The sequence below is a fragment of the Sceloporus occidentalis genome, unplaced genomic scaffold (assembly GCF_023333645.1).
Source record: "Sceloporus occidentalis isolate IW3139 unplaced genomic scaffold, rSceOcc1.0.p SCAF_97, whole genome shotgun sequence".
In the NCBI taxonomy this organism is placed as follows: domain Eukaryota; kingdom Metazoa; phylum Chordata; class Lepidosauria; order Squamata; family Phrynosomatidae; genus Sceloporus; species Sceloporus occidentalis.
In genome coordinates this window covers 2,519,851-2,591,939 of record NW_028317077.1, presented here as the reverse complement: position 1 = coordinate 2,591,939, position 72,089 = coordinate 2,519,851, and the positions used below count along the sequence as shown (strand labels likewise).

Here is a 72,089-nt window from a genome sequence, read left to right as displayed (position 1 = left end):
GTCTGAGGGTGCTGTGCTTGGTCTTGCTAAGGGCTGTACCAAGGGTAAATACATCACTGCCCATCAATCGTCATGACTGTGTTTGAAGTACATTGTAGTCTACAAAAATAGACCCATTTTGTTAGGTAAATTAAAAGTGAATGTATTTATTAAAATCAGTGCGTCTGTAAATGTTTGTCAATTGTTGTGTTTTTACAACGATTATTCCTCCCCATTAAGTTACTATAAGCTGCTCATTGTTTCTAATTGCTTCAAGCAGACTTTGCGAGAAGAGGAGAAATTCAGGACAAGGCTGCTACCAGTCCCAACTCCCCTGCCTTGAAATCCAAGTGGGTTAAGACTAGACTTGGGCACCAGCCACATCTTCGTGTTCGTCTTCCCGTAAGTCTTTGTGAAAAAACCGTTCCTGTGGTTTTTTTGGGCAAATATTCCTGTACGTTCTTCATTTTGTGATGGTTTTCTAGCAGTGGTTAATACGGGGTTAACATGGTAACAATATGCATCAGCATTTTTCTCCAGGATTTTAAAGGTCCGTACAAGAGACTCTTTTGGTCGCTGGCAGTGGCCTCCTCTGGCGTCAACCAATGAAGGGCAGCTGCCTTTCTTTTGTTAATGTCACAGGAGCTACTTGTCGGCAACCAGTAGAGTCGCTCTTATGAACCATTAACTCCTGACGCCGAAACTTGGCCTGGGGAGACCATTAGTCTCCCGGCTTCAGGAGTTAAAGTTCTGTAAGAGCGACCAATAATCCTACGGATTCCCGTTCCTGTTAACTCATGCAATGCTCCGTAGACAAGGCAGGCTAGAGGCAGTGACTTGTATGGGGGGAAGGGACCAGGGAGATTAGCTAGTAGATATTTACGAAGATTACGAGTTCTTCGAGTTGTGCTTCTTCGTCTTTGTGTACGTTTATCCTCCGCCATATTAGTTTATTTAGTATTTTGTTTGAACAACGAAAACGCAACATTCCTGCTAATTTTCATGTTCTCCCAAATCCGAATGCATAAGTCTGGCTGTGACTATAAGCAACTCTGCAGCAGAAAACTCACATAAGTCAGGCAAAATATCCAACTTACATCCTTGAACCTATAGGTCACCTGCTCCATGTCGACTATAACGACTGTATAAAGGGATGATTTTGGGGAAATTAAACAGATCCCATAGAGCTGGGGCTAAACCCGCATGGAGTCCCATTATTGGAGATAGACTTGGGGACTGGGCACACAAATGGCAGAATTGAAGGTAGATAAATATAAAGTTATGCCCTTCGGGGTAGGGAATCCACAAGCAACCTACACTCTAAATGGTAGTGAATTAGGGATAACAATGAGAAAAGATTTGGGAATTGTTGTAGACAACAAACTAGGCAACAATGTGCAATGTCAGCAGTTGCTAAGGCTAGTAAGGTATTCTTTGTATAAATTCACGGGATAAAAATATAATTTTGCCTCTGTATAAATTAAGGCTAAGGCCACACCTTGAATATGCTGTGCAATTTTAGGCACCTTTTCTAAAGAAGGATATCATAGCACTAGAAAGGGTAACAAATTTAATCTGTTTAGTTTAGAAAAACGGCGCCTCAGAGGGGATATGATAGTCATTCTATAAATATATTCGGGGCCAATACAAACCATTGTGTGGAAATCTGTTCATAAATAGGACTATGCATAGGACACGTGGTCACGTGTTCAGACTGGAAGAAAGGAGATTTCGTCTATGGCAGAGGAAAATGTTTTTTACAGTAAGGGCAATGAGGATGTGGAATTCTCATTAGCTCTATTAGCAAAATCTGTGACACAAAAGAGAAGAGTCTGGATCTCTGGATCCTTTTTGTATTTATCTAGAAGCCCCACTAAAGTTAGTGCAGGTTTCATCTCAAGGTTCTGGTGCTTTTCCACTTATTGATCCAGAGAGAAATCAGAGGCTGTTTTGGAGTCAGGACGGAATTTTTACCCTTTTTGAGGCACAATCGGAAATCCCTTCATTGTGGGCTTTTTGGTTTTTCTGCATGACTATGTTAATTATGTTACAGATGGGCAATATGCGCGCATGCAGAACCTGGGGGCTGCGGAAACAAGAAAGCAAACATTTGAAGAACTAAAGCAGTTAGTTTATTCAATGATCTAAAGGACCTTTTGAGAGGTTCCGACATGGGCGTGCATACATCTCGCACGTGGCAGATTAGGGGACGTCATCAAGGTGGGAGGGAGCTGACTCCATTGAAGTGGAAGTGGAGTCCTCTTTTTCGATAAATGTGGTGGAGGCCCACTCTTCAGAAGAGGACTTTTGGGGCACAATAAAGCGTCCGTTATCCCAATATCCTCAGGTCCAGACCGTATCGAATTCATGTCCGGTGGAATGGAGTCTGGTGGTGGTCTCCAGTTGGCAGTCATGGACCATGACCTGCTCCCTCCTCAACACCAGGCGGTTCCTGGCAAACCATAAAGCGTCCTTTACACAGCACATGAGGCTCCAGGCATCCTCAATGGCGCTCTCAGTGTGTGTTCCTAGAAAATGTCTGTAAAGTACAGAGTGGTTGGACAGGTAATTTCTCTCAGTCGAGTCCTTGAGTTCCAACTCCAGGGCTCTGAACAAAGCCTGTGCAAATGGGTTCTGCTAGAACAAGTGAAGGGCATTTTCCTCCTCCACAATGCACTATGGGCAGTGTCTATATCTGCACAGCCCCCTGGCATGCAGAAATGTCCTTAGGGGGAGGCCTTCCTGAATGGCCATCCATGTCTTTAATATCTTTATGCCACTTGGTCAGCCTGCTTGATGCCACATTTGCCCAAACAGTCGTGGCTGTGGCAGCAGGAAGCCCTGGGTTGTTCTCGATAGTGTCTTTGGGTCTGATGAGTTTGTGGATCACACGAGGTGACCACAGGTCTGGCTTAACTCCCTCCAGTTGGTGCTCCCTTACAAATTTACCCACGTCCGAGTAGAACCAGGGCATAGTCCAATTTTAAGGGATGGAGCTGCCCCACTTTTCCCACTTGAGCTGCCTTTCACAGGGTCAGTAGGAAGAAGTGAGACATGGAGCTTCCAGCAGAGCCTTTCACTACTTCTCAGAGAGTCTTGCGCAAGCAATTGCACACATAGAAAGTCCTCAGCACGGTGGGGATGTCAGGCACTCCTTTGCGTCCCCTGCGAAGTTCCATGTACATCACTGCGCACTTTACTCTGTCCATTTTGGAGCCACAGATGAAGTGGAAAACTGCTTTGTTGATGGCTCGGTGTATGGTGACCAGCAAGGGCCAGGCCTGAGCCACATACTGCAGAATGGGAAGAATCTTGTTGTGCAGCACCAGCACTTTTCCTTCGATGAAATGGTCTTTGAGGCTCCAAAATCAATTTCTCCTTTAGTTAAGCGAGTCTCTCCTTTCAGCTCTTCAGTGCTGCGCCGTCTCTGCCGAGTACAGAGTGGTAGCACAGACACTTTCTCCCAATACTGTCCTTGAGTTCCAACTCCAGGGCCCTGAACAAAGCCCGTGCAAACGGGTACTGCCAGAACAAGTGAAGGGCATTTTCTTCCTCCACAATACACTGTGGGCAGTGTCTATATCTGCACAGCCCCCTGGCATGCAGAAATGTCCTTAGGGGGAGGCCTCCCTGAATGGCTATACATGTCTTTAATGTCTTTATGCCACTTGGTCAGCCTGCTTGATGCCACATTTGCCCAAACAGTCGTGGCTGTAGCAGCAGGGAGCCCTTGGATGTTGTCGAAAATGTCTTAGGAACTATAATCAAGGTACGTGGGAGCCGACTCCATTGAGGCTGAAGAGTCCTCTTTATCAAAAAATGTGTCAGAGACCAACTCTTCAGAAGAGGACATTTGGGACATCGTAGATGATGAAGAGACCGGTGTCCAACTATACTCACTCTCAGTCTCAGTCCCAGTCTTGGTCTCGGTCTCAGTTCCGGAATATAATGAATCCATGTCCGGTGAAATGGAGAGTGGTGGTGTGATGTCTCCAGTTGTTCTGGCTTCACCTTTCTCACATTCATCAGGTCCTAGGCTGAAATAAAGAACATTTGGGATTTAATGGGATTATCACGGATTAAGCTATTGGTCCATGAGCAGAAACAAGCAACACACCAGGTAACATTGTAACAGCCAATAGTCGCCAGGGACATTCTGATCTTACCCAGCAGTATCACTAAGACATGTTGTTCTATCACGTAACCACCAATTTATACAGGGATGTGATAAATACCCCGTTATGGTGTAAAATACGTTGTTTTTGGTAAATATTACCACAGCCAGGGCCTTATGAATTTATAACAATATTATTAAGTGGGAAACTTACTTTTTTTTAGCCTTAGACTTCCGGTATGTAGTATATAATAGAATGGCTATAATCACGTCCAGCAGGACTTTACAGATACAGAAAACCATCAAATATATCTCGGCATTTTCTGTCTGAGATTTCTCCGCATCAGAGCTCGTTCCACTTCCTCCTCCAACGATATGTAAGGGGCTTACAGCTAAAAGTAGGATGCACAGGAGCTCAGAGATAGAGCCGTCGCGTCCCATTTTCACAAGTGATCTGCTTCACGCTGATTGTCTCAGTTGTGAATTGTGAATGTGGCTATTGTGACATCATCGGCTTGATGTCACAGTAAGCAGCGTTTGGAACAGACAATCCTTTAGAATTCTTTGATGTCATAGGTTTCCATGGTAACCGCATTCCATGAGTATATAGGTATTTACATGAATCTCTTGATGGCCCTTAATATATATCATATATAAAGAGCAAAGCTTCACTAACTTATATTTATTAGAAGCATAAAAACCCAGAACCTGTTGGCAGATCGGCCCCATTCGGCCCATCTAGTCCGCCTGTTCCTGTTCTTGTCTTAGATTCAGGAGCTCTATGACTATCCTGCGCATGTTTAATGTACTCAGACTGATGACATTTTCTAATAAAAGACACAAAGATGTATGAATAATATTTAAGAAAATCTATTGATTTCCCTCTAAGAGTTGTGATAATTTAGGAAACATCTCACAAATTAACAATTATATATGAACCTGAAGGAACAGATCATTCAAATAGTAATTCTCTGCTGTTTTGGAACCCAAACTGTTGGCAAAAATGTGCAAATCTTTGCAATGACAGGTGCAGCTTAACCCTATGAGTGCTGGGGGTCGGGGCACATTTCGGGAGGCTGGGTCACTTTCTGTAGTTTGCTTTAGTAATGTGTATATTATAAAAGAAACATCATCTCATAAGTGGATAAACACACCCACAATTTATTAAATAGGTGACACCTATGTGGATAGGCACATAGGTATATCTTTATATATATATATATCTTGGCAGCAGGGTATAATATTAATATATATCGGCAGCAGGGTCTAATATTACAGACTGAAAAATAACTGCCAGCTCAGCTGTTATTTTGAAATCATATTTCAATGAAAGTCTTTCCTTCAAAGAGAAAAGTACATATTATGTATGTCTAACGCATATATATATATATATATATATATATATATATATAGTGTATATGTAGCGTTTTATAATTGCCCCCCTACTTTGGTCCCTGTCCCCCCATTTGCCCCCCCACATATGAAAGCTGGAGACGCCACTGATTGACGGTAGTGCAGCCTAACCCCTATAACTATATAATAAGCCAGACATTGACGTGTTAGGGCTCTGCCCCTAAAGCAGTCTGCCTGTACCCTTGTTGCCCCTGAAGCAGCCTGCCTGTGCCACCTCTGCCCCTGAAGCAGCCTGCTTGTGCCACCTCTGCCCCTGAAGCAGCCTGCTTGTGCCACCTCTGCACCTGAAGCAGCCTGCCTGTGCCACCTCTGGTTTCACTAAGACATGTTGTTCTATCACCATAACCACCGATTTATGGTGTTGTTTAAGTTGTTTTTGGTAAATGTCCCTTTGCTACCCCAGCCAGGGCCTTATGAACTTATAACAATATTATTAAGTGGGAAACTTACTTTTTTTTAGCCTTAGTCTTCCGGTATGTGAGATAGAATAGAATGGTTGTAATCACATCCAGCAGGACGGTACAGATGCAGACAACCATCAAATACATCTCAGCATTTTCTTTCTGAGATTTCTCCCCATCAGAGCTCGTTCCACTTTCTCCTCCAACGATATGCAAGGGGCTCACAGCTAAAATCAGGATGCACAGGAGCTCAGAGATAGAGCCGTCGCGTCCCATTTTCACAAGTGATCTGCTTCACGCTGATTGTCTCACTTTTTGTGAATGTGGCTATTGTGACATCATCGTCTTGATGTCACAGTAACTCAGCTGCATTCCATGAGTGTATACGTTTTTACATGAAACTCTTCATGGCCCTTAATATATGCCATATATAAAGAGCAAACACTTCACTAACTTATATTTATTAGAAGTATAAAAACACAGAACCTGACGGCAGATCGGCCTCATTCGGGCCATCTAGACTGTCTGTTCCTGCAGTTGTAAAGACTGAAAACTTAATTAGTCTTTGGTCTTGTCTTAGATTCAGGAGCTCCATGACTATCCTGCACATTTTTTATGTATTAAGACATTTTCTAATAAAATACACAAAGATGTATGAATAATATTTAAGAAAATGGGAACATAAAGTAACTTTCTTTACTGATCATGTATTGATTTCCATCTAAGACTTTGTAAAATAATTTAGGAAACAACTCACAAATTAACAATTATATATGAAACTGAAGGATCAGATCATTCAAATAGTAATTCTCAACTGTTTTGGAACGCAAACTGTTGCCAAAAATGTACAAATCTGTGCAACTTAACCCTATGAGTGCTGGGGATCGGGGCACATTTTGGGAGGCTGGGTCACTTTCTGTAGTTTGCTTTAGTAATGTGTATATATATATATATATATGTATATCTATGGAAAACATTGGAGCACTCGCAGGGCTTCATATTAAAGTGCCAAAATATTTATTAGTTTAGATCAGAACAACGTTTCAGTCTCAGACACGCAGCCTTCATCAGGACATATCACACAAAAAACACAAAATGCCAATTTATAAAATAAACGTCATCCCATAAGTGGATAAACACACCCACAATTTAGTAAATAGGTGACACCTATGTGGATAGGCACACCCATTTGATGGAATGGTTAACCCTGTAAGTCCCTTATGGACCTACTGGTACGTCCTGAGCTTCTTGCAGCAGCAGGGACACGTCTGCTCCTGTAACGGTTGCCGATTAAAATATAATCAATAATAAAAAAGATAAATAAGGTGTGCTAAGTGATGCAATTGTGTCATTACTAGCATTAATAACATGTTCAAGAGGTCCCTATGAGGACCTCTAACCATACAAAAATACCAAAAAAAGTTTTTTTTAAAAACCCCTCATAGTCTGTTCCCTATAACTACTGGGAATGTATGGAAATTCTCTATAAATGAGGTATTTCTGAAATCAGGACACCTGAACTAACAGATTTGGAGGGGATTTTCTGTCACTTTACCTAAATTTGTGAGGATTCAGATGGGAAAATATATATATATATATATATATATATATATATATATATATATACAAAAATTATTTTACTAAATTTCTAATTTTTCAGCTAATTCTCTAACTATGGTATCAAAAGAAATCCCTCTCTCTCCTTGAAAAACAAAAATATATAGTTTACATGGGTACACTGTTTGCAGGAAAGGGGAATAATCTCTGAAATTGGCAGAATTGCTCCGGGACTTGAGGTACCAAAACCCCTGTGACTAAAGGGGTTTAATCACATAGAAGGAGCTCATAAAGGTTAACTTTCTTGCAAAAGGTAATCACCATTCACATCTATTTTCATCACCCACAGTTATGTGAATAGGCACTTATGTAAAAGATTGATTGACATAGAAGGAGCCTATTAAGGTTTTTCCAGGGTGGAAAGTTTTAATATGGAGCAATGTATTGCGACCCGTTGGCTTTTTAAATAGTGAATAGTGTAAGTGACCCCAGCTTAAAGACAGAGTGAGGTCAAGGAAGCTCACAGCACTCTGACTGAATTCACAAGTCAAGCGCACCGGTGAATGAAGCGCATTGAAATATGAAATAGCATCAATAATACTTTATTCATCACCATGCCAGATCATGACAATGTCGTCAATATATCTGGAAGACAGACAGAGAATGCTTTCAAATGGTTGAATGATGTGTCTTTTTTCATAGTCATACATAAAACAGTAGGCATATGCTACAAGTCCCGCTCGATTGTACAAAGAATTTATTCTCAAATCGAAAATGAGTTTTAGGCACATCTCCAGCGTTTCCAGTATCAATTCTACAGGGAGGTCCACAGTAGTTAGAGGATTTCTATAATATATTCCGCAGCGCTTTTACGCCAGCCTCATGCGCTATGATTGTATATAAACTTGAGACGTCGCATGTAATTAGCCAAATATTATCTTGGGGTAAATCCACAAATTTAATCTTCTTGATCAGGTGACCGCTGTCCCTTAAATATGTACTTAGGGATTGTACTGAAGAGTGAAGATGATGATCAACCCCTTTGCCAATTGGTTCTAATCTACCTGCACAAGCAGATACAATAGGTCTCGCTGGAGGGTTTTTTTAGGCTTTTATGCACTTTTGGTAGTAAGTATGAAACAGGAATACGAGGGAAACTTTGTGTCAAATAGTTCCTTACCTCTTCATCAATGTATCCACTGTGAAAGGCACGTTGTATCGTAATATCCACAATGCCTTTACATTTGTCAGTGGGATGGAAACATTTATACACATTAGGGTCATCTATTTGAAGGACGGCTTCAGCACGGTACTGGGAATAATCCATAATCACGATGCCCCCACCCTCATCCGGGGCGTATAATGATATCAGGATCAGTGGTTATAGAGTGCAGCGCGGTTTTCTCCTGTTTGGTTAAATTAGATGACATATTTAGTTGGCTGGACAAACTCTCCACTTCTGAGCCAAGTAGACGGCAAAATGTAGAGATGGAATTATTTGTAACATTCGGATCAAATGGACCTTTAAGACGAAATGGGGTACCAGGTTCATCCACATTACTTTAGAAATATTCTTTTAATCGCATAAGCCGGCTCATTTTATATCTATCCACTCCTCACATAAATGGATCATGCTGTACTGCTGGGACGAAATTCAGTCTTGTTTCTAGTAAACTTTGTACTGATTGGGATAATGGACGTTTTGACAAATTAAAGATTGGTATTATTTCCTCGGCGGATGACCCCTTTTGCATTAACACTGGTATTATTATGTAAGGAGGCATCCGTCTCAGATCCATAGCCAGCCGAGCTGGCATCAATGCTATGTTGATAGGGCTTCTTTATTTTATTACGAGGGTGAGTCTGTTGTTAGGATCGTGAAGTATATCCACTCAGCCATCTATATACTCGATGATTCTCATAATCCTCGTCCACTTTCTGCAACTTCTCTCGTTGGAATTGAATCAAGTCCAGTTCATATTTGTCAGCTTGTTCCTGGAGTAAAGGTAGATATAATACTTTCATGCATATGAGTGTATCGTTCAATTTGTTGCTCCACAAGTTTTTTTTGTTTTTTTTTATACTTTATTTCCGTTTTTTTTAAAAAACCCAAACATTAATAGACATATGTACAAAAAAACACATACAGCAATACATTAATTAAAGGCAAACAAACCTTAGGATATAGAACTATGTATTATAAATAATCCTATTACACAGTTCATATATACGGAACAACACAAAATTACAGACAATTTGGGAGTCGCCATACTGGGAAATGTACTAATGTCCAAGGGCCATAATCTAATCAGTCATCCTGAAGAGGCGAAGACGGGACATATTTATTCTGTAAAAAATATAGTTTACTCAGTTATGTTGTAATAGGCTGCTAAACCATTGTTTTAATGCCCGGTCTGCTATTATTTCATGTTTGCCTTCCAGGAGATTTTTTCCGTTTGTAACTGATAATTTATTTGAGCTTTTAGTTTCTCCCAAGGAGGAACTTCTTGATTTTTCCAGGTACGCGCTATTAGCATTTTTGCATCCATTTGTATATGAAGGGCTAAATAGTTTTGTATAGGATTTTTATTTATCCATGTCATATGGAAAAGAAAGCTCTCAGGAGAAAACTAAATACCAGTAATCTCTCACATATCTAGTTCTGAGATAACCATATGCCAAAATGTATCTAATTTCTTAGCGTATGAGCGTAAGTGCCTTTCTCTTTACTGCATCTCCAACATAAGTCACAGACTTTGGGGTACATCTTTCTCAATCTTCCAGGTACCAGGTGCCATCTATTCATTATTTTATATTGTAGTTCATTAAGGTTTAAACAATGTTCTTTTTTAGGTTAGTTAAGGTTCTACACCAGTCTTCTTCATTGATTTCCAGAGCTATCTCTTTTTGCCATTTCAACATTGACTTCAATTCAATGTTCCGGCTGTCCTCTTCGTCACAAATCCTCTATCAACCATTTTGAAATATGTATAATCATTGCTGCTTCATGATATTTATTTATGTCCGATAAATCTACCCCCCCCTTGACTTATACTTTTCTGTAGGATCTTGACCGAGATTCTCGGGGGTCTTAGATCCCCATATAAATCTTGTGAATGACTTTTGAATCTCCATTAGCCAGCTCTTGGAAAAATAAAGGGGAACTGGTCTAAACAAATAAATCCATTTTGGAAGAATAGAAGATTTATCCTTTCCCACCAGAAAACCTCTAGCTATCACCAGGAGTTCAAAGAATCTATTGTATGGGCTAATAGAGATTTAAAATAGACTTGCGCATTCGTCTTCGGGCGAACATGAAAACGAGCACGAAGAGCTCGTTCGTTCCGAAGACACGCCGAAGAGAATACAGTGCCGGCAAAACGTAGGAAAAGACAAAGACTCACAACCACGAAGAATCGAAGATTCTGAAGGCGCCTTTATAAGACCAGAGCTTGCCTGAGAGATCCATTCATTTTTCGCTGTGACTGCTTTGGCAACACTGCTGTGCTGCATCCGAGCGTTACAGAGAGAGATTGTTCTGTTCTGTGTGAGACTGGTAAGCCTTAGCCTGCCATTTCTCAGAGTGTACTCGTCCTCACTTCAGTTCTACTTAATTAATATATTTAATAATTATAATTTGATTAATTTAATAAGTTTTTTATTTAATTTGTCATCAACTGTAGTGTATAGTGCTGTTGAGTTGACAGTGCCCCCAGTGTCTCAGTGGCACTGCGGTGCCCTTGCCCTGGGCTGGCACTAGTGCCTACTGCCTGTCCTGCTTAAATAAATTAAATAATAGAATTTATAAATAATAATTTAATAGAATATATAATAATTTAATAGTACATTATAATATTATATATATATATTTTTTTCAGTCATATATATATATTATATACTATAGTATACTAGTGTAGAGTGTACTGTAGACATTCAAGACATCTACTAGTGTCTAATCTAAAATCAGTAATATTAATAAATAATAATTGAATACATTATAAAATTATAAATATATTTGTCAGTTATATATACTATAGTTAGTAATAGTATACTAGTGTAGAGTGTACTGTAGACATTTAAGACATCTACTAGTGTCTAATCTAAAATCATTAATTAATATCAATAATTCTATAATTCTTATGTTAATAGTTAATTAAATTAGCTATAAATAAAAGTAATAATATTAATTAATTACTACTAGCGTATAGTTCAGCTAATCTTATTAGTACTGGTGCTGCAGCTCTATAGTTTGTGATTTGTTTTAGCAACAGCAAGAGACCAAGTCAATTTTTCTTAATTAATAATCTTTCATTTTATTTCGTTTGTTTTGCTCACCTCAGTCCATCAGTGAAGTGAACTTGTTGGGCTAGTGAGTTCAGCCGCATAAGTGCTGTGTTCTTTTTTGATCAGCAAGCAGTGACGTTAACTGTTTTGCAAAGATTTTCTCATTTATTTTACATTTTATTTAAATTTTATTAAAAGTACCCTTAGTGTTTTGCTCACCTCAGTCCATCAGTGAACTTGTTGGGCTAGTGAGTGCAGCCGCATAAGTGCTGTGTGTTTCAGCAAGCAGTGAAGCTAACTGTTTTGCTGTGACATTTTATTTTATTTCTAATTTCTTTTCAAGAAAAATTGACTGTGTGACGACAACAACTGTACTAAGCAAAGCTTCAAGCTAATAGCTATAGTACTAAAATAATTCTAATCTTTAATCTTTAATCTTCTTAATCTATAATATAATATATAATATAATATAATATAGATTCTAATTAATAATCTATAATATATATAAGTAATTCTTTCTATTCATAAACTATAGTCTATCTATAATCCTTAATATAAGTAATTCTAATCTATTAATAATATAATATTATATATAACTTAACCTCACTTTAGCTTAGTGGGCCTGAGAGCGTCTGCCTAGAGTTAGACTAGAATACTAATATAGCTTTAGGTTTAGCATAGTAGTAGGATAGGCTCTTAGGCTCGTGTAAATTCAAAGTCTTTTTTTATCCCCCCCTTTTTTTTTTTTTTTTTATGTTTTTTTAAACACTACACTACACACACAACACAAAATTTGAAATGGATCCTCCTTTTGGGACTAAGGAGGGACAAGCTCCATCTACCACCACCACCACCACCAGCACCACCCCCACCTCTACCACCACTAGTGCTGCACCTACTGTTCCCACCTGTACCGCCACGCCATGTCCTCCTAGTACCTCTAGCAAGCCACCAAATCCTTACAAAATTTTTGTAAAGACAGTTAGAGAGAAGGCTACACATAGTGGAACTCCACCTAGCGAGGTAACAGAGGAGCCTGAGACTGAGAGGCCAAGTGCAGAGTCTGTTCTTCCTGCTCGCACTACTACTAGTCACGAGTCTCACGACGATATCAGTCTTAGCTCCAGCCTAGCAGGAATTCCATTCGATCTGGCTAATGAAGAACTAGACTATGAGCCAGAGGAAGTAGAGGAGATGAGTGGTCAGGAATCAGATTCCTCAGGGAGCAGTGTCCAAATGACTAGTGCACAATTTTCCCCTGAGCCTCCACCTTCTCTGCTACGATCATCACCATCACCACCACCAGCAGCAGCAAAACCTAGCAAATCTAAAGCTAAAGCAATTAGCAGTCCCACTATGGCCAGTACTGTTACCACCAGTCCCACCACCACTAGTTCTGCCTCTGTTCATCTACCCCGAGCAGTAGGAGCAGCACCCAAGGCACACTCCAAGGCTATGAGCGCCCCAATTTGGGAGCACTTTGAAAATGTTGAAGAAGGGCGCTATGGAAAATGCAAACATTGTGGGAAACTAATAAGCAGAGGGAAAGTGTCTGGCCATTTTACCAGTGCTAGCATGAAGCATCACCTCAGCACTCAACACAATGCTGTGCTATTGGGGAAAGATGCAGAAGTAAAACTTAGTGCAGGCAGCATAGCTGGTGGCCGTGGAAAAACCCCAACAGCTGCTTCTTCTGAGCCAATAGCAGCAGCAGCAGCAGCAGCAACTAGTGCTAGCAGCCAGAGACCAAGGCAGGTTGGAGCACTGCATGTCCAGCCCACCCTGGAACAATTTGTGGCATTCCAATCCAAAAGGTCAATGCCCAAACAGCAGGCCAATAAAGTAACACGACTGATTGGTCAGTTCATTGCTGGTGGAGGGGCATCCTTCTCTATGATCGAAGGGGAGCCTTTCAAACAATTGATGGCGGCTGTGGCTCCACAATATACAGTTCCGTCACGTTCCATTTTCAGCAGGAACATTGTCCCCTCATTGTATCGGTCCTGTGTTGCAGCAGTGAAAGAGGAGCTTTCCAAGGCTGCTGGTCAGTGTGTTCATTTCACTACAGATTTGTGGAGTGCACCTAGCGGCCAGCATGCCTTTCTTTCTTTGACAGCACACTGGTGGCAGCCCGGTGTGTCTAAGGAAGCTGCTGTAGCAGGCTACCGATCTTTCCTTCTCCATGCAGAAGTGATGGATCAAAAGCACACTTCCCAAAATATTCTGCATGCAATGAGGAAAATGTTTAGCCTTTGGGTGGGAGCAGAGGCGGGCACCAATGTTGAAGTTGGTTTTGTGGTAACTGACGGATTTGCCAATATGGTGAAAGCGCTGCGAGATGGTCATATTGTTGGTGTGCGCTGTGCAGCCCACATCATCCATCTTGTAGTGAAGGTAGCAATGTCAGAAGGAACTAATGTGGTAGCAGTAGTTCTGTCCCGCTGCAGAAAGATCGCTGGGCACTTTCACCATAGTGTTAAGGCTAGCCAACTTTTGAGGGAAGAGCAAGAGAGGTCAGGTCTTCCCGTACACTGCCTATGTCAGGATGTCAGTACACGGTGGAACTCCACGTTAGACATGCTGGAGAGGATTTTGGAGCAGCAGAGGGCAATCCATAATCTTGCCTCAGAGCACAATATTGGGATTACATCTCCATTGAATAGGGAGGATTGGACAGTGATCGCCCAGCTAGTGGCAGTCCTTAAACCACTCAGGGATGCCACAGAAAATTTAAGCTCAAACACTGCCAGTCTGGCCCAGGTAATCCCAGTGTTCTCCCATCTAGGCAGCAAGATGGATGTGTTCCTTGAAAACCGTGAGTCTGTTCAAGGTGGCACTCTCCATCCTGACGTAGCAGCCATAGTCAGGAAGCTGAAGGATCTGCTAAAAGTACACCTTCGCAAACGCATGGAAGAGAGTCCCGAAATGATGCTAGCGTGCCTTTGCGATCCAAGAATTAAGGGAAAGCTAGCTTTGAAATTTAATGTTCCCAGTAGCTACCGGGAGCAATTGGTCAACAAGGTGCGTGACTGGCAGCGTAAAATGGGAATGCTGTCCGAGGAGGGAGAGGTGCAGGAGGAGGAACAGATGATGTGGTCTGCTACTCCTAGCAGCAGCATCAGCAGCAGTGCCACAAACATCACAACACAGCTGAGTGGAGCAGCTGCGTTTTGGGAAGAGGCACTTGGGAGTATAGTTGGACCATCTGACAGAGCTAGCAGCAGAAAGGAGAGTAGTGCTGCTGAAATGGTCAAACTTTACCTCTGTGAAGTTCCTTCTGCGCCTAATGTTGATCCTCTTAGCTACTGGGATGAGAAGAAGAGTGTGTGGCCTCCACTCTCATGGGTTGCGCAGCAGCTTCTATCATGTCCGCCAACCACTGTTCAAAGTGAGTGCGTGTTTTATATGACTGGAAACATACTGAGTCCACAGCGCTCACGCATGGCACCTCATCTGATGGAGCAGATTCTTAAATTCAGTCTGCCCAAGTTGGGTTACCAGCAAACAGGTGAGCGGATCGTCAATTGCCCACTCATTCACCTTTTTCCGTTTCCAACGCTGCTGCTGGTGGTGGTGCCAGCATCTTTTGCCAGTTCGCTTCCTGGCTGAAATCATGCCTCAAATGTCCCTAATGGAAAGGGTAGTTTCTCCCCCTGGTTGCACTTGCTGCGGTGTGGCAATGCCTGCTACCTCCGCCGGTGTAGCCAATTTACGCTAGGGCCTAGTGTCTGAGTTCTGTAAGTATGCTCCCAAACGCCAAGGACTGACAGACTTTCATGCTTTGCCCTGGGTTGAAACAGGTGAGCGGACCGTCAATTGCCCACTCATTCACCTTTTTCCGTTTCCAACGCTGCTGCTGGTGGTGGTGACAGCATCTTTTGCCAGTTCGCTTCCTGGCTGAAATCATGCCTCAAATGTCTCTAATGGAAAGGGTAGTTTCTCCCCCTGGTTGCACTTGCTGTGTGGCAATGCCTGCTACCTCCGCTGGTGTAGCCAATTTACGCTAGAGCCTAGTGTCTGAGTTCTGTAAATCCTCTCCCAAACGCCAAGGACTGACAGTGTTCGGATGCTTTGCCCTGGGGTGAAACAGGTGAGCGGGTCGTCAATTGCCCACTCATTCGCCTTTCCCAATTCTGCTGCTGGTGGTGGTGCCAGTGTCTCTTCTCTGCCAGTTCGCTTCCTGGCTAGTGTCATGCCTCAAATGTCCAAAATGTTCAAGGTAGTTTCTCCCCCTGGTTGCACGTGTTTGCAGTGTGGCAATGCCTGCTACTTCCGCCAGTGTAGCCAATTTACGCAAGGGCCTAATGTCTGAGTTCTGTAAGTCCACTCCCAAACGCCAAGGGCTGACAGTGTTTAGATGCTTTGCTCTGGGGTGAAACAGGTGAGCGGGTCGTCAATTGCCCACTCACTCGCCTTTCCCAATGCTGCTGCTGCTGGTGGTGCCAGCGTCTCTTCAATGCCAGTTCGCTTCCTGGTCATGCCCAAAATGTCCCTAATGGTAAGGGAAGTTTCTCCCCCCTGGCTGCCTCTGTTTGCGGTGTGGCAACGCCTGCTACCTCCGCCGGAGTGGCCAGCTTGCTTACACTAGGGCCTTGTGTCTGAGCTCTGGAAGTCTGCTGCCAAACGTCTAGGACTGACAGTTGTTTGGATTCTTTGCCCTGGGGTGAAACAGGTGAGCGGGTCGCCAATTGCCCACTCATTCGCCTTTTCCAATGCTGCTGCTGCTGCTGGTGGTGGTGCCAGCGTCTCTTCTCTGCCAGTTTGCTTCCTGGCTAGAGTCATGCCTCAAATGTCCCTAACGGTAAGGGCAGTTTCTCCCCCCTGGCTGCCTCTGTCTGCGGTGTGGCAACGCTTGCTACCTCCGCCGGAGTGGCCAGCTTACGCTAGGGCCTTGTGTCTGAGCTCTGGAAGTCTGCTGCCAAACGTCTAAGACTGACAGTGTTTGGGTGCTTTGCCCTGGGGTGAAACAGGTGAGCGGGTCGCCAATTGCCCACTCATTCGCCTTTCCCATTTTTCAATGCTGCTGGTGGTGCCAGCATCTCTTCTCTGCCAGTTCGCTTCCTGGCTAGAGTCATGCCCAAAATGTCCCTAATGGTAAGGGCAGTTTCTCCCCCCTGGCTGCGTCTGTTTGCGGTGTGGCAACGCCTGCTACCTCCGCCGGAGTAGCCAGCTTACGCTAGGGCCTAGTGTCTGAGCTCTGGAAGTCTCCTGCCAAACGTCTAGGACTGACAGTGTTTGGGTGCTTTGCCCTGGGGTTAAACAGGTGAGTGGGTCGCCTATTGCCCACTCATTCGCCTTTTCCATTTCCTTTTCCATTTCCATTTCATTATTTTCCTTCTGATACACAACCAACCATACATAACACACACAATAACATAAATAACACAGTGACATAACACATAACACATATAACACAGTGACATAACACATAACACACACACGTACAATGCACAAATCCCAAGGACCTTTCCTCTTGTTATTTGTCCTGGCCTTCACTTCTACACTCACTAGCATTAACGCTATAACTCACACTTCATACTATAACATTTTTCCATCCACATACCTGCCAACAGACCCAACTTTTTCAGGGACAGTCCTGCTTTTTTCCAGTCCTGTCCCATCTAATTTAGCTAAACTAGGTATGCAAATACACGTAGGTAGTTATAGCTCGGTAGGTAGCACTAGTATAAACATTAAATAACTATAATAAAGTACTAAATAATAAATCTAACTTTAAAATACATTTAAATAAACCCCTAATTTTTTTTTTTTAAAAACCCATTAAAATTAAAATGAAATTATTATTTAGACATAATACATCTTTAACCAAACCAGTGCACTGCTATTTTTTAGTTCATTTTTCCCAATCCGCATACCTGCCAACACACCCAAGATTTTGGTGGACAGTCCTGCTTTTTTCCAGTCCTGTCCAGTAAAACTTGGGTGGTTGCAAAGTATGCCATTGTAAATAGGTAGCAAATGTTAGGCATGTATTACAAGTGGTCCAAAATCAATTTAAAAATTTAACCCCTTCGTGACAATTGCCGGTCCGGGCACGTCACAGAAAATCGTGACGATTATGACAATTGACGTGCCAGGACCGGCACGTCTTTAAACGGGTGAAAAAATCGATCCGTGATCGATTTTTTCACTCAAACGGTGTTGCTCTAATGCCTCGACATCGAGGCATTGAGCAACACCAAAAAAAACATTCCCGCCCCCCCCCGATCGCTCCTAGGAGCAAAAAAAAAACATGTTTGAAAGACTGCATGTCTTTCAAACATGGCGGCGCCCGCCGACGAAAAACGGGTTTAGGAAGCGATCGCGAGTCGCTTCCTTTGCTTAGCTGGTGTTGCTAAGATGCCTCAGTATCGAGGCATCTTTGCAACACCTGTTTAGCAAAGGAAGCGACTCGCGATCGCTTCCTAAATGCTCAACTTACCTTCCCGGTGCCGGTGTCTTCGAAACACACGCGGTGTTTCAAGATGGCGGCGCCCATCAAGCCGGGGGGCGGAGCCTGCTGACATCATCGGGGGGGTGTTGCTGGATGTCATGGACATCCAGTGAATAACACCCCTAGTGGTCAGATCACTCATAAGAGTGATCATGATTTGATAAATCAAAGGCAATGTTTTCTAAACATTGCCTTTGATCAGTATTGGATCTGCCCCCCTCCTTCACTTGCTTCTAGTGAGGGAGAGAGACAGATCGGTGTGTTCTGGTATTTCAGGTATTCCCTAATAAAAATATATATATATTGATCCAAAGGCTCTTATAAGAGCCACCCATATAATATTAACCCCTTCATTGCCATTGATCACTGCATAAACAGTGATCTTGCATAGTGGCAATTGTTTTTGGGGTTTTTTTTTTTTTTTACATGTTTTTTTACTTTTTTTAGGTTTTTTTACTTTTTTTTATTTTTTTTTTTATTTTTTATTATAGCCATTAACCCTTTCCTTCCCCACTATTTTTGCTGCAATTCTTACCATGCAGCGGTATACGGCTGAGGAGGCGTATGCCTTTTTGGCCACAGATTCTGAGGCCACTGATACAGCGTCAGATTTTGACGTTGGTCAGTTCACAGATACATCTAGTGATGTATCTGTGGCTGTTAGAACGCCTGCCACACGTAGTCGTGGCAGTGCACCAGAGGCATGGGTAGCGCCTAATAGGTACAAGCCAGCTATCCCTCCTTTTTCTGGAATTCCTGGCATCAATATTGATGTTACAGGATTCACTCCACTGCAATTTGTGCAGGTTTTTTTGGGAGACGATGTCTTGGGAGACATTGTCACACAAACAAACATTTATGCCCAGCAGCACCGTGCTAGCCCTAATTCTTTTTGGGCAAAACAGCCATGGACTCCCATTGACGTGCCAGAATTTCTTAAATTCTGGGCACTCACAATGTTAATGGGCATTATAAAAAAGCCCTCCATCCGCTCCTACTGGAGCACCAGCCCCATCTTTAGTACCCCCATTTTTGCCCAAACTATAACTAGGCAAAGGTATGAAATGATTCTTCGTTTCATGCATTTTAGCGACAACAGCCTGTGCCCCCCTAAGGAGGACCCCCAGTTTGATAGGCTGTACAAAATCCGCCCCCTGATTACCCATCTCGCTGCCAGGTTTCCAGAGGTTTATACACCTGGAAAGAATATCTGCGTGGATGAATCCCTAATGAAATATAAAGGAAGGTTGGGATTCAAGCAGTATATTCCTTCCAAGCGCTCCAGGTATGGAGTGAAGGTGTATAAGCTCTGCGAGAGCGAGACAGGATATACTCATGCCTTCCGGGTATACGAGGGTAAGGATAGCTACCTTGACCCTCCAGGTTGCCCAGATCATCTGGGCACCAGTGCCAAGATTGTTTGGGACCTAATATTCCCCCTTATGAACAAAGGCTATCACTTGTATGTAGATAACTTCTATACAAGCGTCCCTTTGTTCAAGCTGCTGTATTGTTTCGATACGGTAGCTTGCGGTACTATAAAAAAGAACCGCTTGGGTTTCCCACAACACCTGGTACGAACCCGGCTAGGAAAGGGGGAGACCTCAGCTCTACGCCAAGAGGAGCTTTTGGCATTGAAGTTCAAGGACAGAAAAGAGGTGTGCATGCTGAGCACCATCCACGATGAAAGAACCGTGGAGGTTTCTGTCCGTGGCAGAGCTGGGGTCACTAGAAAGCCAGTGTGCATCAGGGCCTATAACAAGCACATGGGTGGAGTTGATCTGTCAGATCAACTCCTACAGCCCTACCTCATTATGAGGAAGACAAAGGCCTGGTACAAGAAGGTTGCAATTTATCTAATGCAAATTGCAACCTATAACGCTTTTTTGCTGCACAAAAAAGCAGACACTGGGCTGAAGCTGTCTTTTTTGCAGTTTCAGCTCGAAGTAATTTCAGGTATCTTGTACCGTGATGCACCTGGTCCCCAAGTAGTGATGGGAACCAACAGAATTGGGGCTACCCATTTTATTTTTAAAATCCCCCCTACAGCAAAGAAGCAGAATCCCCAAAAGAGATGCAGGGTATGCTACAGCAGGGGGCAAAGAAAGGACACCACATTTTACTGTCCAGATTGCCCTGGAAAACCTGCACTCTGTGTCGGTGACTGCTTCAAGCTGTATCACACAGTTTCCCATTTTTAATTTTTTTTTTGTTCCTGCTCCATTTTTGTATTTTTTTTTTATTTTTTGTTACATTTACTGTTTTTTAGCTTTTATTTGCTCCACCATTTTTAAGCGTTTTTATTTGCACTGTCAAGTGACCTCTGTGTCCATTCCGTGGCATGAGGGACCACTTAAGGTGCTAGATCAAATCCCTTCTTGGAGATAGGCCAGGCTTTCTTGTAACCTGCCCCTACTGATAGTTGGGTACAAGCATTTTTCTTTACCCAGATGTAAAATTCCTACTGAATTTGAATTGCTCATGTTCCAAATGTGGCCCTTTTGCCCCCAAACAATCTGACAAACCCATGCATGTGGGGTATCAATGTACTCAGGAGATGTTGCTGGACACATATCTGGGTGTTGTGTGACAGCAACATATACCAGGAGCTGTAATTTCACACCTGAAGTACAAAGTATGTGAAAAAAACACCAAAAACAATTACTATCCCAAACTTTGACAAGGGTTGGTGGTAGGATTAGTGCATGGAAAGGGTTAAACTATCAGCATCTAAAATACCCTGGGGTGTCTAGTTTTCAAAAATATATGGTTTGGTGGGGTAAATTTAATTTGCTGGCTTCAAAGATGCCCCAAATACCACATAGAGACAGAATTACCAGATTCAGAGAAAAATGGCTTTGAAATAGCAAAACGCTACTTGTACTTATTGCCCCTGACTGGAGGAGGGCCTACCTGGCAGCCCCCCTTTTTCCCCTCCTCCCATAACCACAATAAAGACATACACCAAATGTAATTTTAACAAATTGACTTTATTTATTTAACAATGTCAATAAAAGTCAGATATGGATTAATATGTCCACGGTGCAATCCAACTTGCATCTCCGCACCGTGACACTAACACAATTAATGTGTCAAGGGTTAAGTACCATTAACCCTTTGTAAACTTTACACCAATGTGTTGGGCGCTTAACGAACGCCCCTTTTAACAATTAACTAAACACCATCAAACTGAAACAGTAACCAGTGAAACCGTCAATGAATAAACACCATCTGGCATAGGCGTGTAAACCATATACCCGCTGTGACTGACGGCGTCCCTTGCCCGTCAGCCCGTGGCACCAATAGGAATCGCAAGGGCCCTTAGCCCAAGGAGTGTCTTGCACTTAAGCCCGAAGGCTTGTGCACCACGAGCCAACCACCCCTAAAGGTGAGTAGCTCTAGCACCATGCCAGCATAAAACCTACACCATAGAAACAAACACAAAAAAAAGGGGAGGGTGGGAGGGAATATTTTCAGGCAAACGGCAGTAAGGAATAATGCCCTACCCTGTAGGGAGCCAAATTTATAGCCCATATCATGGGGGGGGGGCACCAGGGGGCTGCTGACCAACCCCGAGTGACCCCCTAATCTGCAGATTTACATATAGCTGGGCAATTAGTAACTTTATACAGTTCAAAAGGTGAAAGTGGAGGAGGAGAGGAAGGGCAGCCCAGGCCCCCCCAGTCATGGGCCCCTGCGTCCATTTCTCTCCCTCCAGGGCTGTGCTTGACTGGAGGAGGGCCTACCTGGCAGCCCCCCTTTTTCCCCTCCTCCCATAACCACAATAAAGACATACACCAAATGTAATTTTAACAAATTGACTTTATTTATTTAACAATGTCAATAAAAGTCAGATATGGATTAATATGTCCACGGTGCAATCCAACTTGCATCTCCGCACCGTGACACTAACACAATTAATGTGTCAAGGGTTAAGTACCATTAACCCTTTGTAAACTTTACACCAATGTGTTGGGCGCTTAACGAACGCCCCTTTTAACAATTAACTAAACACCATCAAACTGAAACAGTAACCAGTGAAACCGTCAATGAATAAACACCATCTGGCATAGGCGTGTAAACCATATACCCGCTGTGACTGACGGCGTCCCTTGCCCGTCAGCCCGTGGCACCAATAGGAATCGCAAGGGCCCTTAGCCCAAGGAGTGTCTTGCACTTAAGCCCGAAGGCTTGTGCACCACGAGCCAACCACCCCTAAAGGTGAGTAGCTCTAGCACCATGCCAGCATAAAACCTCCACAGCCAGGGAATGCGACCACTTGCATTCTACTGGCCCCCCACCACCGCCAGAGCCCTCTCGAGGCCTGTCTGAATATCAAGCAACCAAATGTCCAAACCCACATCGGACAAATGGACCCCATCCCGACGAAACAAACCCGAGAGATCCCCTTCCAAATCGTCATGCCGAATAACGACGGAACCCCGGAAAGCCAAAAAACGAGAAATGGTCTTATTCACCTGTTTCCTAGCACGCTCCACACCAGCATGAGAGTTAGCCCCCCGCCACCGCAACCGGGTAACAATATGAGACCAGACAAAAAAACGTGGAAGGATAAGCTGACCAAAACTGTTGAAAATCAGCCTTCATATTGGAGATCAAAACCCGCAAAGGAACCTGAACCAGATCGTTCCCCCCCACATGAAACAACAGAACCTGGGGCACCCCGTGGATCCGGACATGGCGAGACAGTTCCCTGCCAACTCTGTCCCACCGCATACCTCGGAAGCCCAGCCACCGGATTACCACCCTATCCGGATCAAATCCAAGCTGCCTGCCAGAGGGACGAATCGCTGCCCGTCTCGCCGCCCAATACACGTACGAGTGCCCCAGGATCCACACGACCACCTTACCGGAACCTAAAAAAGAACAAAACCGGACATAAGAACGAGAAAACTAAAGCAGATGAGGCCTGACATAAGAACGAAATCTATTGGACTCCCACCTCCCAATCCTCATCACCACATCCTGCTCCAACCCCCACCTAACCGCCTCCGTGGCGGCCCCAATCCTAAAGGAATGAGTACCAAACTCGCGAACGGGAAGACCCAAAGCACCCAAGCAGCGCCGAAACACTGCCACAAACTGGTACCGTGACAATGAAGCGCCGTCCCCATGAATCAACAAAGAACCGTCCACACAAGGCCTAACAGCCAAAAACGCCACAGCCGCAGCGCAGGGGCAAACAGGACTATCCAACAAGCTGTGTAGCACAACAAAGCGCCCCCTACCAGCCTGATCAGTCTTAGACCGACGAAGCCGGATGCAAACCCGATCAGCCTCAAGAACGAAATCCGAGAACAACAAACCACCCCGAACCGTCCTATTAGGGCTGACCAGTTCGCCCACACGAAAAGCCCCAAAGAACGCCAAAACAAAAGCCAGGCGAAATAAACACAACTCAAAATGCGACACACAAACCTCAGACAAACGGCCCACCAAATCCACCAATAACCCAAAAGAAACCGGCCTGCGAGAATCACGGGAATGAGACCCCCTCCGAAACCCACGCAACGCCTGCTTAACCAGAAAACTTTTAGTCAAATCCCGCTCACCCTGCGCCTTACAGCCCCCCCGTAAGAACCCCAAACCCCAGCCGGAGAAGCAGAACTAACCTGGCGCTTACACGCCTCTAACAAGTCACCAAAACCCGTCAACAACTGACCTAACAAAAGAGAGGGATCAGCCCGGGGCCCAGCAACACCCGAACCCCCCGAAGACACCCCGGAACCCCCCCCAACCGACAACCCAGGAAGCGGAGAAAAAGTGGAAAAAGGGGGAAGGGAACAACCATGCTCACCAGGAAGCTGACCACCAGCCGAGGTGGATGTAACAGGCCTGGCCGAAGAACTGGGCGACGCAGAAAAACCTTGCCGTAGTAAAGCAGGTGTGCCCAGAAAATCCTCTTCAGCATCAGCGCGTGAAGAAGCAGCTGAGCGTTCCCCTTCCAAAATGGCCGCCGCCGATCCCCGTGCGGCGGGCGCCATATTAGGTGAGGCGCGCGAAACACCGGACCGAGTGCCCGCCCCTTCAGACCGCACGGCGGCCACCCCAGCAGCAACAAGCTCCCGAGCGCGAGCCTCGGAGCGCACAGCTCCCTCACCACTCACAGGCGACTCAGGAACACGCCGACGACCAGGACGGCTCCGCGGCAGCTCCCTGGAAACCGCCACACCGGACGGACCCTCGCCGGGATCCTGGGACACCTCATCACCCGAACCGGAGCTCCGGGACAGCCGGACATCAGCTTCAGCGGTCTCGGACTGCCTGGGACGAGCTGCACGGCCTGACCGCACCAAACGCGGATTACGTCTCTTCGCAGGCCCGCCGGAAAGCACGGGCCTGCTCTCGGAACGACGGCTACGCCTGCCGCCGCCTGCTTCAGGGCTCAGCCGCTCCGGAGGCCGGGAAGGCCTCGACCGGGTACGAGGGACATCGGGGGCCACGGGATCCGGAACCGCAGATGGGGGAGCTTCGGACAGCAACCCAGCAATCCGGCCACGAAGCCACTCAGCCCTGGGACCCTCCAAAGACTGCAGCTCAGAAATCAGATCATCCATGGTAAGTAAAGGGGTTTAAACAGCAAGAGCAGCAATATCAGCAATATTTTCAGGCAAACGGCAGTAAGGAATAATGCCCTACCCTGTAGGGAGCCAAATTTATAGCCCATATCATGGGGGGGGGGCACCAGGGGGCTGCTGACCAACCCCGAGTGACCCCCTAATCTGCAGATTTACATATAGCTGGGCAATTAGTAACTTTATACAGTTCAAAAGGTGAAAGTGGAGGAGGAGAGGAAGGGCAGCCCAGGCCCCCCCGGTCATGGGCCCCTGCGTCCATTTCTCTCCCTCCAGGGCTGTGCTATAACGTGTAGAAGAAAGCAAAAAAACATAAAAACATTGGGTATTTCTAAACTCGGGACAAATAGTAGAATCTATTTAGCAGGTTTTTTCAGTAGTTTTTTATGATGAATAAAAGATTTTTCAAATAAAAGTGAGAAAATGTGTTTTTTTTTCAATTTTTCGTCATATTTTATTATTTTTATTATAGGAAATTACATCATATGAAAAAAAATTTGGTGTCTGAAGAAAGCCCTTCTTGTCCTGAAAAAAACAATATATAACTTGTGTGGGTTTAGTAAATGGGTTAAGAGAAAATTACAGCTAAACACAAACACCGCAGAAACGATAAAACAGCCATTGTCACGAAGGGTACAAAAAGTAAAATCAGCCTTTGTCACGAAGGGGTTAAAATAATCCCTATTCTTTTATTAAACATCTATGGATGTGTGACTGTGTATGATAAAAGGAGGCCAAGTTCCTTGGAGCATTTGTCTCTAGGTCATTTTGTGTACAGTACACCTCGGTACGTGTCTGCAACTCTATTGGTCGTTTCGGCAGGGGGCTCCCCTGCCATCAATGAATGAAGTGCGTTCTGCAATTCACTCGTTGATGCCAGACCAGCCCCCTGCCGAAACGACCAATAGAGTTGCACACACGTACCTTCACGGCAGCTGCTGCTGCTTCGATCTGTTGTTAACCCCGTATTAACCCCTGCTAGGCAACCGGGAGGGAAACGAAGATCAAACGAGCACGAAGAATGTCCACGAATATTCGCCCGAAGAGAAGACAGGAACGGGCGAATATTCGCGGAATACGAAATTTTTTTTTCCCCCAAAGACGAGCACGAAGACGAAAACGGAGAGCCCCCTGGTGCCCAAGTCTAATTTAAAACTCACCTCCAATAATTTCTCAGGATTTGATGTTATTTTTATCCCCAGGTAAGTTACTTCCTTAGAGGCCCAGATAAATAAGTATTTAGTCTTTAAGGCCTGTGCCAAAGGGCCAGGAGAATTAACCAACATCGCATTAGTTTTAGATACATCTGCCACATTTCCATATAAATGTATTTAATTAAATAAATTCTCTGTTGAGTCAGCTGGATCTAAGACGGTAATAACAATATCATCAGCATAGAACATTATTTTACCGTCTTTTCCTTTATTCAGGCCTCCTTTAATTTGTACATTGTCTCTTATACTTTAAGCCAGGGGTTCCAAAGAAAGTACATATAAGAGGGGAGATAAAGGGCAGACTTGTCTAGTACCATTTATGATCTGGAACCATTGAGAAGATATATCCTGTCCAACTATCCTGGCTGTAGATGAAACATATAGAGCCATTATCTTATGTAGAATCTCACCTTAAAGACCCAAGTTCTCTAAAGACGCTTTAAGGAATTTCCAGTTGACTCTGTCAAATGCTTTTTCAGCATGGGGTTTAGCTTCCTTTTATTAACGTCCTGTATATGCATTAACCGTCTAATATTACTACTAGGAGTTGTTCCTGCTACAAAGCCTACCTAATCCTTATTTATTAAGACAGGAATTATCTTTTTTAGTCTGGCCGCAAGGAGGGCAGCATAGATTTTAGTGTCTGAGTCAATCAGAGGAATCGGTCTATAGTTAGTGATCTTATCAGGGGGCTTGTCTTGCTTTAAGAAGGGAACTATATCGGCACGCATCATTTCTGTTGGGAAGTGGGCCTGATTTCCTATTAAATTAAATATATTGCAGAGTTTCTGGACTAAATTATTTAAAAAAAATAAATTTGAAAATCCGTTTGGGCCCGGAGCAACGTTGTTCTTTAAGTTGTCAATTATTGATCCTACTTCCTTAATATTAAATGACGCATTCAATTGATCTAAATGTTCTTTTGATTATTTAGGCAGAGTGATTTTCTTTAAGTAATTTTGGATAGAGGGTTCTTCAGACTGATCTGGAATATTATATAATTCTTGATACCATCTTCCAAAAGCAGCTCCTATTTCATGTGGGGTATAAAAAGATTTATCCTTTTCTGTTATTTTATAAATTCTATAAAATGACACTTTTTTCTACTAATTAAAAATAGATATTGCATCATCCTCTGTGATGTAGTGCCGTTCCACTGCATAATAAAAATTATTAAATATATATATATTTAATTTCCTTCTTTAATGTGATTATCGTCCTTTATAACGTGATAGAAGGGAATATTTTCCTTTTCTTTTTTTCTTTTCCTCCTTTATTGTCTTATTTCCCCGTGTAAATAAACAAACATGAGAAAATTAATAAAATACTTATCCTCAATTTCCAAATAGTGTAAAGCTATGAAATATGTATCATAATTAGTCACTTTATGTGTTTGATTTGATTTATGTAATAAGATTATACGCGAAAAAACTTTGTTTCTCCTTTTAAGTGTAATAACGTGATTAAAAAAGAAAAGTTTAATCTCACGTCCAACCTCCTCAGTCATCAACATCATTAAATCTGACAAAAAGACCCCATGCAGGTCAAAGTCTGTGTAGATCCACTTGGCTTCCTCTTTTAATAGTAATCGATCCAGATTCCTTTTTCGTGGACCAAGTTTAAGTTGAGAGATACCCCAAAACCTCAGAGACTCTAGATCTCCACCATGGAAAAAATTCACATGACGGGCCAAAGATGTTTCTTCTTTCCTCCTAATCGTGCCCAGATGTTGGGGTATACATCTACGGAACTCCTGGATGGTTTTCCCTATGTACAATTTATCACAGCTACATTTAGCAGCATATACAATTCCCTTACTTTTACAATTTATGAATTGTCTGACTTCATAATTCCTGCCATCCACGGGATTCCGAAATGTTTTTACAGTAGGTAGATAGTTGCAAAAGCTACAGTTCCCACATGAATGTGAACCAACCAGTTGGGATTTCAACCACGTTCCTTTCTCTTTTTTATCAGTCATAAAATGACTATGTACAAGCATGTCTTTAAGATTAGGGCCACGTCTATATGTAATCATTGGTCTATTTCCGATTACATCTTTTAGGTCTGAGTCAATGGTCAGTAATCTCCAGTGCCTCTTAAAAATCATTGACACCTCAATAGAGTAGCAGTCATAAGTTCCAATGCACCGTATCACTTGTGGGGAACCATTGTCTACCTTGTCTTCATGGAGTGCCCGATCTCTGCTGGTATTTTTTGCCCTTCTAAACACTTTCTGTAAACAGTTGATGGGTTATCCCTTAGCCATGAATCTAGACTTTAAATTCTCACATTCCTTTTGGAAAGTGGATTCCTCAGAGCAGTTTCTCCGTGCTCTGAGGTATTGTCCTACAGGTATTCCTCTTCGTGTTATTTGTTTATTAGCTTCGGTTATATCGACATTTCAGTCTCCTACACGGAGCATTCATCAGGACATACCATACAAAAAAATGTGAACACAAAATGGCAATTTATAAAAAAAGCACCATGCCATAAATGAATAAATACACCCACAATCTATATGAAGGAATCATTAAAAAAAAACATAGAAGGAGCCCATTGGATACATTGATGAAGAGGCAAGGAACTATTTAACACAAAGTTTCCCTCGTATTCCTGATTCATACTTACTACCAAAAGTGCATAAAAGCCTAAAAAACCCTCCAGCGAGACCTATTGTATCTGCTTGTGCAGGTAGATTAGAACCAATTGGCAAATGGGTTGATCATCATCTTCACTCTTCAGTACAATCCCTAAGTACATATTTAAGGGACAGCGGTCACCTGATCAATAAGATTAAATTTGTGGATTTACCCCAAGATAATATTTGGCTAATTACATGCGACGTCTCAAGTTTATATACAATCATAGCGCATGAGGCTGGTGTAAAAGCGCTGCGGAATATATTATATAAATCCTCTAACTACTGTGGACCTCCCTGTAGAATTGATACTGGAAACGCTGGAGATGTGTCTACAATTGTCTACAATCGAGCGGGACATGTAGCATATGCCAACTGTTTTATGTATGACTATGGAAAAAGACACATCCTTGAACCATTTGAAAGCAATCTCTGTCTGTCTTCCAGATATATTGACGATATTGTCATGATCTGGCATGAACAAAGAACTGTTAACAGGGGTGTACCTAGAGTATTTGGAAATCCAGGGTGGATCCTGTATGCAGCAACCCCCACAAAAAATTATGTTGGGCAGAATATTTATTTCACAAATTTTTAATTGTATGTCAGTCAAATGAAAGAAAATCTAGAAAAATTATTAACTCATAAACAAATAAAATAAGTTTAAATAAATAATATTTACTGAAAAAATATGGTACGGCATAGTTCCCACCATTATACACTGACCCAGACATTGCCTGTCCCACCTCTGCTCCGGAAGCAGCCTGTCAATGCCAACTCTGCCCCTGAAAAAGCCTTCCTGTGCTTGTAACTTGAAAGATATTTTGAGCCCAACTGATCCCGTTAAATGCTACTTGCCACAACAAATTAGTGGCTAGCCCGGCAGTTACAAATGCACGTGCCGTGCAGTTTCACACCCTTATTCAGAAAAACAATATAAAATTGGTCACAGAATAATGTATCAGACTAATCATGTTAAATTCAAAATTACTTGCCCCTGTGGGTTAAATTATGTGGGAAGACAGACCTGACTTTAAGAGATAGGAGGAGGGGTCATAGATCCGCCATATGAACGGCATTTAGGGACCTTAAGACTGATAAACCCGTCGCTTTATTACAATTGACTGTGCTCCCCCCCCCCCCCTTCGCAGAGGTGGTGATCGGGCAAGATGATAACTACAGCAAGAAGCGTACTGGATTGAGACCCTCAATACTTATCCACCTTTTGGACTGAGCCCAATTAATTTAATTGATTTTTAGAACCCCGCTAGTTGTATAGGTTCTCCGTGTTATAACTTTTCTACAGTATTGGGTTACACATCCTTTTTTATATAGTATTGAGACCCATGTTAGCATTGCACAGAAAATTCATTTTTCTGCTCTTGTGTGAGCATTGACAGAGGTCATTGTTTTAACTTATTTAAAAGTATTTGATTTTTGAGATTTTCTGTTCAAAAAAGCTAACTTTTACACATAGGTGTCACCTATTTACTTAATTGTGGGTGTGTTTATCCACTTATGGGATGGTGTTTTGTTTTATAAGTTGGCATTTTGTGTTCACAATTTTTTGTATGATATGTCCTGATGAAGGCTCCGTCTATGAGACTGAAACATCAATATGACCTAAACTAATAAATATTTTTACACTTTAATATGTGGTCGAGGAACAGCACTGGGGCAAGTAAATTTATGGATTACAGTCTGCCTTTCGTTCTTGAGACATTTACATATATATATATATAGGGCAGCCTGATAAACACTTTATTAATTATTAACTTAATGTTTCCTTGAAAAAAGATGTTCCATAAGTAATTTTCTTAAAGGCCCCCCCCATAGTACATTTCCATGTCACAGAGTGTCTGTGTATGATGTCATATCTCGGCACTCTGCAACAAGTGTGGCAGCTGACTAGGGGAGTCTGAGGGTGCTGTGCTTGGTCTTGCTAAGGGCTGTACCAAGGGTAAATACATCACTGCCCATCAATCGTCATGACTGTGTTTGATGTACATTGTAGTCTACAAAAATAGACCCATTTTGTTAGGTAAATTAAAAGTGAATGTATTTATTAAAATCAGTGCGTCTGTAAATGTTTGTCAATTGTTGTGTTTTTACAACGATTATTCCTCCCCATTAAGTTACTATAAGCTGCTCATTGTTTCTAATTGCTTCAAGCAGACTTTGCGAGAAGAGGAGAAATTCAGGACAAGGCTGCTACCAGTCCCAACTCCCCTGCCTTGAAATCCAAGTGGGTTGAGACTAGACTTGGGCACCAGCCACATCTTCCTGTTCGTCTTCCCGTAAGTCTTTGTGAAAAAACCGTTCCTGTGGTTTTTTGGGGCAAATATTCCTGTACGTTCTTCATTTTGTGATGGTTTTCTAGCAGTGGTTAATACGGGGTTAACATGGTAACAATATGCATCAGCATTTTTCTCCAGGATTTTAAAGGTCCGTACAAGAGACTCTTTTGGTCGCTGGCAGTGGCCTCCTCTGGCGTCAACCAATGAAGGGCAGCTGCCTTTCTTTTGTTAATGTCACAGGAGCTACTTGTCGGCAACCAGTAGAGTCGCTCTTATGAACCATTAACTCCTGACGCCGAAACTTGGCCTGGGGAGACCATTAGTCTCCCGGCTTCAGGAGTTAAAGTTCTGTAAGAGCGACCAATAATCCTACGGATTCCCGTTCCTGTTAACTCATGCAATGCTCCGTAGACAAGGCAGGCTAGAGGCAATGACTTGTATAGGGGGAAGGGACCAGGGAGATTAGCTAGTAGATATTTATGAAGATTAACGCGAAAATTCTTCGAGTTGTGCTTCTTCGTCTTTGTGTACGTCTATCCTCCGCCATATTAGTTTATTTAGTATTTTGTTTGAACAACGAAAACGCAACATTCCTGCTAATTTTCATGTTCTCCCAAATCCGAATGCATAAGTCTGGCTGTGACTATAAGCAACTCTGCAGCAGAAAACTCACATAAGTCAGACAAAATATCCAACTTACATCCTTGAACCTATAGGTCACCTGCTCCATGTCGACTATAACGACTGTATAAAGGGATGATTTTGGGGAAATTAAACAGATCCCATAGAGCTGGGGCTAAACCCGCATGGAGTCCCATTATTGGAGATAGACTGGGGGACTGGGCACACAAATGGCAGAATTGAAGGTAGATAAATATAAAGTTATGCCCTTCGGGGTAGGGAATCCAAAAGCAACCTACACTCTAAATGGTAGTGAATTAGGGATAACAATGAGAAAAGATTTGGGAATTGTTGTAGACAACAAACTAGGCAACAATGTGCAATGTCAACAGTTGCTAAGGCTAGTAAGGTATTCTTTGTATAAATTCACGGGATAAAAATATAATTTTGCCTCTGTATAAATTAATGCTAAGGCCACACCTTGAATATGCTGTGCAATTTTAGGCACCTTTTCTAAAGAAAGATATCATAGCACTAGAAAGGGTAACAAATTTTAATCTGTTTAGTTTAGAAAAACGGCGCCTCAGAGGGGATATGATAGTCATTCTATAAATATATTCGGGGCCAATACAAACCATTGTGTGGAAATCTGTTCATAAATAGGACTATGCATAGGACACGTGGTCACGTGTTCAGACTGGAAGAAAGGAGATTTCGTCTATGGCAGAGGAAAATGTTTTTTACAGTAAGGGCAATGAGGATGTGGAATTCTCATTAGCTCTATTAGCAAAATCTGTGACACAAAAGAGAAGAGTCTGGATCTCTGGATCCTTTTTGTATTTATCTAGAAGCCCCACTAAAGTTACTGCAGGTTTCATCTCAAGGTTCTGGTGCTTTTCCACTTATTGATCCAGAGAGAAATCAGAGGCTGTTTTGGAGTCAGGACGGAATTTTTACCCTTTTTGAGGCACAATCGGAAATCCCTTCATTGTGGGCTTTTTGGTTTTTCTGGATGACTATGTGAATTATGTTACAGATGGGCAATATGCGCGCATGCAGAACCTGGGGGCTGCGGAAACAAGAAAGCAAACATTTGAAGAACTAAAGCAGTTAGTTTATTCAATGATCTAAAGGACCTTTTGAGAGGTTCCGACATGGGCGTGCATACATCTCGCACGTGTCAGATTAGGGGACGTCATCAAGGTGGGAGGGAGCTGACTCCATTGAAGTGGAAGTGGAGTCCTCTTTTTCGATAAATGTGGTGGAGGCCCACTCTTCAGAAGAGGACTTTTGGGGCACAATAAAGCGTCCGTTATCCCAATATCCTCAGGTCCAGACCGTATCGAATTCATGTCCGGTGGAATGGAGTCTGGTGGTGGTCTCCAGTTGGCAGTCATGGACCATGACCTGCTCCCTCCTCAACCCCAGGCGGTTCCTGGCAAACCATAAAGCGTCCTTTACACAGCACATGAGGCTCCAGGCATCCTCAATGGCGCTCTCAGTGTGTGTTCCTAGAAAATGTCTGTAAAGTACAGAGTGGTTGGACAGGTAATTTCTCTCAGTCGAGTCCTTGAGTTCCAACTCCAGGGCTCTGAACAAAGCCTGTGCAAATGGGTTCTGCTAGAACAAGTGAAGGGCATTTTCCTCCTCCACAATGCACTATGGGAAGTGTCTATATCTGCACAGCCCCCTGGCATGCAGAAATGTCCTTAGGGGGAGGCCTTCCTGAATGGCCATCCGTGTCTTTAATATCTTTATGCCACTTGGTCAGCCTGCTTGATGCCACATTTGCCCAAACAGTCGTGGCTGTGGCAGCAGGAAGCCCTGGGTTGTTCTCGATAGTGTCTTTGGGTCTGATGAGTTTGTGGATCACACGAGGTGACCACAGGTCTGGCTTAACTCCCTCCAGTTGGTGCTCCCTTACAAATTTACCCACGTCCGAGTAGAACCAGGGCATAGTCCAATTTTAAGGGATGGAGCTGCCCCACTTTTCCCACTTGAGCTGCCTTTCACAGGGTCAGTAGGAAGAAGCGAGACATGGAGCTTCCAGCAGAGCCTTTCACTACTTCTCAGAGAGTCTTGCGCAAGCAATTGCACACATAGAAAATCCTCAGCACGGTGGGGATGTCAGGCACTCCTTTGCGTCCCCTTCGAAGTTCCATGTACATCACTGCGCGCTTTACTCTGTCCATTTTGGAGCCACAGATGAAGTGGAAAACTGCTTTGTTGATGGCTCGGTGTATGGTGACCAGCAAGGGCCAGGCCTGAGCCACATACTGCAGAACGGGAAGAATCTTGTTGTGCAGCACCAGCACTTTTCCTTCGATGAAATGGTCTTTGAGGCTCCAAAATCAATTTCTCCTTTAGTTAAGCGAGTCTCTCCTTTCAGCTCTTCAGTGCTGCGCCGTCTCTGCCGAGTACAGAGTGGTAGCACAGACACTTTCTCCCAATACTGTCCTTGAGTTCCAACTCCAGGGCCCTGAACAAAGCCTGTGCAAACGGGTACTGCCAGAACAAGTGAAGGGCATTTTCTTCCTCCACAATACACTGTGGGCAGTGTCTATATCTGCACAGCCCCCTGGCATGCAGAAATGTCCTTAGGGGGAGGCCTCCCTGAATGGCCATCCATGTAATTAATGTCTTTATGCCACTTGGTCAGCCTGCTTGATGCCACATTTGCCCAAACAGTCGTGGCTGTAGCAGCAGGGAGCCCTTGGATGTTGTCGAAAATGTCTTAGGAACTATAATCAAGGTACGTGGGAGCCGACTCCATTGAGGCTGAAGAGTCCTCTTTATCAAAAAATGTGTCAGAGACCAACTCTTCAGAAGAGGACATTTGGGACATCGTAGATGATGAAGAGACCGGCGTCCAACTATGCTCACTCTCAGTCTCAGTCCCAGTCTTGGTCTCGGTCTCAGTTCCGGAATATAATGAATCCATGTCCGGTGAAATGGAGAGTGGTGGTGTGATGTCTCCAGTTGTTCTGGCTTCACCTTTCTCACATTCATCAGGTCCTAGGCTGAAATAAAGAACATTTGGGATTTAATGGGATTATCACGGATTAAGCTATTGGTCCATGAGCAGAGACAAGCAACACACCAGGTAACATTGTAACAGCCAATAGTCGCCGGGGACATTCTGATTTTACCCAGCAGTATCACTAAGACATGTTTTTCTATCACCGTAACCACCAATTTATACAGGGATGTGATAAATGCCCCGTTATAGTGTAAAATACGTTGTTTTTGGTAAATGCTACCACAGCCAGGGCCTTATGAATTTATAACAATATTATTAAGTGGGAAACTTACTTTTTTTTAGCCTTAGACTTCCGGTATGTAGTATATAATAGAATGGCTATAATCACGTCCAGCAGGACTTTACAGATACAGAAAACCATCAAATATATCTCGGCATTTTGTGTCTGAGATTTCTCCGCATCAGAGCCCGTTCCACTTCCTACTCCAACGATATGCAAGGGGCTTACAGCTAAAAGTAGGATGCACAGGAGCTCAGAGATAGAGCCGTTGCGTCCCATTTTCACAAGTGATCTGCTTCACGCTGATTGTCTCAGTTGTGAATTGTGAATGTGGCTATTGTGACATCATCGGCTTGATGTCACAGTAAGCAGCGTTTGGAACAGACAATCCTTTAGAATTCTTTGATGTCATAGGTTTCCATGGTAACCGCATTCCATGAGTATATAGGTATTTACATGAATCTCTTGATGGCCCTTAATATGTATCATATATAAAGAGCAAAGCTTCACTAACTTATATTTATTAGAAGCATAAAAACCCAGAACCTGTTGGCAGATCGGCCCCATTCGGCCCATCTAGTCCGCCTGTTCCTGTTCTTGTCTTAGATTCAGGAGCTCTATGACTATCCTGCGCATGTTTAATGTACTCAGACTGATGACATTTTCTCATAAAAGACACAAAGATGTATGAATAATATTTAAGAAAATCTATTGATTTCCCTCTAAGAGTTGTGATAATTTAGGAAACATCTCACAAATTAACAATTATATATGAACCTGAAGGAACAGATCATTCAAATAGTAATTCTCTGCTGTTTTGGAACCCAAACTGTTGGCAAAAATGTGCAAATCTTTGCAATGACAGGTGCAGCTTAACCCTATGAGTGCTGGGGGTTGGGGCACATTTCGGGAGCCTGGGTCACTTTCTGTAGTTTGCTTTAGTAATGTGTATATTATAAAAGAAACATCATCTCATAAGTGGATAAACACACCCACAATTTATTAAGTAGGTGACACCTATGTGGATAGGCACATAGGTATATATATATATCTTGGCAGCAGGGTATAATATTAATATATATCGGCAGCAGGGTCTAATATTACAGACTGAAAAATAACTGCCAGCTCAGCTGTTATTTTGAAATCATATTTCAATGAAAGTCTTTCCTTCAAAGAGATAAGTACATATTATGTATGTCTAACGCATATATATATATATATATATATATATAGTGTATATGTAGCGTTTTATAATTGCCCCCTACTTTGGTCCCTGTCCCCCCATTTGCCCCCCCACATATGAAAGCTGGAGACGCCACTGATTGACGGTAGTGCAGCCTAACCCCTATAACTATATAATAAGCCAGACATTGACGTGTTAGGGCTCTGCCCCTAAAGCAGTCTGCCTGTACCCTTGTTGCCCCTGAAGCAGCCTGCCTGTGCCACCTCTGCCCCTGAAGCAGCCTGCTTGTGCCACCTCTGCACCTGAAGCAGCCTGCTTGTGCCACCTCTGCCCCTGAAGCAGCCTGCCTGTGCCACCTCTGCCCCTGAAGCAGCCTGCCTGTGCCACCTCTGGTTTCACTAAGACATGTTATTCTATCACCATAACCACCGATTTATGGTGTTGTTTAAGTTGTTTTTGGTAAATGTCCCTTTGCTACCCCAGCCAGGGCCTTATGAACTTATAACAATATTATTAAGTGGGAAACTTACTTTTTTTTAGCCTTAGTCTTCCGGTATGTGAGATAGAATAGAATGGTTGTAATCACATCCAGCAGGACGGCACAGATGCAGACAACCATCAAATACATCTCAGCATTTTCTTTCTGAGATTTCTCCCCATCAGAGCTCGTTCCACTTCCTCCTCCAACGATATGCAAGGGGCTCACAGCTAAAATCAGGATGCACAGGAGCTCAGAGATAGAGCCGTCGCGTCCCATTTTCACAAGTGATCTGCTTCACGCTGATTGTCTCACTTTTTGTGAATGTGGCTATTGTGACATCATCGTCTTGATGTCACAGTAACTCAGCTGCATTCCATGAGTGTATACGTTTTTACATGAAACTCTTCATGGCCCTTAATATATGCCATATATAAAGAGCAAACACTTCACTAACTTATATTTATTAGAAGTATAAAAACACAGAACCTGACGGCAGATCGGCCTCATTCGGGCCATCTAGACTGTCTGTTCCTGCAGTTGTAAAGACTGAAAACTTAATTAGTCTTTGGTCTTGTCTTAGATTCAGGAGCTCCATGACTATCCTGCACATTTTTTATGTATTAAGACATTTTCTAATAAAATACACAAAGATGTATGAATAATATTTAAGAAAATGGGAACATAAAGTAACTTTCTTTACTGATCATGTATTGATTTCCATCTAAGACTTTGTAAAATAATTTAGGAAACAACTCACAAATTAACAATTATATATGAAACTGAAGGATCAGATCATTCAAATAGTAATTCTCAACTGTTTTGGAACGCAAACTGTTGCCAAAAATGTACAAATCTGTGCAACTTAACCCTATGAGTGCTGGGGATCGGGGCACATTTTGGGAGGCTGGGTCACTTTCTGTAGTTTGCTTTAGTAATGTGTATATATATATATATATATATATGTATATCTATGGAAAACATTGGAGCACTCGCAGGGCTTCATATTAAAGTGCCAAAATATTTATTAGTTTAGATCAGAACAACGTTTCAGTCTCAGACACGCAGCCTTCATCAGGACATATCACACAAAAAACACAAAATGCCAATTTATAAAATAAACGTCATCCCATAAGTGGATAAACACACCCACAATTTAGTAAATAGGTGACACCTATGTGGATAGGCACACCCATTTGATGGAATGGTTAACCCTGTAAGTCCCTTATGGACCTACTGGTACGTCCTGAGCTTCTTGCAGCAGCAGGGACACGTCTGCTCCTGTAACGGTTGCCGATTAAAATATAATCAATAATAAAAAAGATAAATAAGGTGTGCTAAGTGATGCAATTGTGTCATTACTAGCATTAATAACATGTTCAAGAGGTCCCTATGAGGACCTCTAACCATACAAAAATACCAAAAAAAGTTTTTTTTAAAAACCCCTCATAGTCTGTTCCCTATAACTACTGGGAATGTATGGAAATTCTCTATAAATGAGGTATTTCTGAAATCAGGACACCTGAACTAACAGATTTGGAGGGGATTTTCTGTCACTTTACCTAAATTTGTGAGGATTCAGATGGGAAAATATATATATATATATATATATATATATATATATACAAAAATTATTTTACTAAATTTCTAATTTTTCAGCTAATTCTCTAACTATGGTATCAAAAGAAATCCCTCTCTCTCCTTGAAAAACAAAAATATATAGTTTACATGGGTACACTGTTTGCAGGAAAGGGGAATAATCTCTGAAATTGGCAGAATTGCTCCGGGACTTGAGGTACCAAAACCCCTGTGACTAAAGGGGTTTAATCACATAGAAGGAGCTCATAAAGGTTAACTTTCTTGCAAAAGGTAATCACCATTCACATCTATTTTCATCACCCACAGTTATGTGAATAGGCACTTATGTAAAAGATTGATTGACATAGAAGGAGCCTATTAAGGTTTTTCCAGGGTGGAAAGTTTTAATATGGAGCAATGTATTGCGACCCGTTGGCTTTTTAAATAGTGAATAGTGTAAGTGACCCCAGCTTAAAGACAGAGTGAGGTCAAGGAAGCTCACAGCACTCTGACTGAATTCACAAGTCAAGCGCACCGGTGAATGAAGCGCATTGAAATATGAAATAGCATCAATAATACTTTATTCATCACCATGCCAGATCATGACAATGTCGTCAATATATCTGGAAGACAGACAGAGAATGCTTTCAAATGGTTGAATGATGTGTCTTTTTTCATAGTCATACATAAAACAGTAGGCATATGCTACAAGTCCCGCTCGATTGTACAAAGAATTTATTCTCAAATCGAAAATGAGTTTTAGGCACATCTCCAGCGTTTCCAGTATCAATTCTACAGGGAGGTCCACAGTAGTTAGAGGATTTCTATAATATATTCCGCAGCGCTTTTACGCCAGCCTCATGCGCTATGATTGTATATAAACTTGAGACGTCGCATGTAATTAGCCAAATATTATCTTGGGGTAAATCCACAAATTTAATCTTCTTGATCAGGTGACCGCTGTCCCTTAAATATGTACTTAGGGATTGTACTGAAGAGTGAAGATGATGATCAACCCCTTTGCCAATTGGTTCTAATCTACCTGCACAAGCAGATACAATAGGTCTCGCTGGAGGGTTTTTTTAGGCTTTTATGCACTTTTGGTAGTAAGTATGAAACAGGAATACGAGGGAAACTTTGTGTTAAATAGTTCCTTACCTCTTCATCAATGTATCCACTGTGAAAGGCACGTTGTATCGTAATATCCACAATGCCTTTACATTTGTCAGTGGGATGGAAACATTTATACACATTAGGGTCATCTATTTGAAGGACGGCTTCAGCACGGTACTGGGAATAATCCATAATCACGATGCCCCCACCCTCATCCGGGGCGTATAATGATATCAGGATCAGTGGTTATAGAGTGCAGCGCGGTTTTCTCCTGTTTGGTTAAATTAGATGACATATTTAGTTGGCTGGACAAACTCTCCACTTCTGAGCCAAGTAGACGGCAAAATGTAGAGATGGAATTATTTGTAACATTCGGATCAAATGGACCTTTAAGACGAAATGGGGTACCAGGTTCATCCACATTACTTTAGAAATATTCTTTTAATCGCATAAGCCGGCTCATTTTATATCTATCCACTCCTCACATAAATGGATCATGCTGTACTGCTGGGACGAAATTCAGTCTTGTTTCTAGTAAACTTTGTACTGATTGGGATAATGGACGTTTTGACAAATTAAAGATTGGTATTATTTCCTCGGCGGATGACCCCTTTTGCATTAACACTGGTATTATTATGTAAGGAGGCATCCGTCTCAGATCCATAGCCAGCCGAGCTGGCATCAATGCTATGTTGATAGGGCTTCTTTATTTTATTACGAGGGTGAGTCTGTTGTTAGGATCGTGAAGTATATCCACTCAGCCATCTATATACTCGATGATTCTCATAATCCTCGTCCACTTTCTGCAACTTCTCTCGTTGGAATTGAATCAAGTCCAGTTCATATTTGTCAGCTTGTTCCTGGAGTAAAGGTAGATATAATACTTTCATGCATATGAGTGTATCGTTCAATTTGTTGCTCCACAAGTTTTTTTTGTTTTTTTTTATACTTTATTTCCGTTTTTTTTAAAAAACCCAAACATTAATAGACATATGTACAAAAAAACACATACAGCAATACATTAATTAAAGGCAAACAAACCTTAGGATATAGAACTATGTATTATAAATAATCCTATTACACAGTTCATATATACGGAACAACACAAAATTACAGACAATTTGGGAGTCGCCATACTGGGAAATGTACTAATGTCCAAGGGCCATAATCTAATCAGTCATCCTGAAGAGGCGAAGACGGGACATATTTATTCTGTAAAAAATATAGTTTACTCAGTTATGTTGTAATAGGCTGCTAAACCATTGTTTTAATGCCCGGTCTGCTATTATTTCATGTTTGCCTTCCAGGAGATTTTTTCCGTTTGTAACTGATAATTTATTTGAGCTTTTAGTTTCTCCCAAGGAGGAACTTCTTGATTTTTCCAGGTACGCGCTATTAGCATTTTTGCATCCATTTGTATATGAAGGGCTAAATAGTTTTGTATAGGATTTTTATTTATCCATGTCATATGGAAAAGAAAGCTCTCAGGAGAAAACTAAATACCAGTAATCTCTCACATATCTAGTTCTGAGATAACCATATGCCAAAATGTATCTAATTTCTTAGCGTATGAGCGTAAGTGCCTTTCTCTTTACTGCATCTCCAACATAAGTCACAGACTTTGGGGTACATCTTTCTCAATCTTCCAGGTACCAGGTGCCATCTATTCATTATTTTATATTGTAGTTCATTAAGGTTTAAACAATGTTCTTTTTTAGGTTAGTTAAGGTTCTACACCAGTCTTCTTCATTGATTTCCAGAGCTATCTCTTTTTGCCATTTCAACATTGACTTCAATTCAATGTTCCGGCTGTCCTCTTCGTCACAAATCCTCTATCAACCATTTTGAAATATGTATAATCATTGCTGCTTCATGATATTTATTTATGTCCGATAAATCTACCCCCCCCTTGACTTATACTTTTCTGTAGGATCTTGACCGAGATTCTCGGGGGTCTTAGATCCCCATATAAATCTTGTGAATGACTTTTGAATCTCCATTAGCCAGCTCTTGGAAAAATAAAGGGGAACTGGTCTAAACAAATAAATCCATTTTGGAAGAATAGAAGATTTATCCTTTCCCACCAGAAAACCTCTAGCTATCACCAGGAGTTCAAAGAATCTATTGTATGGGCTAATAGAGATTTAAAATAGACTTGCGCATTCGTCTTCGGGCGAACATGAAAACGAGCACGAAGAGCTCGTTCGTTCCGAAGACACGCCGAAGAGAATACAGTGCCGGCAAAACGTAGGAAAAGACAAAGACTCACAACCACGAAGAATCGAAGATTCTGAAGGCGCCTTTATAAGACCAGAGCTTGCCTGAGAGATCCATTCATTTTTCGCTGTGACTGCTTTGGCAACACTGCTGTGCTGCATCCGAGCGTTACAGAGAGAGATTGTTCTGTTCTGTGTGAGACTGGTAAGCCTTAGCCTGCCATTTCTCAGAGTGTACTCGTCCTCACTTCAGTTCTACTTAATTAATATATTTAATAATTATAATTTGATTAATTTAATAAGTTTTTTATTTAATTTGTCATCAACTGTAGTGTATAGTGCTGTTGAGTTGACAGTGCCCCCAGTGTCTCAGTGGCACTGCGGTGCCCTTGCCCTGGGCTGGCACTAGTGCCTACTGCCTGTCCTGCTTAAATAAATTAAATAATAGAATTTATAAATAATAATTTAATAGAATATATAATAATTTAATAGTACATTATAATATTATATATATATATTTTTTTCAGTCATATATATATATTATATACTATAGTATACTAGTGTAGAGTGTACTGTAGACATTCAAGACATCTACTAGTGTCTAATCTAAAATCAGTAATATTAATAAATAATAATTGAATACATTATAAAATTATAAATATATTTGTCAGTTATATATACTATAGTTAGTAATAGTATACTAGTGTAGAGTGTACTGTAGACATTTAAGACATCTACTAGTGTCTAATCTAAAATCATTAATTAATATCAATAATTCTATAATTCTTATGTTAATAGTTAATTAAATTAGCTATAAATAAAAGTAATAATATTAATTAATTACTACTAGCGTATAGTTCAGCTAATCTTATTAGTACTGGTGCTGCAGCTCTATAGTTTGTGATTTGTTTTAGCAACAGCAAGAGACCAAGTCAATTTTTCTTAATTAATAATCTTTCATTTTATTTCGTTTGTTTTGCTCACCTCAGTCCATCAGTGAAGTGAACTTGTTGGGCTAGTGAGTTCAGCCGCATAAGTGCTGTGTTCTTTTTTGATCAGCAAGCAGTGACGTTAACTGTTTTGCAAAGATTTTCTCATTTATTTTACATTTTATTTAAATTTTATTAAAAGTACCCTTAGTGTTTTGCTCACCTCAGTCCATCAGTGAACTTGTTGGGCTAGTGAGTGCAGCCGCATAAGTGCTGTGTGTTTCAGCAAGCAGTGAAGCTAACTGTTTTGCTGTGACATTTTATTTTATTTCTAATTTCTTTTCAAGAAAAATTGACTGTGTGACGACAACAACTGTACTAAGCAAAGCTTCAAGCTAATAGCTATAGTACTAAAATAATTCTAATCTTTAATCTTTAATCTTCTTAATCTATAATATAATATATAATATAATATAATATAGATTCTAATTAATAATCTATAATATATATAAGTAATTCTTTCTATTCATAAACTATAGTCTATCTATAATCCTTAATATAAGTAATTCTAATCTATTAATAATATAATATTATATATAACTTAACCTCACTTTAGCTTAGTGGGCCTGAGAGCGTCTGCCTAGAGTTAGACTAGAATACTAATATAGCTTTAGGTTTAGCATAGTAGTAGGATAGGCTCTTAGGCTCGTGTAAATTCAAAGTCTTTTTTTATCCCCCCCTTTTTTTTTTTTTTTTTTATGTTTTTTTAAACACTACACTACACACACAACACAAAATTTGAAATGGATCCTCCTTTTGGGACTAAGGAGGGACAAGCTCCATCTACCACCACCACCACCACCAGCACCACCCCCACCTCTACCACCACTAGTGCTGCACCTACTGTTCCCACCTGTACCGCCACGCCATGTCCTCCTAGTACCTCTAGCAAGCCACCAAATCCTTACAAAATTTTTGTAAAGACAGTTAGAGAGAAGGCTACACATAGTGGAACTCCACCTAGCGAGGTAACAGAGGAGCCTGAGACTGAGAGGCCAAGTGCAGAGTCTGTTCTTCCTGCTCGCACTACTACTAGTCACGAGTCTCACGACGATATCAGTCTTAGCTCCAGCCTAGCAGGAATTCCATTCGATCTGGCTAATGAAGAACTAGACTATGAGCCAGAGGAAGTAGAGGAGATGAGTGGTCAGGAATCAGATTCCTCAGGGAGCAGTGTCCAAATGACTAGTGCACAATTTTCCCCTGAGCCTCCACCTTCTCTGCTACGATCATCACCATCACCACCACCAGCAGCAGCAAAACCTAGCAAATCTAAAGCTAAAGCAATTAGCAGTCCCACTATGGCCAGTACTGTTACCACCAGTCCCACCACCACTAGTTCTGCCTCTGTTCATCTACCCCGAGCAGTAGGAGCAGCACCCAAGGCACACTCCAAGGCTATGAGCGCCCCAATTTGGGAGCACTTTGAAAATGTTGAAGAAGGGCGCTATGGAAAATGCAAACATTGTGGGAAACTAATAAGCAGAGGGAAAGTGTCTGGCCATTTTACCAGTGCTAGCATGAAGCATCACCTCAGCACTCAACACAATGCTGTGCTATTGGGGAAAGATGCAGAAGTAAAACTTAGTGCAGGCAGCATAGCTGGTGGCCGTGGAAAAACCCCAACAGCTGCTTCTTCTGAGCCAATAGCAGCAGCAGCAGCAGCAGCAACTAGTGCTAGCAGCCAGAGACCAAGGCAGGTTGGAGCACTGCATGTCCAGCCCACCCTGGAACAATTTGTGGCATTCCAATCCAAAAGGTCAATGCCCAAACAGCAGGCCAATAAAGTAACACGACTGATTGGTCAGTTCATTGCTGGTGGAGGGGCATCCTTCTCTATGATCGAAGGGGAGCCTTTCAAACAATTGATGGCGGCTGTGGCTCCACAATATACAGTTCCGTCACGTTCCATTTTCAGCAGGAACATTGTCCCCTCATTGTATCGGTCCTGTGTTGCAGCAGTGAAAGAGGAGCTTTCCAAGGCTGCTGGTCAGTGTGTTCATTTCACTACAGATTTGTGGAGTGCACCTAGCGGCCAGCATGCCTTTCTTTCTTTGACAGCACACTGGTGGCAGCCCGGTGTGTCTAAGGAAGCTGCTGTAGCAGGCTACCGATCTTTCCTTCTCCATGCAGAAGTGATGGATCAAAAGCACACTTCCCAAAATATTCTGCATGCAATGAGGAAAATGTTTAGCCTTTGGGTGGGAGCAGAGGCGGGCACCAATGTTGAAGTTGGTTTTGTGGTAACTGACGGATTTGCCAATATGGTGAAAGCGCTGCGAGATGGTCATATTGTTGGTGTGCGCTGTGCAGCCCACATCATCCATCTTGTAGTGAAGGTAGCAATGTCAGAAGGAACTAATGTGGTAGCAGTAGTTCTGTCCCGCTGCAGAAAGATCGCTGGGCACTTTCACCATAGTGTTAAGGCTAGCCAACTTTTGAGGGAAGAGCAAGAGAGGTCAGGTCTTCCCGTACACTGCCTATGTCAGGATGTCAGTACACGGTGGAACTCCACGTTAGACATGCTGGAGAGGATTTTGGAGCAGCAGAGGGCAATCCATAATCTTGCCTCAGAGCACAATATTGGGATTACATCTCCATTGAATAGGGAGGATTGGACAGTGATCGCCCAGCTAGTGGCAGTCCTTAAACCACTCAGGGATGCCACAGAAAATTTAAGCTCAAACACTGCCAGTCTGGCCCAGGTAATCCCAGTGTTCTCCCATCTAGGCAGCAAGATGGATGTGTTCCTTGAAAACCGTGAGGCTGTTCAAGGTGGCACTCTCCATCCTGACGTAGCAGCCATAGTCAGGAAGCTGAAGGATCTGCTAAAAGTACACCTTCGCAAACGCATGGAAGAGAGTCCCGAAATGATGCTAGCGTGCCTTTGCGATCCAAGAATTAAGGGAAAGCTAGCTTTGAAATTTAATGTTCCCAGTAGCTACCGGGAGCAATTGGTCAACAAGGTGCGTGACTGGCAGCGTAAAATGGGAATGCTGTCCGAGGAGGGAGAGGTGCAGGAGGAGGAACAGATGATGTGGTCTGCTACTCCTAGCAGCAGCATCAGCAGCAGTGCCACAAACATCACAACACAGCTGAGTGGAGCAGCTGCGTTTTGGGAAGAGGCACTTGGGAGTATAGTTGGACCATCTGACAGAGCTAGCAGCAGAAAGGAGAGTAGTGCTGCTGAAATGGTCAAACTTTACCTCTGTGAAGTTCCTTCTGCGCCTAATGTTGATCCTCTTAGCTACTGGGATGAGAAGAAGAGTGTGTGGCCTCCACTCTCATGGGTTGCGCAGCAGCTTCTATCATGTCCGCCAACCACTGTTCAAAGTGAGTGCGTGTTTTATATGACTGGAAACATACTGAGTCCACAGCGCTCACGCATGGCACCTCATCTGATGGAGCAGATTCTTAAATTCAGTCTGCCCAAGTTGGGTTACCAGCAAACAGGTGAGCGGATCGTCAATTGCCCACTCATTCACCTTTTTCCGTTTCCAACGCTGCTGCTGGTGGTGGTGCCAGCATCTTTTGCCAGTTCGCTTCCTGGCTGAAATCATGCCTCAAATGTCCCTAATGGAAAGGGTAGTTTCTCCCCCTGGTTGCACTTGCTGCGGTGTGGCAATGCCTGCTACCTCCGCCGGTGTAGCCAATTTACGCTAGGGCCTAGTGTCTGAGTTCTGTAAGTATGCTCCCAAACGCCAAGGACTGACAGACTTTCATGCTTTGCCCTGGGTTGAAACAGGTGAGCGGACCGTCAATTGCCCACTCATTCACCTTTTTCCGTTTCCAACGCTGCTGCTGGTGGTGGTGACAGCATCTTTTGCCAGTTCGCTTCCTGGCTGAAATCATGCCTCAAATGTCTCTAATGGAAAGGGTAGTTTCTCCCCCTGGTTGCACTTGCTGTGTGGCAATGCCTGCTACCTCCGCTGGTGTAGCCAATTTACGCTAGAGCCTAGTGTCTGAGTTCTGTAAATCCTCTCCCAAACGCCAAGGACTGACAGTGTTCGGATGCTTTGCCCTGGGGTGAAACAGGTGAGCGGGTCGTCAATTGCCCACTCATTCGCCTTTCCCAATTCTGCTGCTGGTGGTGGTGCCAGTGTCTCTTCTCTGCCAGTTCGCTTCCTGGCTAGTGTCATGCCTCAAATGTCCAAAATGTTCAAGGTAGTTTCTCCCCCTGGTTGCACGTGTTTGCAGTGTGGCAATGCCTGCTACTTCCGCCAGTGTAGCCAATTTACGCAAGGGCCTAATGTCTGAGTTCTGTAAGTCCACTCCCAAACGCCAAGGGCTGACAGTGTTTAGATGCTTTGCTCTGGGGTGAAACAGGTGAGCGGGTCGTCAATTGCCCACTCACTCGCCTTTCCCAATGCTGCTGCTGCTGGTGGTGCCAGCGTCTCTTCAATGCCAGTTCGCTTCCTGGTCATGCCCAAAATGTCCCTAATGGTAAGGGAAGTTTCTCCCCCCTGGCTGCCTCTGTTTGCGGTGTGGCAACGCCTGCTACCTCCGCCGGAGTGGCCAGCTTGCTTACACTAGGGCCTTGTGTCTGAGCTCTGGAAGTCTGCTGCCAAACGTCTAGGACTGACAGTTGTTTGGATTCTTTGCCCTGGGGTGAAACAGGTGAGCGGGTCGCCAATTGCCCACTCATTCGCCTTTTCCAATGCTGCTGCTGCTGCTGGTGGTGGTGCCAGCGTCTCTTCTCTGCCAGTTTGCTTCCTGGCTAGAGTCATGCCTCAAATGTCCCTAACGGTAAGGGCAGTTTCTCCCCCCTGGCTGCCTCTGTCTGCGGTGTGGCAACGCTTGCTACCTCCGCCGGAGTGGCCAGCTTACGCTAGGGCCTTGTGTCTGAGCTCTGGAAGTCTGCTGCCAAACGTCTAAGACTGACAGTGTTTGGGTGCTTTGCCCTGGGGTGAAACAGGTGAGCGGGTCGCCAATTGCCCACTCATTCGCCTTTCCCATTTTTCAATGCTGCTGGTGGTGCCAGCATCTCTTCTCTGCCAGTTCGCTTCCTGGCTAGAGTCATGCCCAAAATGTCCCTAATGGTAAGGGCAGTTTCTCCCCCCTGGCTGCGTCTGTTTGCGGTGTGGCAACGCCTGCTACCTCCGCCGGAGTAGCCAGCTTACGCTAGGGCCTAGTGTCTGAGCTCTGGAAGTCTCCTGCCAAACGTCTAGGACTGACAGTGTTTGGGTGCTTTGCCCTGGGGTTAAACAGGTGAGTGGGTCGCCTATTGCCCACTCATTCGCCTTTTCCATTTCCTTTTCCATTTCCATTTCATTATTTTCCTTCTGATACACAACCAACCATACATAACACACACAATAACATAAATAACACAGTGACATAACACATAACACATATAACACAGTGACATAACACATAACACACACACGTACAATGCACAAATCCCAAGGACCTTTCCTCTTGTTATTTGTCCTGGCCTTCACTTCTACACTCACTAGCATTAACGCTATAACTCACACTTCATACTATAACATTTTTCCATCCACATACCTGCCAACAGACCCAACTTTTTCAGGGACAGTCCTGCTTTTTTCCAGTCCTGTCCCATCTAATTTAGCTAAACTAGGTATGCAAATACACGTAGGTAGTTATAGCTCGGTAGGTAGCACTAGTATAAACATTAAATAACTATAATAAAGTACTAAATAATAAATCTAACTTTAAAATACATTTAAATAAACCCCTAATTTTTTTTTTTTAAAAACCCATTAAAATTAAAATGAAATTATTATTTAGACATAATACATCTTTAACCAAACCAGTGCACTGCTATTTTTTAGTTCATTTTTCCCAATCCGCATACCTGCCAACACACCCAAGATTTTGGTGGACAGTCCTGCTTTTTTCCAGTCCTGTCCAGTAAAACTTGGGTGGTTGCAAAGTATGCCATTGTAAATAGGTAGCAAATGTTAGGCATGTATTACAAGTGGTCCAAAATCAATTTAAAAATTTAACCCCTTCGTGACAATTGCCGGTCCGGGCACGTCACAGAAAATCGTGACGATTATGACAATTGACGTGCCAGGACCGGCACGTCTTTAAACGGGTGAAAAAATCGATCCGTGATCGATTTTTTCACTCAAACGGTGTTGCTCTAATGCCTCGACATCGAGGCATTGAGCAACACCAAAAAAAACATTCCCGCCCCCCCCCGATCGCTCCTAGGAGCAAAAAAAAAACATGTTTGAAAGACTGCATGTCTTTCAAACATGGCGGCGCCCGCCGACGAAAAACGGGTTTAGGAAGCGATCGCGAGTCGCTTCCTTTGCTTAGCTGGTGTTGCTAAGATGCCTCAGTATCGAGGCATCTTTGCAACACCTGTTTAGCAAAGGAAGCGACTCGCGATCGCTTCCTAAATGCTCAACTTACCTTCCCGGTGCCGGTGTCTTCGAAACACACGCGGTGTTTCAAGATGGCGGCGCCCATCAAGCCGGGGGGCGGAGCCTGCTGACATCATCGGGGGGGTGTTGCTGGATGTCATGGACATCCAGTGAATAACACCCCTAGTGGTCAGATCACTCATAAGAGTGATCATGATTTGATAAATCAAAGGCAATGTTTTCTAAACATTGCCTTTGATCAGTATTGGATCTGCCCCCCTCCTTCACTTGCTTCTAGTGAGGGAGAGAGACAGATCGGTGTGTTCTGGTATTTCAGGTATTCCCTAATAAAAATATATATATATTGATCCAAAGGCTCTTATAAGAGCCACCCATATAATATTAACCCCTTCATTGCCATTGATCACTGCATAAACAGTGATCTTGCATAGTGGCAATTGTTTTTGGGGTTTTTTTTTTTTTTTACATGTTTTTTTACTTTTTTTAGGTTTTTTTACTTTTTTTTATTTTTTTTTTTATTTTTTATTATAGCCATTAACCCTTTCCTTCCCCACTATTTTTGCTGCAATTCTTACCATGCAGCGGTATACGGCTGAGGAGGCGTATGCCTTTTTGGCCACAGATTCTGAGGCCACTGATACAGCGTCAGATTTTGACGTTGGTCAGTTCACAGATACATCTAGTGATGTATCTGTGGCTGTTAGAACGCCTGCCACACGTAGTCGTGGCAGTGCACCAGAGGCATGGGTAGCGCCTAATAGGTACAAGCCAGCTATCCCTCCTTTTTCTGGAATTCCTGGCATCAATATTGATGTTACAGGATTCACTCCACTGCAATTTGTGCAGGTTTTTTTGGGAGACGATGTCTTGGGAGACATTGTCACACAAACAAACATTTATGCCCAGCAGCACCGTGCTAGCCCTAATTCTTTTTGGGCAAAACAGCCATGGACTCCCATTGACGTGCCAGAATTTCTTAAATTCTGGGCACTCACAATGTTAATGGGCATTATAAAAAAGCCCTCCATCCGCTCCTACTGGAGCACCAGCCCCATCTTTAGTACCCCCATTTTTGCCCAAACTATAACTAGGCAAAGGTATGAAATGATTCTTCGTTTCATGCATTTTAGCGACAACAGCCTGTGCCCCCCTAAGGAGGACCCCCAGTTTGATAGGCTGTACAAAATCCGCCCCCTGATTACCCATCTCGCTGCCAGGTTTCCAGAGGTTTATACACCTGGAAAGAATATCTGCGTGGATGAATCCCTAATGAAATATAAAGGAAGGTTGGGATTCAAGCAGTATATTCCTTCCAAGCGCTCCAGGTATGGAGTGAAGGTGTATAAGCTCTGCGAGAGCGAGACAGGATATACTCATGCCTTCCGGGTATACGAGGGTAAGGATAGCTACCTTGACCCTCCAGGTTGCCCAGATCATCTGGGCACCAGTGCCAAGATTGTTTGGGACCTAATATTCCCCCTTATGAACAAAGGCTATCACTTGTATGTAGATAACTTCTATACAAGCGTCCCTTTGTTCAAGCTGCTGTATTGTTTCGATACGGTAGCTTGCGGTACTATAAAAAAGAACCGCTTGGGTTTCCCACAACACCTGGTACGAACCCGGCTAGGAAAGGGGGAGACCTCAGCTCTACGCCAAGAGGAGCTTTTGGCATTGAAGTTCAAGGACAGAAAAGAGGTGTGCATGCTGAGCACCATCCACGATGAAAGAACCGTGGAGGTTTCTGTCCGTGGCAGAGCTGGGGTCACTAGAAAGCCAGTGTGCATCAGGGCCTATAACAAGCACATGGGTGGAGTTGATCTGTCAGATCAACTCCTACAGCCCTACCTCATTATGAGGAAGACAAAGGCCTGGTACAAGAAGGTTGCAATTTATCTAATGCAAATTGCAACCTATAACGCTTTTTTGCTGCACAAAAAAGCAGACACTGGGCTGAAGCTGTCTTTTTTGCAGTTTCAGCTCGAAGTAATTTCAGGTATCTTGTACCGTGATGCACCTGGTCCCCAAGTAGTGATGGGAACCAACAGAATTGGGGCTACCCATTTTATTTTTAAAATCCCCCCTACAGCAAAGAAGCAGAATCCCCAAAAGAGATGCAGGGTATGCTACAGCAGGGGGCAAAGAAAGGACACCACATTTTACTGTCCAGATTGCCCTGGAAAACCTGCACTCTGTGTCGGTGACTGCTTCAAGCTGTATCACACAGTTTCCCATTTTTAATTTTTTTTTTGTTCCTGCTCCATTTTTGTATTTTTTTTTTATTTTTTGTTACATTTACTGTTTTTTAGCTTTTATTTGCTCCACCATTTTTAAGCGTTTTTATTTGCACTGTCAAGTGACCTCTGTGTCCATTCCGTGGCATGAGGGACCACTTAAGGTGCTAGATCAAATCCCTTCTTGGAGATAGGCCAGGCTTTCTTGTAACCTGCCCCTACTGATAGTTGGGTACAAGCATTTTTCTTTACCCAGATGTAAAATTCCTACTGAATTTGAATTGCTCATGTTCCAAATGTGGCCCTTTTGCCCCCAAACAATCTGACAAACCCATGCATGTGGGGTATCAATGTACTCAGGAGATGTTGCTGGACACATATCTGGGTGTTGTGTGACAGCAACATATACCAGGAGCTGTAATTTCACACCTGAAGTACAAAGTATGTGAAAAAAACACCAAAAACAATTACTATCCCAAACTTTGACAAGGGTTGGTGGTAGGATTAGTGCATGGAAAGGGTTAAACTATCAGCATCTAAAATACCCTGGGGTGTCTAGTTTTCAAAAATATATGGTTTGGTGGGGTAAATTTAATTTGCTGGCTTCAAAGATGCCCCAAATACCACATAGAGACAGAATTACCAGATTCAGAGAAAAATGGCTTTGAAATAGCAAAACGCTACTTGTACTTATTGCCCCATAACGTGTAGAAGAAAGCAAAAAAACATAAAAACATTGGGTATTTCTAAACTCGGGACAAATAGTAGAATCTATTTAGCAGGTTTTTTCAGTAGTTTTTTATGATGAATAAAAGATTTTTCAAATAAAAGTGAGAAAATGTGTTTTTTTTTCAATTTTTCGTCATATTTTATTATTTTTATTATAGGAAATTACATCATATGAAAAAAAATTTGGTGTCTGAAGAAAGCCCTTCTTGTCCTGAAAAAAACAATATATAACTTGTGTGGGTTTAGTAAATGGGTTAAGAGAAAATTACAGCTAAACACAAACACCGCAGAAACGATAAAACAGCCATTGTCACGAAGGGTACAAAAAGTAAAATCAGCCTTTGTCACGAAGGGGTTAAAATAATCCCTATTCTTTTATTAAACATCTATGGATGTGTGACTGTGTATGATAAAAGGAGGCCAAGTTCCTTGGAGCATTTGTCTCTAGGTCATTTTGTGTACAGTACACCTCGGTACGTGTCTGCAACTCTATTGGTCGTTTCGGCAGGGGGCTCCCCTGCCATCAATGAATGAAGTGCGTTCTGCAATTCACTCGTTGATGCCAGACCAGCCCCCTGCCGAAACGACCAATAGAGTTGCACACACGTACCTTCACGGCAGCTGCTGCTGCTTCGATCTGTTGTTAACCCCGTATTAACCCCTGCTAGGCAACCGGGAGGGAAACGAAGATCAAACGAGCACGAAGAATGTCCACGAATATTCGCCCGAAGAGAAGACAGGAACGGGCGAATATTCGCGGAATACGAAATTTTTTTTTCCCCCAAAGACGAGCACGAAGACGAAAACGGAGAGCCCCCTGGTGCCCAAGTCTAATTTAAAACTCACCTCCAATAATTTCTCAGGATTTGATGTTATTTTTATCCCCAGGTAAGTTACTTCCTTAGAGGCCCAGATAAATAAGTATTTAGTCTTTAAGGCCTGTGCCAAAGGGCCAGGAGAATTAACCAACATCGCATTAGTTTTAGATACATCTGCCACATTTCCATATAAATGTATTTAATTAAATAAATTCTCTGTTGAGTCAGCTGGATCTAAGACGGTAATAACAATATCATCAGCATAGAACATTATTTTACCGTCTTTTCCTTTATTCAGGCCTCCTTTAATTTGTACATTGTCTCTTATACTTTAAGCCAGGGGTTCCAAAGAAAGTACATATAAGAGGGGAGATAAAGGGCAGACTTGTCTAGTACCATTTATGATCTGGAACCATTGAGAAGATATATCCTGTCCAACTATCCTGGCTGTAGATGAAACATATAGAGCCATTATCTTATGTAGAATCTCACCTTAAAGACCCAAGTTCTCTAAAGACGCTTTAAGGAATTTCCAGTTGACTCTGTCAAATGCTTTTTCAGCATGGGGTTTAGCTTCCTTTTATTAACGTCCTGTATATGCATTAACCGTCTAATATTACTACTAGGAGTTGTTCCTGCTACAAAGCCTACCTAATCCTTATTTATTAAGACAGGAATTATCTTTTTTAGTCTGGCCGCAAGGAGGGCAGCATAGATTTTAGTGTCTGAGTCAATCAGAGGAATCGGTCTATAGTTAGTGATCTTATCAGGGGGCTTGTCTTGCTTTAAGAAGGGAACTATATCGGCACGCATCATTTCTGTTGGGAAGTGGGCCTGATTTCCTATTAAATTAAATATATTGCAGAGTTTCTGGACTAAATTATTTAAAAAAAATAAATTTGAAAATCCGTTTGGGCCCGGAGCAACGTTGTTCTTTAAGTTGTCAATTATTGATCCTACTTCCTTAATATTAAATGACGCATTCAATTGATCTAAATGTTCTTTTGATTATTTAGGCAGAGTGATTTTCTTTAAGTAATTTTGGATAGAGGGTTCTTCAGACTGATCTGGAATATTATATAATTCTTGATACCATCTTCCAAAAGCAGCTCCTATTTCATGTGGGGTATAAAAAGATTTATCCTTTTCTGTTATTTTATAAATTCTATAAAATGACACTTTTTTCTACTAATTAAAAATAGATATTGCATCATCCTCTGTGATGTAGTGCCGTTCCACTGCATAATAAAAATTATTAAATATATATATATTTAATTTCCTTCTTTAATGTGATTATCGTCCTTTATAACGTGATAGAAGGGAATATTTTCCTTTTCTTTTTTTCTTTTCCTCCTTTATTGTCTTATTTCCCCGTGTAAATAAACAAACATGAGAAAATTAATAAAATACTTATCCTCAATTTCCAAATAGTGTAAAGCTATGAAATATGTATCATAATTAGTCACTTTATGTGTTTGATTTGATTTATGTAATAAGATTATACGCGAAAAAACTTTGTTTCTCCTTTTAAGTGTAATAACGTGATTAAAAAAGAAAAGTTTAATCTCACGTCCAACCTCCTCAGTCATCAACATCATTAAATCTGACAAAAAGACCCCATGCAGGTCAAAGTCTGTGTAGATCCACTTGGCTTCCTCTTTTAATAGTAATCGATCCAGATTCCTTTTTCGTGGACCAAGTTTAAGTTGAGAGATACCCCAAAACCTCAGAGACTCTAGATCTCCACCATGGAAAAAATTCACATGACGGGCCAAAGATGTTTCTTCTTTCCTCCTAATCGTGCCCAGATGTTGGGGTATACATCTACGGAACTCCTGGATGGTTTTCCCTATGTACAATTTATCACAGCTACATTTAGCAGCATATACAATTCCCTTACTTTTACAATTTATGAATTGTCTGACTTCATAATTCCTGCCATCCACGGGATTCCGAAATGTTTTTACAGTAGGTAGATAGTTGCAAAAGCTACAGTTCCCACATGAATGTGAACCAACCAGTTGGGATTTCAACCACGTTCCTTTCTCTTTTTTATCAGTCATAAAATGACTATGTACAAGCATGTCTTTAAGATTAGGGCCACGTCTATATGTAATCATTGGTCTATTTCCGATTACATCTTTTAGGTCTGAGTCAATGGTCAGTAATCTCCAGTGCCTCTTAAAAATCATTGACACCTCAATAGAGTAGCAGTCATAAGTTCCAATGCACCGTATCACTTGTGGGGAACCATTGTCTACCTTGTCTTCATGGAGTGCCCGATCTCTGCTGGTATTTTTTGCCCTTCTAAACACTTTCTGTAAACAGTTGATGGGTTATCCCTTAGCCATGAATCTAGACTTTAAATTCTCACATTCCTTTTGGAAAGTGGATTCCTCAGAGCAGTTTCTCCGTGCTCTGAGGTATTGTCCTACAGGTATTCCTCTTCGTGTTATTTGTTTATTAGCTTCGGTTATATCGACATTTCAGTCTCCTACACGGAGCATTCATCAGGACATACCATACAAAAAAATGTGAACACAAAATGGCAATTTATAAAAAAAGCACCATGCCATAAATGAATAAATACACCCACAATCTATATGAAGGAATCATTAAAAAAAAACATAGAAGGAGCCCATTGGATACATTGATGAAGAGGCAAGGAACTATTTAACACAAAGTTTCCCTCGTATTCCTGATTCATACTTACTACCAAAAGTGCATAAAAGCCTAAAAAACCCTCCAGCGAGACCTATTGTATCTGCTTGTGCAGGTAGATTAGAACCAATTGGCAAATGGGTTGATCATCATCTTCACTCTTCAGTACAATCCCTAAGTACATATTTAAGGGACAGCGGTCACCTGATCAATAAGATTAAATTTGTGGATTTACCCCAAGATAATATTTGGCTAATTACATGCGACGTCTCAAGTTTATATACAATCATAGCGCATGAGGCTGGTGTAAAAGCGCTGCGGAATATATTATATAAATCCTCTAACTACTGTGGACCTCCCTGTAGAATTGATACTGGAAACGCTGGAGATGTGTCTACAATTGTCTACAATCGAGCGGGACATGTAGCATATGCCAACTGTTTTATGTATGACTATGGAAAAAGACACATCCTTGAACCATTTGAAAGCAATCTCTGTCTGTCTTCCAGATATATTGACGATATTGTCATGATCTGGCATGAACAAAGAACTGTTAACAGGGGTGTACCTAGAGTATTTGGAAATCCAGGGTGGATCCTGTATGCAGCAACCCCCACAAAAAATTATGTTGGGCAGAATATTTATTTCACAAATTTTTAATTGTATGTCAGTCAAATGAAAGAAAATCTAGAAAAATTATTAACTCATAAACAAATAAAATAAGTTTAAATAAATAATATTTACTGAAAAAATATGGTACGGCATAGTTCCCACCACTATACACTGACCCAGACATTGCCTGTCCCACCTCTGCTCCGGAAGCAGCCTGTCAATGCCAACTCTGCCCCTGAAAAAGCCTTCCTGTGCTTGTAACTTGAAAGATATTTTGAGCCCAACTGATCCTGTTAAATGCTACTTGCCACAACAAATTAGTGGCTAGCCCGGCAGTTACAAATGCACGTGCCGTGCAGTTTCACACCCTTATTCAGAAAAACAATATAAAATTGGTCACAGAATAATGTATCAGACTAATCATGTTAAATTCAAAATTACTTGCCCCTGTGGGTTAAATTATGTGGGAAGACAGACCTGACTTTAAGAGATAGGAGGAGGGGTCATAGATCCGCCATATGAACGGCATTTAGGGACCTTAAGACTGATAAACCCGTCGCTTTATTACAATTGACTGTGCTCCCCCCCCCCCCTTCGCAGAGGTGGTGATCGGGCAAGATGATAACTACAGCAAGAAGCGTACTGGATTGAGACCCTCAATACTTATCCACCTTTTGGACTGAGCCCAATTAATTTAATTGATTTTTAGAACCCCGCTAGTTGTATAGGTTCTCCGTGTTATAACTTTTCTACAGTATTGGGTTACACATCCTTTTTTATATAGTATTGAGACCCATGTTAGCATTGCACAGAAAATTCATTTTTCTGCTCTTGTGTGAGCATTGACAGAGGTCATTGTTTTAACTTATTTAAAAGTATTTGATTTTTGAGATTTTCTGTTCAAAAAAGCTAACTTTTACACATAGGTGTCACCTATTTACTTTATTGTGGGTGTGTTTATCCACTTATGGGATGGTGTTTTGTTTTATAAGTTGGCATTTTGTGTTCACAATTTTTTGTATGATATGTCCGGATGAAGGCTCCGTCTATGAGACCGAAATATCAATATGACCTAAACTAATAAATATTTTTACACTTTAATATGTGGTCGAGGAACAGCACTGGGGCAAGTAAATGTATGGATTACAGTCTGCCTTTCGTTCTTGAGACATTTACATATATATATATATATAGGGCAGCCTGATAAACACTTTATTATTAACTTAATGTTTCCTTGAAAAAAGATGTTCCATAAGTAATTTTCTTAAAGGCGCCCCCCATAGTTCATTTCCATGTCACAGAGTGTCTGTGTATGATGTCATATCTCGGCACTCTGCAACAAGTGTGGCTGCTGACTAGGGGAGTCTGAGGGTGCTGTGCTTGGTCTTGCTAAGGGCTGTACCAAGGGTAAATACATCACTGCCCATCAATCGTCACGACTGTGTTTCATGTACATTGTAGTCTACAAAAATAGACCCATTTTGTTATGTAAATTAAAAGTGAATGTATTTATTAAAATCAGTGCGTCTGTAAATGTTTGTCAATTGTGTTTTTACAACGATTATTCCTCCCCATTAAGTTACTATAAGCTGCTCATTGTTTCTAATTGCTTCAAGCAGACTTTGCGAGAAGAGGAGAAATTCAGGACAAGGCTGCTACCAGTCCCAACTCCCCTGCCTTGAAATCCAAGTGGGTTGAGACTAGACTTGGGCACCAGCCACATCTTCGTGTTCGTCTTCCCGTAAGTCTTTGTGAAAAAACCGTTCCTGTGTTTTTTTTGGGCAAATATTCCTGTACGTTCTTCATTTTGTGATGGTTTTCTAGCAGTGGTTAATACGGGGTTAACATGGTAACAATATGCATCAGCATTTTTCTCCAGGATTTTAAAGGTCCGTACAAGAGACTCTTTTGGTCGCTGGCAGTGGCCTCCTCTGGCGCCAACCAATGAAGGGCAGCTGCCTTTCTTTTGTTAATGTCACAGGAGCTACTTGTCGGCAACCAGTAGAGTCGCTCTTATGAACCATTAACTCCTGGCAATGACTTGTATGGGGGGAAGGGACCAGGGAGATTAGCTAGTAGATATTTATGAAGATTAACGCGAAGATTCTTCGAGTTGTGCTTCTTCGTCTTTGTGTACGTCTATCCTCCGCCATATTAGTTTATTTAGTATTTTGTTTGAACAACGAAAACGCAACATTCCTGCTAATTTTCATGTTCTCCCAAATCCGAATGCGTAAGTCTAGCTGTGACTATAAGCAACTCTGCAGCAGAAAACTCACATAAATCAGACAAAATATCCAACTTACATCCTTGAACCTATAGGTCACCTGCTCCATTTCGACTATAACGACTGTATAAAGGGATGATTTTGGGGAAATTAAACAAATCCCATAGAGCTGGGGCTAAACCCGCATGGAGTCCCATTATTGGAGATAGACTTGGGGACTGGGCACACAAATGGCAGAATTGAAGGTAGATAAATATAAAGTTATGCCCTTCGGGGTAGGGAATCCACAAGCAACCTACACTCTAAATGGTAGTGAATTAGGGATAACAATGAGAAAAGATTTGGGAATTGTTGTAGACAACAAACTAGGCAACAATGTGCAATGTCAGCAGTTGCTAAGGCTAGTAAGGTATTCTTTGTATAAATTCACGGGATAAAAATATAATTTTGCCTCTGTATAAATTAATGCTAAGGCCACACCTTGAATATGCTGTGCAATTTTGGGCACCTTTTCTAAAGAAGGATATCATAGCACTAGAAAGGGTAACAAATTTAAATCTGCTTAGTTTAGAAAAACGGCGCCTCAGAGGGGATATGATAGTCATTCTATAAATATATTCGGGGCCAATACAAACCATTGTGTGGAAATCTGTTCATAAACAGGACTATGCATAGGACACGTGGTCACGTGTTTAGACTGGAAGAAAGGAGATTTCGTCTATGGCAGAGGAAAATGTTTTTTACAGTAAGGGCAATAAGGATGTGGAATTCTCTGCAGAGGTAGTTTTATTGGAGTCTGTACAGACGTTTAAACAGCAACTGGATGAATAGTTGGAAAAACATACTATTCAGGGATGTAATCATTAATTATGGGGAAACAGCTTATTGATCCAAGGAGAAATGTGACTGCCATTTTGGGGTCAAGAAGGAATTTTTTTCCCTGGTTGGTGCAAAATTGGAAAGAGCCAAACTGAGGTTTTTTGCCTTCTTTTGGATCAACAGCAACAAATTAACAGATATATGAAAGGCTGAACTGGGTGGGTGCATGTCTTTTTCCGCCTATATAACTATGTAACTATGAATGTGCGTGTAATACGATGGCACCCGCCGGGGTCACACAGCACAGAAGATCTTTTAAGCTCTATTAGCAAAATCTGTGACACAAAAGAGAAGAGTCTGGATCTCTGGATCCTTTTTGTATTTATCTAGAAGCCCCAGTAAAGTTACTGCAGGTTTCATCTCAAGGTTCTAGTGCTTTTCCACTTATTGATCCAGAGAGAAATCAGAGGCTGTTTTGGAGTCAGGACGGAATTTTTACCCTTTTTGAGGCACAATCGGAAATCCCTTCATTGTGGGCTTTTTGGTTTTTCTGGATGACTATGTGAATTATGTTACAGATGGGCAATATGCGCGCATGCAGAACCTGGGGGCTGCGGAAACAAGAAAGCAAACATTTGAAGAACTAAAGCAGTAAGTTTATTCAATGATCTAAATGACCTTTTGAGAGGTTCCGACATGGGCGTGCATACATCTCGCACGTGTCAGATTAGGGGACGTTATCAAGGTGGGAGGGAGCTGACTCCAATGAAGTGGAATGGTCCTCTTTTTCGATAAATGTGGTGGAGGCCCACTCTTCAGAAGAGGACTTTTGGGGCACCATAAAGCGTCCGTTATCCCAATATCCTCAGGTCCGGACCGCATTGAATCCATGTCCGGTGGAATGGAGTCTGGTGGTGGTCTCCAGTTGGCAGTCATGGACCATGACCTGCTCCCTCCTCAACACCAGGCGGTTCCTGGCAAACCATAAAGCGTCCTTTACACAGCACATGAGGCTCCAGGCATCCTCAATGGCGCTCTCAGTGTGTGTTCCTAGAAAATGTCTGTAAAGTACAGAGTGGTTGGACAGGTAATTTCTCTCAGTCGAGTTCTTGAGTTCCAACTCCAGGGCTCTGAACAAAGCCTGTGCAAATGGGTTCTGCTAGAACAAGTGAAGGGCATTTTACTCCTCCATAATGCACTATGGGCAGTGTCTATATCTGCACAGCCCCCTGGCATGCAGAAATGTCCTTAGGGGGAGGCCTTCCTAAATGGCCATCCATGTCTTTAATGTCTTTATGCCACTTGGTCAGCCTGCTTGATGCCACATTTGCCCAAACAGTCGTGGCTGTGGCAGCAGGAAGCCCTGGGTTGTTCTCGATAGTGTCTTTGGGTCTGATGAGTTTGTGGATCACACGAAGTGACCACAGGTCTGGCTTAACTCCCTCCAGTTGGTGCTCCCTTACAAATTTACCCACGTCCGAGTAGAACCAGGGCATAGTCCAATTTTAAGGGATGGAGCTGCCCCACTTTTCCCACTTGAGCTGCCTTTCACAGGGTCAGTAGGAAGAAGTGAGACATGGAGCTTCCAGCAGAACCTTTCACTACTTCTCAGAGAGTCTTGCGCAAGCAATTGCACACATAGAAAGTCCTCAGCACGGTGGGGATGTCAGGCACTCATTTGCCTCCCCTGCGAAGTTCCATGTAAATCACTGCGCGCTTTACTCTGTCCATTTTGGAGCCACAGATGAAGTGGAAAACTGCTTTGTTGATGGCTCGGTGTATGGTGACCAGCAAGGGCCAGGCCTGAGCCACATACTGCAGAACGGGAAGAATCTTGTTGTGCAGCATCAGCACTTTTCCTTCGATGAAATGGTCTTTGAGGCTCCAAAATCAATTTCTCCTTTAGTTAAGCGAGTCTCTCCTTTCAGCTCTTCAGTGCTGCGCCGTCTCTGCCGAGTACAGAGTGGTAGCACAGACACTTTCTCCCAATACTGTCCTTGAGTTCCAACTCCAGGGCCCTGAACAAAGCCCGTGCAAACGGGTACTGCCAGAACAAGTGAAGGGCATTTTCCTCCTTCTCAATGCACTATGGGCAGTGTCTATATCTGCACAGCCCCCTGGCATGCATAAATGTCCTTAGGGGGAGGCCTCCCTGAATGGCTATCCATGTCTTTAATGTCTTTATGCCACTTGGTCAGCCTGCTTGATGCTACATTTGCCTAAACAGTCGTGGCTGTAGCAGCAGGGAGCCCTTGGATGTTGTCAAAAATGTCTTAGGGAACATCATCAAGGTGGGAGAGAGCCGACTCCATTGAGGTTGAAGAGTCCTCTTTTTCAATAGATGTGTCAGAGACCAACTCTTCAGAAGAGGACACTAGGGACATCGTAGATGATGAAGAGTCCGTTATCCAACTATCCTCATTCTCAGTCTCGGTCTCGGTCCCGGTCTCAGTCTCGGTTCCAGAATATGATGAATCCATGTCCGGTGAAATGGAGAGTGGTGGTGTTATGTCTGCAGTTTTTCTGGCTTCACCTTTCTCACATTCATCAGGTCCTAGGCTGAAATAAAGAACATTTGGGATTTAATTAAAATTTTTTAATGGGATTGCGGATGAAGCTACTGGTTCCATGAGCAGAAACAAGCAACTCACCAAGTAACATTGTAACAGCGAATAGTCAGTGACTTTCTGTTCTTACTCAACGGTGTCTCTAAGACATGTTGTTCTGTCACCGTAACCACCAAATCATACAGGAACATGATAAAAAAAAAAAAGTTGTTTTTTGGTAAATGCCCCCCTTACTACCCCAGCCAGGGCCTTATTAAAGTATAACAATATTATTAACTGGGAAACTTACTTTTTATTAGCCTTAGTCACCATCCGGTATGCGATAACTAATAAAATGGTTGTAATCACATCCAGTAGGACGGCACAGATACAGACAACCATCAAATACATCTCAGCATTTTCTTTCCGAGATTTCTCCCCATCAGAGCTCGTTCCACTTTCTCCTCCAACGATATGCAAGGGGCTCACAGCTAAAATCAGGATGCACAGGAGCTCAGAGACAGAGCCGTCGCGTCCCATTTTCACAAGTGATCTGCTTCACGCTGATTGTCTCACTTATTGTGAATGTGGCTATTGTGACATCATCGGCTTGATGTCACAGTAACTCAGCTGCATTCCATGAGTGTATACGTTTTTACATGAAACTCTTCATGGCCCTTAATATATGCCATATATAAAGAGCAAACACTTCACTAACTTATATTTATTAGAAGTATAAAAACAGAACCTGTCGGCAGATCGGCCTCATTCGGCCCATCTAGTCTGCTTGTTCCTCCAGTTGTAAAGACTGAAAACTTAATTAGTCTTTGGTCTTTTCTTAGTTCAGGAGCTCCATGACTATCCTGCACATTTTTAATGTATTAAGACATTTTCTAATAAAATACACAAAGATGTATGAATAATATTTAAGAAAATGGGAACATAAAGTAACTTTCTTTACTGATCATTTATTGATTTCCATCTAAGACTTTGTAAAATAATTTAGGAAACATCTCACAAATTAACAATTATATATGAAACTGAAGGATCAGATCATTCAAATAGTAATTCTCTGCTGTTTTGGAACGCAAACTGTTGCCAAAAATGTACAAATCTGTGCAACTTAACCCTATGAGTGCTGGGGGTCAGGGCACATTTTGGGAGGCTGGGTCACTTTCTGTAGTTTGCTTTAGTAATGTGTATATATATATATATATATATGTATATCTATGGAAAACATTGGAGCACTCGCAGGGCTTCATATTAAAGTGCCAAAATATTTATTAGTTTAGATCAGAACAACGTTTCAGTCTCAGACACGCAGCCTTCATCAGGACATATCACACAAAAAACACAAAATGCCAATTTATAAAATAAACGTCATCCCATAAGTGGATAAACACACCCACAATTTAGTAAATAGGTGACACCTATGTGGATAGGCACACCCATATGAAGGAATGGTTAACCCTGTAAGTCCCTTATGGACCTACTGGTACGTCCTGAGCTTCTTGCAGCGGCAGGGACACGTCTGCTCCTGTAACGGTTGCCGGCGCGAGCGCTTGAAAGCCGTTACAGTTTAAAATGATTTAACAATAAAAAAAATCACTAAAATATAATCAATAATAAAAAAAATAAATAAGGTGTGCTAAGTGATGCAATTGTGTCATCACTAGCATTAATAACATGTTCAAGAGGTCCCTATGAGGACCTCTAACCATACAAAAATACCAGAAATAAAACTAAATACAACAAATAAAAAATAAAAAAAAATTATAAAAACCCCTTATAGTCCGTTCCCTATAAGTACTGGGAATGTATGGAAATTTTATATAAATGAGGTATTTCTGAAATCAGGACACCTGAACTAACACATTTGGAGGGGATTTTCTGTCACTTTACCTAAATTTGTGAGGATTCAGACGGGAAAATATATATATATATATATACAAAAATTATTTTACTAAATTTCTCATTTTTCAGCTAATTCTCTAACTATGGTATCAAAAGAAATCCCTCTCTCTCCTTGAAAAACAAAAATATATAGTTTACATGGGTACACTGTTTGCAGGAAAGGGGAATAATCTCTGAAATTGGCAGAATTGCTCCGGGACTTGAGGTACCAAAACCCCTGTGACTAAAGGGGTTTAATCACATAGAAGGAGCTCATAAAGGTTAACTTTCTTGCAAAAGGTAATCACCATTCACATCTATTTTTATCACCCACAGTTATGTGAATAGGCACTTATGTAAAAGATTGATTAACATAGAAGGAGCCTATTAAGGTTTTTCCAGGGTGGAAAGTTTTAAAATTGAGCAATGTATTGCGACCCGTTGGCTTTTTAAATAGTGAATAGTGTAAGCGAACCCAGCTTAAAGACAGAGTGAGGTCAAGGAAGCTCACAGCACTCTGACTGAATTCACAAGTCAAGCGCACCGGTGAATGAAGCGCATTGAAATATGAAATAGCATCAATAATACTTTATTCATCACCATGCCAGATCATGACAATGTCGTCAATATATCTGGAAGACAGACAGAGAATGCTTTCAAATGGTTGAATGATGTGTCTTTTTTCATAGTCATACATAAAACAGTTGGCATATGCTACAAGTCCCGCTCGATTGTACAAAGAATTTATTCTCAAATCGAAAATGAGTTTTAGGCACATCTCCAGCGTTTCCAGTATCAATTCTACAGGGAGGTCCACAGTAGTTAGAGGATTTATATAATATATTCCGCAGCGCTTTTACACCAGCCTCATGCGCTGTGATTGTATATAAACTTGAGACGTTGCATGTAATTAGCCAAATATTATCTTGGGGTAAATCCACAAATTTAATCTTATTGATCAGGTGACCGCTGTCCCTTAAATATGTACTTAGGGATTGTACTGAAGAGTGAAGATGATGATCAACCCATTTGCCAATTGGTTCTAATCTACCTGCACAAGCAGATACAATAGGTCTCGCTGGAGGTTTTTTTTAGGCTTTTATGCACTTTTGGTAGTAAGTATGAAACAGGAATACGAGGGAAACTTTGTGTTAAATAGTTCCTTACCTCTTCATCAATGTATCCACTGTGAAAGGCGCGTTGTATCGTAATATCCACAATGCCTTTACATTTGTCAGTGGGATGGAAACATTTATACACATTAGGGTCATCTATTTGAAGGACGGCTTCAGCACGGTACTGGTAATAATCCATAATCACGATGCCCCCACCCTCATCCACGGGGCGTATAATGATATCAGGATCAGTGGTTATAGAGTGCAGCGCGGTTTTCTCCTGTTTGGTTAAATTAGATGACATATTTAGTTGGCTGGACAAACTCTCCACTTCTGAGCCAAGTAGACGGCAAAATGTAGAGATGGAATTATTTGTAACATTCCGATCTAATGGACCTTTAAGACGAAATGGGGTACCAGGTTCATCCACATTACTTTTGAAATATTCTTTTAATCGCATAAGCCGGCTCATTTTATATCTATCCACTCCTCACATAAATGGATCATGCTGTACTGCTGGGACGAAATTCAGTCTTGTTTCTAGTAAACTTTGTACTGATTGGGATAATGGACGTTTTGACAAATTAAAGATTGGTATTATTTCCTCGGCGGATGACCCCTTTTGCATTAACACTGGTATTATTATGTAAGGAGGCATCCGTCTCAGATCCATAGCCAGCCGAGCTGGCATCAATGCTATGTTGATAGGGCTTCTTTATTTTATTACGAGGGCGAGTCTGTTGTTAGGATCGTGAAGTATATCCACTCAGCCATCTATATACTCGATGATTCTCATAATCCTCGTCCACTTTCTGCAACTTCTCTCGTTGGAATTGAATCAAGTCCAGTTCATATTTGTCAGCTTGTTCCTGGAGTAAAGGTACATATAATACTTTCATGCATATGAGTGTATCGTTCAATTTGTTGCTCCAAAAGTATTTTTTGTTTTTTTTTATACTTTATTTCCGTTTTTTAAAAAAAACCCAAACATTAATAGACATATGTACAAAAAAACACATACAGCAATACATTAATTAAAGGCAAACAAACCTTAGGATATAGAACTATGTATTATAAATAATCCTATGACACAATTCATATATACGGAACAACACAAAATTACAGACAATTTGGGAGTCGCCATACTGGGAAATGTGCTAATGTCCAAGGGCCATAATCTAATCAGTCATCCTGAAGAGGCGAAGACGGGACATATTTATTCTGTAAAAAATATAGTTTACTCAGTTATGTTGTAATAGGCTGCTAAACCATTGTTTTAATGCCCGGTCTGCTATTATTTCATGTTTGCCTTCCAGGAGATTTTTTTCGTTTGTAACTGATAATTTATTTGAGCTTTTAGTTTCTCCCAAGGAGGAACTTCTTGATTTTTCCAGGTACGCGCTATTAGCATTTTTGCATCCATTTGTATATGAAGGGCTAAATAGTTTTGTATAGGATTTTTATTTATCCATGTCATATGGAAAAGAAAGCTCTCAGGCGCAAACTAAATACCAGTAATCTCTCACATATCTAGTTCTGAGATAACCATATGCCAAAATGTATCTAATTTCTTACAACTCCACCAGATATGAGTAAGTGCCTTTCTCTGTACTGCATCTCCAACATAAGTCACAGACTTTGGGGTACATCTTTCTCAATCTTCCAGGTACCAGGTGCCATCTATTCATTATTTTATATTGTAGTTCATTAAGGTTTAAACAATGTTCTTTTTTAGGTTAGTTAAGGTTCTACACCAGTCTTCTTCATTGATTTCCAGAGCTATCTCTTTTTGCCATTTCAACATTGACTTCAATTCAATGTTCAGGCTGTCCTCTTCGTCACAAATCCTCTATCAACCATTTTGAAATATGTATAATCATTGCTGCTTCATGATATTTATTTATGTCCGATAAAGCTACCCCCCCCTTGACTTATACTTTTCTTTAGGATCTTGAACGAGATTCTCGGGGTCTTAGATCCCCATATAAATCTTGTGAATGACTTTTGAATCTCCATTAGCCAGCTCTTGGAAAAATAAAGGGGAACTGGTCTAAACAAATAAATCCATTTTGGAAGAATAGAAGATTTATCCTTTCCCACCAGAAAACCTCTAGCTATAACCAGGAGTTCAAAGAATCTATTGTATGGGCTAATAGAGATTTAAAATAGACTTGCGCATTCGTCTTCGGGCGAACATGAAAACGAGCACAAAGAGCTTGTTCGTTCCAAAGACACGCCGAAGAGAATACAGTGCCGGCAAAACGTAGGAGAAGACGAAGACTCACAACCACGAAGAATCGAAGATTCTGAAGGCGCCTTTATAAGACCAGAGCTTGCCTGAGAGATCCATTCATTTTTCACTGTGACTGCTTTGGCAACACTGCTGTGCTGCAGAGAGAGATTGTTCTGTTCTGTGTGAGACTGGTAAGCCTTAGCCTGCCATTTCTCACAGTGTACTCGTCCTCACTTCAGTTCTACTTAATTAATATATTTAATAATAATAATTTGATTAATTTAATACGTTTTTTATTTAATTTGTCATCAACTGTAGTGTATAGTGCTGTTGAGTTGCTGGGGTGCCCTTGCCTTGAGCTGGCACTAGTGCCTACTGCCTGTCCTGCTTAAATAAATTAAATAATAGAATTTATAAATAATAATTTAATAGAATATATAATAATTTTATAGTACATTATAATATTATATATATATATTTGTCAGTCATATATATATTATATACTATAGTATACTAGTGTAGAGTGTACTGTAGACATTCAAGACATCTACTAGTGTCTAATCTAAAATCAGTAATATTAATAATTAATAATTGAATACTTTATAAAATTATAAATATATTTGTCAGTTATATATACTATAGTTAGTAATAGTATACTAGTGTAGAGTGTACTGTAGACATTTAAGACATTTACTAGTGTCTAATCTAAAATCATTAATTAATATCAATAATTCTATAATTCTTATTAAATTAAATTAGCTATAAATAAAAGTAATAATATTAATTAATTACTACTCGCGTATAGTTCAGCTAATCTTATTAGTACTGGTGCTGCAGCTCTATAGTTTGTGCTTTGTTTTAGCAACACCAAGAGACCAAGTCAATTTTTCTTAATTAATAATCTTTCATTTTATTTCATTTGTTTTGCTCACCTCAGTCCATCAGTGAAGTGAACTTGTTGGGCTAGTGAGTGCAGCCGCATAAGTGCTGTGTTCTTTTTTGATCAGCAAGCAGTGACGTTAACTGTTTTGCAAAGATTTTCTCATTTATTTTACATTTTATTTCAATTTTATTAAAAGTACCCTTAGTGTTTTGCTCACCTCAGTCCATCAGTGAAGTGAACTTGTTGGGCTAGTGAGTGCAGCCGCATAAGTGCTGTGTGTTTCAGCAAGCAGTGAAGCTAACTGTTTTGCTGTGACATTTTATTTTATTTCTAATTTCTTTTCAAAAAAAATTGACTGTGTGACGACAACAACTGTACTAAGCAAAGCTTCAAGCTAATAGCTATAGTACTAAAATAATTCTAATCTTTAATCTTTAATCTTCTTAATCTATAATATAATATATAATATAATATAATATAGATTCTAATTAATAATCTATAATATATATAAGTAATTCTTTCTAATTCATAAACTATAGTCTATCTATAATCCCTAATATAAGTAATTCTAATCTATTAATAATATAATATTATATATAACTTAACCTCACTTTAGTTTAGTGGGCTTGAGAGCATCTGCCTAGAGCTAGACTAGAATACTAATATAGCTTTAGGTTTAGCATAGTAGTAGGATAGGCTCTTAGGCTCGTGTAAATTCAAAGTCTTTAATTTTTTTATCCCCCCCCCTTTTTTTTTTTTTTTAAAGTTTTTTTAAACACTACACTAAACACTCAAAACAAAATTTGAAATGGATCCTCCTTTTGGGACTAAGGAGGGACAAGCTCCATCTACCACCAGCACCACCACCAGTTCTAAGATGCAGCCTTTACGTCAGTCTAGTCGGCCAAGTAGGCCAAGCTCTCGCTTATCATTTGGTGAAGCATTGCTTGAAGGATCATCAAGTAAAGGAAAGGCACCAAAAGCAGGCAGTAGTAGTGCGGCTAGGCCCACAAGCTCTCTGGTTTGTTACGGAAATCCTAAAGCACCAGAAGCACGTTCAAAGTTAAAGGGTAGCACAACTAGTACTTCTACTAGCCCAGTGAGTAAAAAGAAGTACCTTTTGCCCCAAGCAGCATCTTCCCCATCCACGAGCAGCATGCAAGGTACCAAGCAGAGCCAAATTAGCAGCAAGACTCAGTGGGGGCCCAAACCAAAGCGATCTCATTCCTTTGTAGGGAAAACCACCACCACCCCCACCTCTACCACCCCTAGTGCTGTGCCTACTGTTCCCACCGGTACCGCCACGCCATGTCCTCCTAGTACCTCTAGCAAGCCACCAAATCCTTACAAAATTTTTGTAAAGACAGTTAGAGAGAGGGCTACACATAGTGGAACTCCACCTAGCGAGGTAACAGAGGAGCCTGAGACTGAGAGGCCAAGTGCAGACTCTGTTCTTCCTGCTCGCACTACTACTAGTCACGAGTCTCACGACAATATCAGTCTTAGCTCCAGCCTAGCAGGAATTCCATTCGATCTGGCTAATGAAGAACTAGACTATGAGCCAGAGGAAGTAGAGGAGATGAGTGGTCAGGAATCAGATTCCTCAGGGAGCAGTGTCCAAATGACTAGTGCACAATTTTCCCCTGAGCCTCCACCTTCTCCGCTACGATCATCACCATCACCACCACCAGCAGCAGCAAAACCTAGCAAATCTAAAGCTAAAGCAATTAGCAGTCCCACTATGGCCAGTACTGTTACCACCAGTCCCACCACCACTAGTTCTGCCTCTGTTCATCCACCCCGAGCAGTAGGAGCAGCACCCAAGGCACACTCCAAGGCTATGCGCGCCCCAATTTGGGAGCACTTTGAAAATGTTGAAGAAGGGCGCTATGGAAAGTGCAAACATTGTGGGAAGCTAATAAGCAGAGGGAAAGTGTCTGGCCATTTTACCAGTGCTAGCATGAAGCATCACCTCAGCACTCAACACAACGCTGTGGTATTGGGGAAAGATGCAGAAGTAAAATTTAGTGCAGGCAGCATAGCTGGTGGCCGTGGAAAAACCCCAACAGCTGCTTCTTCTGAGCCAATAGCAGCAGCAGCAGCAGCAGCAGCAGCTAGTGCTAGCAGCCAGAGATCAAGGCAGGTTGGAGCACTGCATGTCCAGCCCACCCTGGAACAATTTGTGGCATTCCAATCCAAAAGGTCAATGCCCAAACAGCAGGCCAATAAAGTAACGCGACTGATTGGTCAGTTCATTGCTGTTGGAGGGGCATCCTTCTCTATGATCGAAGGGGAGCCTTTCAAACAATTGATGGCGGCTGTGGCTCCACAATATACAGTTCCGTCACGTTCCATTTTCAGCAGGAACATTGTCCCCTCATTGTATCGGTCCTGTGTTGCAGCAGTGAAAGAGGAGCTTTCCAAGGCTGCTGGTCAGTGTGTTCATTTCACTACAGATTTGTGGAGTGCACCTAGCGGCCAGCATGCCTTTCTTTCTTTGACAGCACACTGGTGGCAGCCCGGTGTGTCTAAGGAAGCTGCTGCAGCAGGCTACCGATCTTTCCTTCTCCATGCAGAAGTGATGGATGAAAAACACACTTCCCAAAATATTCTGCATGCAATGAGGAAAATGTTTAGCCTTTGGGTGGGAGCAGAGGCGGGCACCAATGTTGAAGTTGGTTTTGTGGTAACTGACGGAGGTGCCAATATGGTGAAAGCGCTGTGAGATGGTCATATTGTTGGTGTGCGCTGTGCAGCCCACATCATCCATCTTGTAGTGAAGGCAGCAATGTCAGAAGGAACTAATGTGGTAGCAGTAGTTCTGTCCCACTGCAGAAAGGTCGCTGGGCACTTTCACCATAGTGTTAAGGCTAGCCAACTTTTGAGTTAAGAGCAAGAGAGGTCAGGTCTTCCCGTACACTGCCTATGTCAGGATGTCAGTACACGGTGGAACTCCACGTTAGACATGCTGGAGAGGATTTTCGAGCAGCAGAGGGCAATCCATAATCTTACCTCAGAGCACAATATTGGGATTACATCTCCATTGAATAGGGAGGATTGGACAGTGATCGCCCAGCTAGTGGCAGTCCTTAAACCATTCAGGGATGCCACAGAAAATTTAAACTCAAACACTGCCAGTCTGGCCCAGGTAATCCCAGTGTTCTCCCATCTAGGCAGCAAGATGGATGTGTTCCTTGAAAACCGTGAGGCTGTTCAAGGTGGCACTCTACATCCTGACATAGCAGCCATAGTCAGGAAGCTGAAGGATCTGCTAAAAGTACACCTTTGCAAACGCTTGGAAGAGAGTCCCGAAATAATGCTAGCGTGCCTTTGCGATCCAAGAATAAAAGGAAAGCTAGCTTTGAAATTTAATGTTCTCAGTAGCTACCGGGAGCAATTGGTCAACAAGGTGCGTGACTGGCAGCGTAAAATGGGAATGCTGTCCGAGGAGGGAGAGGTGCAGGAGGAGGAAGAGATGATGTGGTCTGCTACTCCTAGCAGCAGCATCAGCAGCAGTGCCACAAGCAGCACAACACAGCTGAGTGGAGCAGCTGCGTTTTGGGAAGAGGCACTTGGGAGTATAGTTGGACCCAGAGGCGTATATAGGGTATGGTAGCCATGGCACGTGCCATGGGCGCCATCCCAAGGGGGGCGCCGGTGAGCGGCTTTTAAATGCCGCTCACCGGCATTTTTTTTTTTTGGATGCGGAGGAGAGAGAGGGGCGCCTAGCAACCGCTCGGCGCCCCTCATTCTCCTCCACGAGCCCTCTACCCCCATCCCGGTGCCGGCATTTCATGCAGAGCGCCGCAATATGCCAGCATATTGCGGCGCTCTGCATGAAATGCCGGCACCAGCGAGTGGCTTTTAAACACTGATGCGGAGGAGATAGAGGGGCGCCGAGCGGTTGCTAGGCGCCCCTCTATCTCCTCCGCATCAGTGTTTAAAAGCCGCTCGCTGGTGCCCGCTGCTTCACTGCTGGGCGCCGAAATATGACGTCACATTACGGCGCTCAGCAGTGAAGCAGCGGGCACCAGCGAGCGGTGCAGGAAGACAGCAACATCGTGCTCCCGTCGCTGGACTTCAAGGTGAGAGGGGGGGGTTAAAAAGTGATAAGGGGGGGTTAAAAAGTGATAAGGGGGGGTTAAAAAGTGATAAGGGAGGGGGTTAAAAAGTGGTAAGGGAGGGGGTTCAAAAGTGGTAAGGGGGGGAGGGGGTTAAAAAGTGGTAAGGGAGGGAGGGGGTTAAAAAGTGGTAAGGGAGGGAGGGAGGAGGTTAAAAAGTGGTAAGGGAGGGAGCGAGGGAGGGGGTTAAAAAGTGGTGAGGGAGGGAGGGGGTTAAAAAGTGGTAAGGGAGGGAGGGGGTGGGTTAAAAAGTGATGAGGGAGGGAGGGAGGGGGTTAAAAAGTGATGAGGGGGGTAGATATAAGTAAAGAGTGTGCATTAATGTGTGGATGCATTGAGTGAATGAGAGAGCATGAGTTAATGTGTGGATGAGTTGTCTGAATTAAAGTGTGAATTAGTGAGTGACTGTATAAGTGTTTGTGTATCATAGATGTATAATTGTGGAAGGGCA

The 72,089-nt window shown here is 42.2% G+C and overlaps 2 non-coding genes across 2 annotated transcripts; both read left to right on the top strand.

Moving 5' to 3' along the window:
- Positions 1–20,506: 20,506 nt before the first annotated feature.
- Positions 20,507–20,636, top strand: LOC149284231 (small nucleolar RNA SNORA35). Its single transcript, XR_016277865.1, has one exon. It is a non-coding gene; the product is annotated as a small nucleolar RNA SNORA35 (small nucleolar RNA).
- Positions 20,637–51,091: 30,455 nt separating this feature from the next.
- Positions 51,092–51,221, top strand: LOC149284230 (small nucleolar RNA SNORA35). Its single transcript, XR_016277864.1, has one exon. It is a non-coding gene; the product is annotated as a small nucleolar RNA SNORA35 (small nucleolar RNA).
- The last annotated feature ends 20,868 nt before the right edge of the window (positions 51,222–72,089 follow it).